The sequence below is a fragment of the Myodes glareolus genome, chromosome 1 (genome assembly GCF_982192425.1).
Source record: "Myodes glareolus chromosome 1, mMyoGla1.1, whole genome shotgun sequence".
Classification (NCBI taxonomy): Eukaryota; Metazoa; Chordata; class Mammalia; order Rodentia; family Cricetidae; genus Myodes; species Myodes glareolus.
Genome location: NC_142026.1, coordinates 75,416,528 through 75,477,475, shown reverse-complemented (window position 1 = coordinate 75,477,475; position 60,948 = coordinate 75,416,528). Strand labels below are relative to the sequence as shown.

General features: G+C 38.5%; 1 protein-coding gene across 4 annotated transcripts; it reads right to left on the bottom strand.

Moving 5' to 3' along the window:
• Window positions 1-273: 273 nt before the first annotated feature.
• Window positions 274-47,991, bottom strand: LOC148123485 (vomeronasal type-2 receptor 116-like). Of its 4 annotated transcripts, none has more exons than XM_087910113.1 (6): window positions 47,795-47,991; window positions 38,066-38,369; window positions 37,034-37,837; window positions 23,358-23,585; window positions 3,504-3,627; window positions 274-1,178 (listed from the first exon to the last, which is right to left on the bottom strand). In XM_087910113.1, the coding sequence occupies exons 1-6, from the start codon at window positions 47,989-47,991 to the stop codon at window positions 274-276; spliced, it is 2,562 nt and encodes an 853-aa protein (XP_087766239.1). The 4 variants fall into 4 exon arrangements, with proteins under 4 accessions (XP_087766239.1, XP_087766247.1, XP_087766249.1 ...); XM_087910121.1 differs by having other exon boundaries at window positions 37,034-37,846; window positions 38,081-38,369; XM_087910123.1 differs by having other exon boundaries at window positions 274-1,028; window positions 37,034-37,846; window positions 38,081-38,369.
• Between the last annotated feature and the right edge of the window lie 12,957 nt (window positions 47,992-60,948).

Genomic DNA, 60,948 nt, shown 5'->3' with positions numbered 1-60,948 from the left:
CCTGGGAGTTTATTTCAATGTTTATTGTGCATTAGAGAAAGTAAGGAACACATCCCATATGCACTAATGTCCAAGCATTAGGTCTTATAGTCTGAAGAGAAGATTATAGGTCACAATGTATAGAAAAGAGGTATATATGATACTTCTGTGCATCTTCATAAGAAGAAAAAATGAAAATCATTAGCTAATGTATATATCTTGCATTTTATTATAATATGTAGATCTGCATCAACAGTACAGCAGTCAGTCAGTTACAATTTATGAAATGTGTGTTCAGAAAAATGTTTTCTCCCTTAATTTTTGAAGAGAATTTCTCTCTGGTCTTAACAAAATTATGTAGCACTTGGGGACAAAGATGCATCCCAGTAGACCTGCACTGGAAATCAGAATGGATAAGACCTCCACAATCACCATGACCTTGCCCTTGGTGCTGTGGTAAACTGGGATAAATGTGACCCAGACACTGCAGAACAACAGCATGCTGAAGGTCAGCAACTTGGCTTCATTGAATGTATCAGGGAGATTCCTGGACAAGAAAGCCACAATGAAGCTCGCTAAGGCAAGGGAGCCATGGTATCCCAAGACACAGTAGAATGCAGTCTCTGAGCCCTTGTTACACACAATGATTATTTGGCCATGCTCAGAGTGTGCATCATTATCGATAAAGGGAGGAGAAAGTCGCAGCCAGATTACACAGAGAATAATTTGGATGAGGGTACAGATGACAATGATGTAGTTGGGGGCCCCTGAAAGCAGAAAGGACCTTGTCCTTTTTCCAGGAGCTGTGAATTTAAAAGCCAGCAGCACAGTCACTGTTTTGGCCAACACAGTAGAAACAGCCACAGTGAATACAACTCCAAATGTGACTTGCTGTAGGATACAGACAGCTGAGTTGGGATGCCCAATGAAGAGCAAGGGACACAGGAAACTAAAGATGAGTGAGATGAGTAAGATGTAGGTGAGATTCCGGTTGTTGGCCTTCACAATGGGAGTGTCACGATGCTTCACAAACACCCCAAGAACCACGGCTGTGAATGCAGAGAGGCATAAGGCCATTAAGGAAAGAGCCATCCCCAAGGTGTCTTTGTAGTTCAGAAAGACCACAGTTTTTGGAATGCACTGGTTCTGTTCTCTGTTGGTATACTGGTCTTCTTGACACCTCACACATTTATCCATATCTGATGGAGAAAGGATAGTCTGATTAGTGCAACTTTAACCATTTATTGACAAGGTATTTCTATTAAGTGTGTTGAAGAAACATTGCAATATCTGCATTTGTTGCTGACGATGTAGTTGAAGGACACTGCTACATAGCAATGTTTCCATTTCACAACACTCATTCATTATCATTATGGGGAGTGATATCAAACAATAGCTTTATTTTCTATTTAACTATTTGTTGATGATGCCATTTGTTAAGTTATCGGAAAACACTACTGTAGGATAACGTTCTTGTACTCTGTAAAGATTTACTCTTTATTGAAGGATAATGTTCTTGTACTCTGTAAAGATTTATTCTTTGTATGTGTTTAATGAAACACTGATTGACCAGTATCCAGGCAGAAAGTATAGGCAGGCAACCGGACTGTGAAAATTCTGAAAAGAAGAAAGGCTCAGTCTGCAGTCACCAGCCAGATGCAGGTGAAGCAAGATGAGAATGCCTCATTGAGTAAGATACCAAGCCTCATGGCTAAACACAGATAATGAGCCAGATGGTGGTGACATATGCCTTTAATCATAGCAATAGGGAGGCAGAAGCAGGTGATCTCTGTGAGTTTGAGTCTCATCTCTTCTATAAAAGTTAGTTCCAGGCCAAGTTCCAAAGCTACACAGAGAAACCTTGTCTTGAAAAACAAAACAATACAAGTATAGATAAATAATAATAGGTTAATTTAAGTTGTAAGAGATAGATAATAATGAGCCTGAGCTAAAAGGCCAACCAGTTTATAATGACTATAAGCCTCTGTGTGTTTTGTGGGGACTGAATGACTGTGAGACCTGATAGTGCAAAAACTTCCATCTACAAAGCACACATATTTTCAGTACATTATGAAAACTATGATGAAATGACTTAACCTGTGATTTGACAGAGGTTAAAAAACTGACCATTGTATGGCAAAGAGTACATTTGAAAGTCTCAGAACCCAAGGTTGTAGTACCTCCTGACATCGTTCTGTATGTTGAATGAATTATCTGCCTGAAATAAATGGAGATTGTGTCTTCTACTGGGACAGGTCATGTAATATGTTTTATAGTATGAATTCACCAGTGCAAATACATTGGCATAGAAGTAACACTAAACAAACTCTGTAGGGACCCTTGGAGTTAGCACATAACACACCAATACCAAGTTCTCAACCAAAAGGAGAATGATTTGCTCCAGGGGACAATAGGTAGGGAATGAGAGAAAACAAACAGAAAATGAAGGAGAAGGGGAAAGCAACAGGAAAGAGTCAATATTGATTATGTGGGATGAGAGACAAGAGGAAAGAAGATATATCTGCCTGCCTTTTTATTTTCATTTTTGAGACAGGGTTTCTATGTAGCTATGAAATCAGTTCTGGAACTCACTCTGTAGACAAGGCTGAGCTGGACTCATAAAGATCTGCCTGTCTCTGCCCACTGAGTGCTGGAATTAAAGACTTGTACCACCACCGCCCAGCTCTACCTGCCATGTTTATGTAGCCAACTCTAAAAAAATGTTCATTTGACAAATTTGGGTTGTGTAGAAGACAGCACAATTTAGATAAGTGTGACTAATTGCTTTCATAGGAAACCATTTTAATCTTCTAATTTTGACACTATTAGCTGTGATATATATATTAATATTGATTAAAGTACTCTATATATTTCTGATCATGTGCCAACATGTATTGCAATTCCCTAGATTTCAAATCACTTTTATCCTTTTAAAACAGTGTCTCTGGATATTGTTTTAAGGCCTCTGTCTAATAGGCAACAGTGTCTGATAATTTTACAAGTAATGATTTCCCCTCCTCATTAATCTTACAGAGGACTTGGATTTGGTTCCTACCATATACACAACTGAATTCAATGAATCTGATGACATAATCTACTCTAAATTGATTCCTGCTTGTATGTGGTGCCTATAAACTTATATAGTACACGTACAGTACAGATATGAATATAGAAAAATATTATTGAAGATTCATGACAGGAATCAAATCTACATGCAGTTTCAGAGGAGATTAATCACTATTAAAGACAATGCCTAGAATTCCCTCACACTGTAGTCTGATAATCAATACCATTTGTTTGAGAAACAAACATCTACCATAATTTTTCAGTGAGTCAAAAATGTATGTCCTGGTATAACATGGTTACTAAAAGTGACATTGGTGATGGTCATAGTTCTATATAAACTAATTTGGAAAAGAGGTATATTTTATTTCTGCAGTGACCTTTTAAAACTTGTGATTATTCTAGTGTGTTTGGGAGAGGATGATCTATGTGAAGGATTTATCTCAATAGCAAACACTTACTTGTGTCATTAGAAACTTCATGTTGTGGGCAGGGGCTGCAATTAAAACAGCAGGCTGCCATTCCTTCCTGCCAGAATTTTCTGAATCCAGAACCACAATCAGCACTGCACACAGAGGGTGGCATCTGAGGAAAATCAGACAAAGGCAGGTATCAGGAGTTTTATCTATTCCTTCTACAACTATATTATATTATCATGGTGAAATATTGATAAACTTATTTTATAAGCACCAAATGAGTAACCACTTAAACATAATGAGTTTTAAAACACCAGGCATATGTGCCATACATCCTGCGCCCAAACTTGGAGGACATAGGAGGTGAGTAGGCAGCGGCCTGGTGGACCTGAACCCCCAATCCCTAAGACCTACCCAGGTCCCTTGACATTTCTAGCTGCCAGCAGGGAGCCTGCAGGCTAGCCCTCAATCCACCCCACCCCCAACCCACTTTTCCCTAGGACCTCCATGGAGCCCAGGCATACATTCTGTGACCATACTTGGGGAACATAAGAAGTGAATAGGCAGCAGACCTGTGGCCCTGAACCCCCAACTCCTTAAAACCTCCATATGGGAGAAAAGGTCCCTCTGCATTTCTACCTGCCAGCAGGGAGCTTCCCTGCTAGCCCTAAATCCACTCCACCCAAAACCTGTCATTCCCTGCAAGCTCCATGGAACCATGCAAAACACAGCCTATTCCAATACTGAGTGGACCTAAGAGCCTGCTCTAATACTGAGTAGACCTAAGAGACAGCAACAGCAAGGATTGCACCAAGAAGCCAAGACACTGCTGGCCTCATTTGAAGGAAGAGATGGGTAGGCACCAATGCAAGAATTCCTCCAAAATCCTAAAAAACAACATGGTAACACCAGAACCCAGTGTACACACAACTGGAAGACTTGATAAGCCTAACCCAGAAGATGTAAAAGAAAATGAACTTAACTTTGTGAAAATGATGGAGACCTTTAAAGAGGAAGTGAAAAAACTCCCTTAAAGAAATAGAGAAGACAAACAGAAGACTAGAAGAAATTAATAAATCCCTCAAAGAAAACCAAGAAAAAGCAAATAAACAGGTGAATAAAACAGTTCAAGACATGAAGACTGAAATAGAGGTAATAAAGAAAACAGAAACTGAGAAAATTCTGGAAATGGAAAATCTGGGTAAACAAAGAGGAACTACAGAGATAAGTATACCCAACAGAATACAAGAGATAGAAGAAAGAATCTCAGGCACTGAAGATACTATTGATGAAATAAACTCATTGGTCAAAGAAAACACTAAATCCAACAAATTGGTAATACAAAACATTCAGGAAATCTGGGACACCGTAAGACCGAACCAAAGAATAATAGGGGTAGAAGGAGAAGAACTCCAGTTCAAAGGCACAGAAAATATATTCAACAATATTATACAAGAAAACTTTCCCAACCTTACGAAGGATATCCCTATGAAGGTACAAGAAGCCTAAAGAAAGTCAGCTCAGCGACATTCCTGACCAGCAAGGGGCACCGACTTCTAGCAGACAGCCATCGGAGGGGTAAGTTTGCTTCTGGCCTGTGGCAGGAGCCGGGCGAGGAAGAGTTCAGGCTTTCCTCGACTCCCTAGACTCTCAGGGCACCCTGTAGTGGTGGCTCCACCCTGCTAAGCTCTACTGCCTGCCATCCCAGCTTCCATCCAGGAACACCTTCCTATATTTCTCCCTTCCCCCTGGGGCCATAAAATTTCCCCAGCTCAGCTGCCTTGCGTGCTGGGCCTGGGCTGTAGGTGCATCCCTGCAGGAGGCAGTTCCTGTGTTTTAAAAGCCTGCCTGAGGACAGGTGGGCCTTCTGTCAGAGAAGTCCCTGTCCAACAAGGGAACCTGACCCGGTACCAGAAGATCCAATAGAGAGCATTTGAAGGAAGAGATGGGCAGATGCCAAGGCAAGACCTCCTTCAACAATCTGAAAAACAACACGAAAACACCAGATCCCAACGACCCTACAATAGAACGTCTTGAAAACCTTAATCCAGAAGAAGTAGAAAAAAGTGCCATTATGAAAGCATTAGAGTCCCTTAAACAGGACGTGAATAACTCCCTTAAAGAATTGGATGAAAAGTATAACAAAAACTTTAAAGAAATGAGTAAAGAAATGAATGAGAAGTATAACAAAAAGTTTGAAGAAATGAGTAAATCTGTGAATGATACACTGGGAAAACAAGAAAAAACAATCAAACAGGTAAAGGAAACAGTTCAATAATTGAAAACTGAAATGGAGGCAATGAAGAAAACACAAACCGAGAACCGGCTGGATATGGAAAACCTAGGTAAATGAACAGAGACTACAGAATCAAGCATAACCAATAGAATACAAGAGATAGAAGAACGAATCTCAGATTCTGAAGATACCATAGAGAAAATAAACGCTCTGATCAAAGAAAACAGCAAATCCAACAAATTCTCTTCACAAAACATTCAAGAAATCTGGGACACAATTAAAAAAAAAACCAAATCTAAGAATAATAGGGATTGAAGAAGGAGAAGAATTGCAGATCAAAGGCCCAGAAAATATATTCAACAAAATTATAGAAGAAAACTTTCCCAACCTAAATAATGATATTCCTATGAAGGTTCAAGAAGCATACAGAACACCAAATAGACTGGATCAGAAAAAAACATCCCCTCGCCATATAATAATCCAAACACAAAACATACAGATTGAACGAAGGAATATTAAGAGCTGCAAAGGAAAAAGGTCAAGTAACTTATAAAGGTAAACCTATCAGGCTTACACCGGATTTCACTATGGAAGCCATGAAAGCCAGAGGTCCTGGATAGAGGTACTGCAGAAACTAAGAGACCATGGATGCAAACCCAGACTACTATACCCAGCCAAGCTATCATTCACTATCAACAGAGAAAACAAAATATTCCAGTATAAAAATAAATTTAAACAATTCATAGCCACAAATCCAGCCTTACAGAAAGTAATAGAAGGAAAATCGCAACCCAAGGAATCCAACATTCCCAACACTGCCTACAATAACCCAGACATTTAGTGACCCTTCACAACCACAACTCAAAGAAGAGAAACACACAAACACTACTACACACACTAAAAAAAATAATAACCGGAATCAACAACCACTGGTCATTAATATCACTTAATATTAATGGACTCAACTGACCTATAAAAAGGCAAAGACTAAGAGATTGGATACGAAAACAGGATCCAACATTCTGCTGTTTACAAGAAACACACCTCAACCACAAAGATAGACATCTACTCAGAGTAAAGAGTTGGGAAAAGGTTTTCCAAGCAAACGGACCTAGAAACAAGTGGGTGGGGCCATTCTAATTTCCAAGAAAATTGACTTCAAACTAAAATCAATCAGAAAAAATGGAGATGGACATTTTATACTCATAACAGGAACAATTCAACAGGAAAAAGTCTCGATCCTGAATATCTATGTCCCAAATATAAAGGCACCCATTTTTGTCAAAGAAACACTTCTAGAACTCAAGGCAGTCATCAAACAACACACACTAATAGTAGAAGACTTCAACACACCTCTCTCACCAATGGACAGGTCAATCAGACATAACAGAGAAAAAAGAGAATTATTGGAGATATTGAATCAAATGGACTTAACAGATATCTATAGAACATTCCACCCAAAAAGGAAAGAATATACCTTCTTCTCTGCAGCTCATGGAACCTTCTCGAATATTGACCACATACTCGGTAACAAAGCAAACTTCCACAGATACAAAAAAAATATTAGTAACCACCTGTGTCTTGTCGGATCACCATGGATTAAAGTTAGAATTCAATAACAATTCGAACACCAGAAAGCCTACAAAGGTGTGGAAGTTGAACAGTCAACTACTGATTCATCCCTGGGTCAAGGAAGAAATAAAGAAAGAAATTAAAGTCTTCCTTGAATTTAATGAAAATAAAGACACAACATACTCAAACCTATGGGACACAATGAAAGCAGTGCTAAGAGGAAAGTTCATAGCACTAAGTGCCCAATTAAAGAAAACGGAGAAAGCACACATTGGAGACTTAACAGCACACCTGAAAGCTCTGGGAAAAAAAGAAGCTGATTCACTCAGGAGGAGTAGAAGACTGGAAATAATCAAACTGAGGGCTGAAATCAGCAAAATAGAAACACAGAAAACAATCCAAAGAATCAACGAAACAAAAAGTTGGTTCTTGGAGAAAATCAACAAGATTGACAAACCCCTATCCAAACTAATCAAACGGCAGAGAGAGAACACTCAAATCAATAAGATCAGAAATGAAAAGGGGGACATAACAACGGACACAGAGGAAATTCAGAGAATCATTAGATCTTACTTCGAAAGTTTATATGCCACAAATTTGGAAAATGTACAGGAAATGGATTGGTTTTAAGATAAATACAATTTACCAAAGTTAAATCAAAACCAGGTGAACAATCTAAATAGACCTGTTAGTCGTGAAAAATTAGAAGCTGTTATCAAACACCTCTCGACCAAAAAAAAAGCCCAGGGCCAGATGGGTTCAACGCAGAATTCTAGCAGAACTTCCAAGAAGAGCTGATACCTAACTCCTTAAGGTATTTCACAATATAGAAACAGAATAGTCATTGCCAAACTCTTCTTATGAAGCTACAATTACACTGATACCAAAACCACATAAAGACACAACCAAGAAAGAGAACAGGCCAATCTCATTCACGAGCATCAATGCAAAAATTCTCAACAAAATCCTGGCAAACCGAATCCAAGAACATATTAGAAAAATTATCCATTATGATCAAGTAGGCTTCATCCCAGAGATGCAGGGATGGTTCAACATACACAAATCTATCAATGTAATCCATCATATAAATAAACTGAAAAAAAACCATATGATCATTTCATTAGGTGCTGAAAAAGCATTTGACAAAATTCAACATCCCTTTATGATAAAGGTGTTGGAGAGATTGGGGATACAAGGATCATACCTAAATATAATAAAAGCTATTTACAGCAAGCCGACACTAAAATCAAATTGAATGGAGAGAAACTCAAAGACATTCCATTGAAATTAGGAACACGACAAGGCTGTCCACTCTCCCCATACCTCTTTAATATAGTGCTTGAAGTTCTAGCAATATCAATACGACTTCATAAGGGGACCAAGGGGATTCGAATTGGAAAGGAAGAAGTTAAACTCGTGTTATTTGCAGATGATATGATAGTATACAGGAACGACCCCAAAAACTCTACCAAAGAACTCCTACAGCTGATAAACACCTTTAGTAATGTGACAGGATACAAGATTAACTCCAAAAAATCAGTTGCCCTCCTATACAGAAAAGATAAAGATGCAAGGAGGGAAATCAGAGAAACTTCACCTTTCACGATAGCCACAAAGCATAAAATATCTTGGGATAACCCTGACCAAGGAAGTGAAAGACCTATTTGATAAGAACTTTAAGTCTTTGAAGAAAGAGATTGAGGAGGATACCAGAAAATGAAAAGATCTCCCCTGCTCTTGGATTGGGAGGATCAACATAGTAAAAATGGCAATTCTACCAAAAGCAATCAATAGATTCAATGCAATCCCCATCAAAATCCCATCAAACTTCTTCACAGACCTTGAGAGAATAGTAATCAAGTTTTCTAATTTTATATGGAAAAACAAAAACCCAGGATAGCCAAAACAATCTTATATAAGAAAGGAACTTCTGGAGGTATAACCATCCCTGACTTCAAACTCTATTACACAGCTACAGTATTGAAAACAGTTTGGTACTGGCATAAGAACAGAGAAGTCGACCTATGGAATCAAATAGAAGACCCAGATATTAACCCACAAACCTATGTACACTTTATTTTCAACAAGAAAGCTAAAAGTGTGCAATGGAAGAAGGAAAGCATCTTTAACAAATGGTGCTGGCATAACTGGATGTCAACCTGTAGAAGAATGAAAGTAGATCCATATCTATCACCATGCACAAAACTCAAGTCCAAATGGATTAAAGACATCAACATTAATCTGACCACTTTGAACCAGATAGAAGAGAAAGTGGGAAGTAGTCTACAAGACATAGGCACAGGAGACCACTTCCTAAGTAGAACCCCAGTAGCACAGACAATAAGAGAATCAATGAATAAATGGGACCTCCTGAAACTGAGAAGCTTCTGTAAAGCAAAGGACACCGTCAGTAAGACAAAAAGGCTACCTTCTGACTGGGAGAAGATCTTCACCAACCCCTCATCAGATAATGGCCTGATCTCCAAAATATGCAAAGAACTCAAGTAACTAGACACTAAAACTCTAATTAACACAATTAAAAAATGGGGTGCTGATCTGAACAGATAATTCTCAACAGAAGAACTTCGAATGCCCAAAAGACACTTAAGGTCATGCTCAACATCCTTAGCTATTAGGGAAATGCAAATCAAAACAACTATGAGATACCATTTTACACCGGTCAGATTAGCTAAAGTTAAAACACCAATGATAGCCTATGCTGGAGTGGATGTGCAGAGAGGGGAACTCTCATCCATTGTTGGTGGGAATGCAAACTTGTGCAGCCACTGTGGAAATCAGTGTGGCGGTTTCTCAGGAAACTGGGAGTCAACCTCCCTCAAGACCCAGCAATTCCACTCTTGGGAATATACCCAAGAGATGCCCTATCATACCACAAAAGCATTTGTTCAACTATGTTCATAGCAGCACTATTTGTAATAGCCAGAACCTGGAAACAACCTAGGTGCCCCTCAATAGAAGAATGGTTAAAAAAGGTGTGGAACATATATACATTAGAGTTTTACTCAGCGGTAAAAAACAATGACATCTTGAATTTTGCATGCAAATGGATGGACATAGAAAACGCTTTACTGAGTGAGGTAAGCCAGACCCAAAAAGAGGAATATGGTATGTATTCACTCATAAGTGGATTCTAGCCATAATTAAAGGTCTTTGAGCCTATAATTCGTGATCCTAGAGAAGCTAAATAAGAAGGTGAACCTGAAGAAAATCATGTAGTTATCCTCCTGGAGATTGGAAATAGACAAGAGTGCCAGGTAATCTCGGGTGCATGGGGGGTGGGGGAGTTGTTGGAAGGGGAGATGGTTAGAGAGAAGGGAGTAGGGGAGGAATGGGGAAAGCTCAGGGGACTGGGATGGGGGGAGGGAGGAAGGATGGATATGGGATCAGGGAAGTATATATCTCAACTAAGGGAGTCATTTTGGGGTTTACAAGAGACTTGATTATAAAGGGAATCCCAGGTCCAAGGAGAGATTTCCAGATTGTTCTCTGGACAGAGGAGAGGGTGCCTGAACTGGCCTTGGCCCATAACCATACTGATGAATATTTTGCATATCACCATAGAACCTTCATCTGGCGATGGATGGAGATAGAGACAGAGACCCACATTGGAACTCTGGACTTAGCTCCCTAGGTCCAAACGAGAAAGATAAGGAAAGAGAATGTGAGTAAAGAAGGCAAGACCAGAGGGAACCTTCATCTGATGATGGACGGCGATACAGACGGAGACCCACATTGGAGCACCGGACTGAGCCCCTCGAGGTCCAAATGGGGAGCAGAAGGAGAAAGAACATGAAAAAGGAAATCAGGACCGCGAGGGGTACGCTCACCCACTGATACAAGGGGACTGATCTAATGAGAGTTCACCAAGGCCATTTGGACTGGGACTGAACGAGCACGTGATCCAACCAGATTCTCTGAATATGGCCAGATTCTCTGAATGTGGCTGGCACGGGGTCTCTCTGAAAAACCATTGACAATGACACTGGGACTTGTTTCCTCTGCATATACTGAATTTTGGGGATCCAGTCTGTTTGGCTGCTCACCTTCCTGGACCTGGAGGGAGGGGGGAGGAACTTGAACTTCCCACAGGGCAGGAAACCCTGACTGCTCTTAGGGATGGAGAGGGAGGAGGGGAGGGAGTAGGGGGAGTGGGAGTTTGTTGAGAGAAGGGGCGGAAATGGAAACTTTCATAAATTAATAAACTTTGCAAAAAAAAAGAAGAAGCCTAAAGAGCACCAAATAGGCTGCATCAAAAAAAAATTTTTTGCCATATAATAAAGACAGATAACATATGCAACAAAGAAAGAATATTAAGAGCTGCAAATAAAAAGGTAAAGTAGCATGTAAAGGTAAACCTATAAGAATTACACCTGACTTCTCAATGGAAACCATGAAAGTCAGAAGGTTCTGGATAGATGTGCTGCAGACACTAAAAGATCATGGATACAAGCCAAGACTACTATACCAGCAAAGCTTTAGTTCACCACTGATGAATGAAAAAAAACAGATTTAAACAATACATATCCCCAAACCTAGTCGTAAAGAAAGTACTAGAAGGAAAGCCTCAACCCCAGGAAGCTAACTACATCCACAATAACATAGACATCTGATAACCCCCTACCAGGGTAACTCAAAGAAGGGAAACACACAAATGCGACTAGCGAAAGATAATAATATCACTTAATATCATTAGACTCAATTCACCTATAAAAAGGCACAGGGTAAAAGAATGGATACGAAACAGGATCCAACCTTCTGCTGTTTACAAGAAATACACCTCAACCTCAAAGACAGAAACTACCTCAGAAAAAGGGTTGGGAAAAGGTTTTCTAATCAAATGGACCTAGGAAACAAATGGAGGTGGCTATCATAATATCTAACAAAATTGATTTCAAACTAAAATCAGTCAGAAGATGGAGAAGGACACTTTATATTCATAACAGGAATAATTAATCAAGATGAAATCTCAGTACTGAATATCTATTCCCCTAATATAAGAGCACCCACATATGTAAAAGAAACATTACTAAAACTTAAATCGCACATCAAACCCCACACACTATTAATAGTAGGTATCTCAACTCTCCTATCTCAACAATGGACATGTGAAACAGACAGAACTTAACAGAGAAATAAGAGAACTAACAGATGTAATGAATCAAATGAACTTAACAGACATCTATGAAATATTCTACCCAAACAAAAAAGAATATACTTTCTTCTCAGCACCTCATGAAACCTTCTCTAAAATTGATTACATTCTTGGTAACAAAGCTAATATCCACAAATACAGAAAAGTAGAAGTAATCTACTGTGTCTTATCAAATCACCATAGACTAAAGTTAGAATTCAACAAAAGTACTACTCTCAGGAAGCCTGAAAACTCGTGGAAACTGAACAGTCAACTACTGAATCACGCCTGGGTCAAGGAAGAAATAAAGAAAGAAATTAAAACCTTCCTTTACTTCAATAAAAATGAAGGCACAACATATCCAAACCTATAGGATACTATGAAAGCAGTGCTAAGAGAAAAGTTCATTGCGCTAAGTGCCCACATAAAGAAAACAGAGAAAGCTCACATCAGTGACCTAACAGCATGCCTGAAAGCTCTAGAAAAAAAGAAGCAGACTCACCCAGGAGTAGAAGACAGGAAATGATCATATTGAGGGCTGAAATCAACTAAATAGAAAAACAGAAAACCATACAAAGAATCAATGAAACAAAGAGCTGGTTCTTTGAGAAAATCAACAAGATAGACAAATACTTATCCAAACTAATCAAAAGACAAAGGGAGAACATTCAAATAAACAAAATCAGAAATGAAAGGGGGCATAACAACGGACACTGAGGAAATTTAGAGATTCATTAGGTCCTACTACAAAAGCAGGTACACCACAAAATTGGAAAATGTAAAAGAAATGGACGATTTTTTAGATAGATACCATATACCAAAATTAAATGAAGACCAGGTGAGTAATTTAAATAGACCTATAAGCTGCAAGGAAATAGAAGCTGTCATCAAAAACCTCCCAATCAAAAGAAGCCCAGGGTCAGATGGTTTTACTGCAGAACTCTATCAGAACTTTAAAGAAGAATTAATACCTATACTCCTCAAAATGTTCCACATAATAGAATCAGAAGGCCCATTGCCAAGTAGTTTTCATATAGCTACAGCTACCCTGATACCAAAACTGCACAAAGACTCAAACAAGAAAGAAATTATAGACCAATCTCACTCATGAACATAGATGCAAAAATTCTCAATAATACACTGGAAAAATCAAATCCAAATACACATCAAAAAAATCATCCATCATGACCAAGTAGGCTTCATCCCAAAGGTACAAGGCTGGTTCAAAATATGAAAATCTGTCATTTCATATGACATATGATTATTTCATTAGACATGGAAAAAGCATTTGACAAAATTCAATACCCCTTCATGATGAAGGTCTTGGAGAGATTAGGGATATAAGGATCATATCTAAATATAATAAAAGCAATATATAGTAAGCCGATAGCTAACATCAATTAAATGGAGAGAAAAATCAAAGCTATTTTACTAAAATCAAGAACAAGACAAAGCTGTCCACTCTCACCATATCTCTTCAACATAGTTCTTAAAGTTTTAGCAAAAGCAATAAGACAACACAAGAAGATCAAGGGGATTCAAACTGAAAAGGAAGAAGTCAAACTTTCGTTGCTTGCAAATGATATAATAGTGTATATAAGTGACCCCCAAAACCCTACCAGAACTCCTAAAGCTGATAAATATCTTCAGTAAAGTAATAGGATATAAGATCAACTCAAAGAAATCAGTAGCCCACCTATATACAAAGAATAAAGAAAGTGAGAGGGAAATCAGAGAAACATCACCTTTCACAATAGCCACAAATCACATAAAATAGCTCTGGGTACATCTAACAAAGGATGTGAAAGACTTATTTAACAAGAACTTTAAGTCTTTGAAGAAAGAAATTGAAGAAGATACCAGAAAATGGAATGGTCTCCCATGTTCTTGGATAGGAAAGATCAACATAGTAAAAATGGCAATCTTACCAAAGGCAATCTGTAGATTCAATGCAATCGCCATCAAAATCCCAACACAATTCTTCACAGACCTTGAGAGAACAATAATCAACTTCACATAGAAAAACAAAAAACTCAGGATAGCTAAAACAATCCTGTACAATAAAGGAACTGCCAGAGGCATTACCATCCCTGAAATCAAGTTCTATTACAGAGCTAAGGTAATGAAAACAGCTTGGTATTGGCAGAAAAACAGAAATGTTGACCAATGGAATCAAACTAAAGACCTGGATACTAATCCACACATCTACGAACACCTGATTTTTGACAAAGAGGCAAAAATTATACAATGGATAAAAGAAAGCATATTCAACAAATGGCGCTGGCATAACTGGATGTCAACCTGTAGAAGAATGAAAATAGATCCATGTCTGTTGCCATGCACAAAACTCAAGTCCAAATGGATTAAAGACCTCAGTACAAACCCGACCACACTGAACCTGATAGAGGAGAAAATGGGAAGCAACCTTCAATGCACCAACACAGGAAACCACTTCTTAAATAAAACCCCAGTGGCATAGACAATAAGAGCAACAATGCATAAATGGGACCTCCTGAAACTGAGAAGCTTCTGTAGAGCAAAGAACATAGTCAAAAAGACAAAAAGGCAGCCTACTAAATGGGAAAAAAATCTTCACCAACCCCACATCAAACAATGACTGAGGGGCTGGAGAGATGGCTCAGAGGTTAAGAGCATTGCCTGTTCTTCCAGAGGTCCTGAGTTCAATTCCCAGCAATCACATGGTGGCTCACAACCATCTGTAATAAGTTTGGTGCCCTCTTCTGGCCTTCAGGCATATACAAAGACAGAATATTCTATACATAATAAATAAATATTTTTTTTAAAAAATGCACTTTAATTATACATTAAAATTATACATTAAAATTCTAATATATACAAATTATATATATAATAATTATATTATTATTATATATTATAATTAATAATATATTTTTATAACAAAATATATAAAATTCTAAATATACAAGAAATTATACATTAAAATTCTAAATAACCCAATTAAAAAGTAATATACTGAACTAAACAGATAATTCTCAACAGAAGAATTTCAAATGGCCAAAAGATACTTAAGGACATATTCAACTTCCTTGACTATCAGAGAAATGCAAATCAAAACAATTCTGAGATACAATTTTACTCCTGTCAGAATGACTAAGATCAAAAAACACAAATGATAGCTTATACTGGAAAGGATATGGAGCAAGAGGAACACTCATCCATTGCCAGTGGGAATGCAAACTTGTAACTACTTTGGAAACCAATGTGGCAGTTTCTCTGAAAACTGGGAATCAACCTACCTCAGGATCCAGCAATACCACTCTTAGGAATATACCCAAAAGATGTTCAATCATATTACAAAAGCATTTGTTCAATTATGTTAATAGCAGCATTATTTGTAATAGCCAGAACCTGAAAACAACCTAGATGTCCCTCAACTGAAGAATGGATAAAGAAAGTGTAGCACATCTACACATTAGAGTACCAACTCAGCGGTAAAAAACAATGATATCTTGAATTTTGCATGTAAATGGGTGGGATTAGAAAACACTATTCTGAGTGAGGTAACCCAGACCCAAGAAATTAATATGGTATGTACTCATTCTTAAGTGGATGCTAGTCATAAACAAAGGACATTGAGCCTATAGTTCATGATCCTAGAGAAGATAAGTAATAAGGTGAACCCAAAGAAAAACATGTATAGACCCTCATGGAAATTGGAAACAGACAAAATTTAAGAGCATGGGGGCAGAGAGTAGAAGGAAGAGGAGAAGGGGTTTGAGAAGAACTTGAAGCAATGGGATACTCAAGATTGAGGAAGGACATATATGAGAGAAGGAAAGAGATATCTTGATTGTGGGAACCATTAGAGAGGAAGCCAGAAATCTGGCTCTAGAAAAATGCCCAGGAATCCACAAGGATGACCCCAGCTAAGACCCTAAGCAATAGAAGAGAGGATCTCTGAACTAGCCTTACCCTATAGTCAGACTGATGATTATCTTAAATATCACCATAAAACATTCATTCAACAACAGATGGGAACAGAGGCAATGACCCACATCAGAGCATTGGACTGAGCTCCCAAAATCCAGTTGAAGAGTGGAAGGAATGAGAGCATGAGCAAGAAATACAAGTCTATGAGGGGTTCATCCACTGAGACAATTTGCTTGAGCTCACCAACTTCAAATGTACTGGCAGTCAACTCTGAAGGGGGTTAACAGTTGGGGCAGACTGAGGTTCCACTGATAGTGACAATGGAATTTGTCTCTATGGCATGTACTGGCTTCTTGGAATCCTATTCTTTTTGGATGTAAGCCTTGCTCAACCTAGATGTAGTAGTGAGGGCCTTGGACTTTCCACAGTATGGGGTGCATGGCCTTCTCTTTATGTTGGAGGGGGTGGGGTAGGAGGTTCTGTGGAGGGAGTGGGAAAGGAGTGGGAAGAGGGGAAGGAGTGGGAATTTGATTGGTATTTTTTAAGTAATAAAATAATAATAATAATAATAATAATAATATAAAAAGAAAAGATCTCCTGAGTAAATTGGGAGCATAGGGGTCATGGGAAAGGGTAGAAGGGGAGTTGGGGAAGAGAGGGGAGTGGAGAAAAATGTATAGCTTAATAAAAGAACTTCGAAAAAAGAAAGAAAGAAAATACCAGACATATGAATATATACAAGCAAACTGATGTAAAGTTGAGTAGTTTCCCAATCCTAGAAATTTGGGAGAAAGATTGGGTGGTTATTTGCTGTAGGCAAACACCGTGAAGTTTGCAAACTGGTTATCTACTTAATTTTCATCACCTTGACAAAAGTACATTATAAAGTTAGAGGGAAACTTAACTGAAATAATTCTCTCCATTAATCTAGCCTGTTGTCAAATTATTTAAGCATTTTATTGATTGATGTAGGACTACCCAGCCCACTGTAGGCAATGCCGTCCCTAGACAGGGCTATATGAGAATTCAAACATAGAAATCAGTAAGCAATGAACCTTCACACTCTATCCTTTAGCTGTAGTCTCCAGATTCCTACCTTGTCATCCCTTTACTGTAACCCATGAGCTAAATCAAATCTGCTCCTCAATTTGACTATGGTTAGTATTTAATCACAGCAACCACACCAAAAGCTAAGATGAATGGAAATTTGAAGCAGGGGCACTATTTCTTCAAATCTCAGATAGCACACATGAAAACCAAAAATAACACATCAAAACATGACAGAGTGTAAAGAGAAACAGAGCTAAATAGGAAGAGCATTGTGCATCTGTGATGAGGACATGCTGAACTGATGTGTATTGAGCTGGAAAGTGGAGTGTTTCCTGATGTGAAACTGCTTTAAAAGGACTGCAAATACTCGGGCAATCTGAATAAAGTTTAGATTATTTTAAAGTTAATTGGGGAATTTCTAAAATATTAAAATAAAAACCTTTGTATAATCAAAAACATGGTGATAGAGATCTTTTCTTTCCTTCTTTTCTATATTTAATGTTTCCTATTTGTTTTTTGTACTTGCTAAGATACTAAGAACTATTTTCAAGAAGAGTGGAGAAAATACGCACCATTGTCCAATTTCTCCTGAGCCAGAATCTCTATACAACCCTAGCTCAACTGGACTCAATATGCAAGACAGACTGTCCATAAACAGACAGGTTTTTGTCTATCTCTGCCTCCTAGGAGATTTGATTAAAGATATGCACCACCACATACACCTGGACTCAATATTATACTGGAAATTCTTTGAATTTCTGTGCATGCAGTACAATATTGTCAATGTGATTGCCATAGAGAAACTTTTTAGCATGATAAGCCTGAAACAAATTTAGAAATTAATTAAAAAAAAGTAAAACATGTTAAGTCAAGATGTGTTCCTTTTGTTTTGTCAGGATTTTGATTGTTTCAAGTTTCAACTATCAATAGATGCCGAAATTGGTTATGAGCTATTTCTGCACATATTTGGATAAACATCTAGGCCTTTGTTTGGGTCTATTTCTGTGCCACATTTACTTAATTGTTTTACATATGTTGAGCCATCTACGTAGTCCTGGAATAAGGTCATGTTTGACAGAGGGACAGATTTTTTTCATTGTGTTATTAAGTTATATCACTCAGCTGAGAAATTTCCATCCATGTCCACCAAAATGTTTTGTCTCTCATTTTCTTTATTTTGTTCCATTTACTCAAAATTCTTTCCCTTCATTGTTATAGAAGAAATCTTTTCATTTTTGAAAATGAGGTTTGTTTTTGGAAGCAAATATGAATATTTGTTTTACAAACCAATCTCATTGTTTTTGTATTGTGATTAGCAATTGTGAAGATTAACGTTTGTTTTTAAGATTTATTTGCTAATTATTGTTCATTTTTGTTATTGATACAATTTGATACTTTTCAAACAGTTGTTGTTCTGTCTGATGGTCCAGTGTTGTCATTGTCTTCCTTGACTCCTTGTATTTATCTTTCTTTTCGATGTATAGAAGTTCTTCAAGTGTCTTCCATAGTACTGTTATAATGTCTATGAATTCTTACAGTTTGTATGCACCAATGAACATTGGTCTGTCCTTTTATTCATTAGGATTCTCTAGAGCAACAGAACTTACAGAATGAATCTGACTCTGTCTCTTTCTCTGTGTCACTGACATATGAGAATGAATGTAATTAATGAATGAAGTTTATGCCCTGGCGATGCTGAAGCATGCATAGGCACCCTGTATGTGGTTTCTGTTGAACTTCTCCATATTGGGTTTCATGGTATAAGTTGATGAGAACAACTGACCATATGTGTGTGTGTGTGTGTGTGTGTGCTTGTATGTGTGTATGTGTGTGTGTATATTAACACACAATTTATTAGATTTCTTTTAAGTAGCCTAAATAATCAAACAATTACTAGGTAAAAATGGTGAGCCCAAGAAAATAGAAATTTCTCAGTTCGTGATGCTGAATGTCTCAGTTGATCTTAGTAAACACTGGAATCCTAAAGAAGGAGCTTATAATACCAGGGAAAGAATGTACTTGCTGGCAAGGTGAAAGAAAGAAAACAAAGAGCAAAAGTTTACATTTTCTATTTCCTTATCTAGGCTTCCAGCAGAGAGTGTGGCCTATATTAGAGAGAGATTTTTAAGATCAAATCATCAAGATTAAAACTGTGTATTCCCAACATAAAAGCTAGGTAAACTATGCTTCTTTTCCCAGCTTTAATAAAAATGTCATTTAATGACATGTCTTCCCTTTTTTCCTTCATGTTTTGATTTTGCTTTAGAAACTAGTTTCTCTTTCTAGTCCTAGCTGTTCTAAAACTTGCTCTGTAGAAGAGTCTGACCTTGGGGTTAGAGAGATGGCTCAAGAACTAAGAGCACTGGCTTCTCTTCCAGAGGTTCTAAGTTCAATTACCAGCACCCACATGGCGGCTCACAACCACCTATAATGGGATCTGATGTCCTCTTCTGACTTGAAGGGACACATGCAGACAGAACACTCATGACAAAAAAAAAGAGTCTGGCCTCAAACACAGAAACCCACCCTCCTCTGTACCCTCTGCACCCTGAGTGTTGTGATTAAAGGCAAGTAACATGAATTCCCAATGTAAGGCATGTCTTCCTATCTCAAAGATCTGAATCCTAAATCACAAGTGGCTCTTCTTACTTCAAATTAAGTGAAAATACCACACAGGTGTCCTCTCCATTTTTGGATTTTAATAAATTCCAGATTTTGTCAAATTTATACCCATGAAGAGCCCTCACAAGCCTCCTTTGGTTATAAAGGATAACTTTGTTGGTTATAATAATTGGGTTTTGCAACTGAGTCTATAACTGCTTGAATTGTGTCACTGATATTGTGTCCTTTTAAGAGAGTTCATGAAGGAATCTGCTAATATCTGTAAGGGGCCATCCTATCAAATGGGGTTCTTTCCTTCAGCCTTCACCTTCCTTTCTTTACCTGTATAATTCACATTTTAAGTAAAATACATCATGGAAAGGTTTTTTTTGATATTATGTGTTTAGTATTTAAATGTCTCCTGCCTCTTGAGGGTGACATGTCTCGCTGCATTTTGGGAAATTACAATTACAATTTTACTAATTATATTTTTGATGCCTTGGTGAGTCCTTCTTATTTTCTTTCCATTTTTTGGTAAAATTGATTCTTTAATCCCCCTGATTTCATATATCTTTCATCTGTCCTTGTTATCTTTGTCATGTTTTCAACTTTCTAATATTTGGGCTTTGTAGTGATTGTTCTGTCTCTTTAAGAGACATGCCACTCCACCTCCCTTCCCCATCTGCTGAGACAAGCTGATTTTCAGTTTCCAGCCTGAATTCTCTCTGTTTTCCATCTCCCTCTCGGAGAGGCAGCTTCTGTCTCTCCCTTCTCTCCTCTCTTTCTCTCTCTCTCCTCTTCTTCCCTTATCCCTTCCCTTCCATAACCCCTAAATAAATATCCAACCTCACTCTGCATGGCATGCTTATCCATGTCTCTGTCTTTTGCCTGCCTCCACATGTCTCCCCGTCCTTGACCAGCCACCGCTAAGGGAACTGCAGTCCTCCCTGCCTGGGACTGGCTGCTCTCAAGACCTGCTGCCCCTCTTGCAGCATTTCTACCACTACAGCTACTCAGTGATTCACAGTAATTTTTAATAATTCATTGCAGGCTTATGTTCAATTTCTGTTATCCTATATTCCAACCTGAAGTATAACACTTAGAATTTTTCTGAGATTTTATTTGATTTCTTTTGTGTTTCCTTAACATATTTAATTCTTTTCATTATTTTGTATATTTTGGAAAGCATCAGACACATGCTCACTCAGTTCCTTATTGTATGCAAGTTTTTATGATTTATTTGCTTCTCCTGGAAGTGATTTGTATATGTTTGATATTCTGGAAAATTTTATAATCATTCTTTGAATTCTTTCCTTAGTATGTCTTTGAACACACTCTCATTTGAGTCTATAATTATAATATTTGGAGTTGTGCTGTTTTGATTTCTTTGTATTATTGTTCACTTGTTTTTGCATTGCAATATGCTTATCTGGGAGAAGACCACAGGTTACAGGGTTCCTAATCTTCTGTATTCTTCCAGTGGATGTTTTTGTAATGCTCAGATGAGGAGTGATGTGGTAGACCAAAAATGTGAGCCTATCACCACAGTGACCAAAGGTCAGAGAGTTGGAACTTACCTCTGATCCTTCAAGGTTATTGTATTTCTACCTCAAAGATCCCACCTAGATTTAGAACAGAGAGTTCTGCTCTCTCACAGTAATTGCCAAAAGGTGTGGATAACAGCCAGACAATCTATTTCAGGAAGAGGGAAGTAGATCTGTTTCTAACTCAAACAAAAGTCTAAAGATCCAACTAAGGTTCCAGTTCCCTTAAGGAGATAACATTGGATTCCACCCAGGGAGTGGTTTGCCTACAGAATGTTTTGGTCTAGGGTGTAAGTGTTACTTGCTTTGTCCTAGCAGCAAAATGTTTAAGTATGGACGTAGCCCACGACCTGGACTGTTCATTTCCTTAAGTCACGTTAATGCAGTTTTTTATCTCAGTCCTTCCTTTTGGGGTCAGGGGTATTTTGAGCCATTGGAAATTAAACACAGGTGATTTCAGTATTTACTGGAACTCTCTCCCGGTATAAATTTATATATGTCTGTGTGTGTTTGTGTGTGTGTGTGTGTGTGTCTTTGTATATATGTGTGTCTTCGTATTCTTTATTATATTTCTAAATCCCAATACCCCTACTCTTGCAAGAGATATTTTGTTGAGTGTGGTCCCCAAGAAATAGTGCACAATGTGGGGCTGATCATTGAACCCCAAAAGGCACAGAAGTGTCACCAGGCATACAAGGGAGTATGTGAGGGAACCCATAAGAAAACAGAACCACAGGTGGAGAGGTAAGTAATGAGTACTCAGAAATAAATAGTACATTTTAAAAAAAAAAGAAAGAGAAAGGCGGGGAGAAAAATTGGAAGTATAACTGTAAATATTTGTAACTCTGGGACAAGGAAATAGTATTCAATTATCTGTATAGTTGATTCAGTGTACTTTGATAGCTAAAGGAGCTAAAAATAAAGGAGAAACAAAGGCAGAAACTTTTAGAGTTTGTAAATACTACATTCCCACCCCCATAACCTTTAGTATCTTAGCAATGCTCCCGGACTTGGAGAGGCCTAAATGAGGCTTTGACATTGCAGTCACAAGCAGCAGTACTACAGTCACCTAGTCAAAGCCTCTGCCACGGCATAGAGGGTGGGAAGAATGAAAGGAGTGTGGCACCAGGCCTAGCAATGGCCTAGGTTACCGCTTAGATTGTGGCACTTCATGCACACACACTGTAGCCAGCTGAGTCTGACCCAAAAAAAAAAAAAAGACAGGAGAAAAATAGTTTAAAGGACTATACCTCCCACAGCCAGTGCCCAGAGTCATTCAGTGGAAATGCCTGAAGGCTATTTGGCCCAAGAGACAACCTGAAATGGAGAAATCTCTGCCTTTCAACAGAGGAGAGTGAAAATTATCTGCACCCTGATAAACCTCTCTGCCAATGCAATAATCCAAATCAGACCAATTAATGATTTGCATGTTTTTACTTTGTTCCTCACTTACAATTAGCATCAGTCTTTCAGCAACTGTGTCAAAGGTTCAACAGCAAAGAGGAAAATCACTGTGCAGTTAACAGAATTGCACCAGGAGAATATGGCTCACTTTACTGAAAGTAATATGGAACTTGGAAACAGTTTTCATTTTTATATTAAAAATCAGTAATCTGTTCTTGAATGATAAAAGTTCACTGAATGCATGTCTGAAACCCTCAAAAATTATAAAATGTTATATCAAACAATGGAAGTGGAAACATAAAGTAGGAGGCTAGAAAATGGTTTCTAATTTAACAATCTGTGCACTAGGTTACAAGGCAGCACAAACAGACCCCCTTGACTATGTTACTGCTGTGTAATGGAAACGAGCACAGTTAAGTCAGACCCACCTGTCTACTTCCTGTTGCCTGTGCTATCATGTCTTCATATAAATGCAGCTGTTGACCATGTGGAAAATTTGGGCTAAACTCTCCTATCTTCACCTTAAGTCCAAGACCATGAGGGAAATTCCAAATCTGGAAAATGTCATACTCTTCCTGCAGATTTTCTTTCTGGTTCATATTCACTCTGTCTCCAACAGGATTAGTGAATTGGGTCTTCCTCAGAAAGGAGTGCAGCTGAAAGAGAAACATATTATATAGTGTCTATGCCCTTTCGTGAAGACAGAAAATGTATTCTGATTTCATCTCAACGGAAGTATTATTGAAGGTGTCCAGGGAAAAAAATAGCAATAAATCAAGAAGGTTAATAAAATTATCACAATGTTCCTAGAATTTAAGATCTTTAGGAGAAAACTACCAAGCAGAAACACAGATATATATGCAGACCCAGAGATTGAGAGAGAGACAGAGAGATAGACTCGCACCCATATAAACATACATTATACAGGAACATACATTTTATACAGACATACACATACATGCCAAGGCACACACACAAAAATAAAGTCACACACAGACAGACCTATGCACCCAAACAGACAAACAGAAATAGAATCGTACAAAACACACATGTAGTCCCACACACACATGCACACATTCATGGACAAACACACACAGGGAGACATGAACAGATAGAAACAACCACAGAGAGACATTAACATAGACAGATTTATGCTCACAACCAAAGACAGATTTACAGAGAGACAGACAAACACAGACAGACACAGAAACAAAGATATATGTATGTGCGAACAATATACAACAACACACAGATAGACACATGTAAACACATGCAATGAAACATACACACACACACACACACACGGGTAGACATTCACAGAAAAAGCACCTATACAGAAAGACATTGGCACAAGACAAATTTATCCTAGTTTTATAGACAGATATGTAGATAGACAGAAACACATATATAAAGAGCAACACAAATATACTCCTAGGCAGACAGAAATACAATCACACACCCAAACACAGTAGTAACTATCTATTAATACACATGGATATACATGTATGCCCTTAACTGAAGAAGAATACTGTTTAATGTGTAATTACTCTCACTATGTATGTGAAATGAGGTCCCCGGAGCATACAGTGAGCAGAATAAGTTGAGAAAGTTTGTGAAAACCATTTCATATGTTGATTTCTACATATTTGACAATAAATGAAGCTAACTACACCCACAATAACACAGACATCTGAGAACCCACCCCCACCAGAGTAACCCAAAGAAGAGAAACACAAAAACACTACTACCGAAAGATACTCAGAGTTAACAAAACCTGGTTATTAATATTGCTTAATATCAATGATCTCAATTCACCTAAAAAAGACACAGGCTAAGAGAATGGATACAAAAACAGGATTCAGCATTATGCTGTTTACAAGAAACACACCTCAACTTCAAAGATAGACACTACCTCAGTAAAGTGTCTGAAAAAGCCCTCTTTCCACCCTACCCCCAACTTGCCATTCCCTGCAAGCTCCCTTGAATCCCACTACACAGTCTGCGCCAATTCTGGGTGGACCTAAGAACCTGCACCAATACTGACTGGACCTAACAGCATGCTCCAATACTGGGTGGATCTAAGAGACAGCCACAACAAGGAAAAGACCAAGAAGCCAAACATTGCCGGCCACATTTGAAGGAAGAGATGGGACGGTACCAATGCAAGAAGTTCTCCAACATTATAAAAAGCAAAATGCTAACACCAGAACCCAGCGGACACACAAAAGGAACACTTGATCATCCTAACACAGAAGATGTAGAATAAAACGATTTTAAAAGTAACTTTAAGAAAATGATGGAGACTTTTAGAGAGGAAGTGAAAAACTCCCTTAAAGAAATAGAAGACAAACAGAAAACTGGAAGAAATTAATAAATCCCTCAAAGAAAACCAAGAAAAAGCAAATAAACAGGTGAAGAAAATAGTTCAAGACTTGAAGACTGAAATAAAGGTAATAAAGAAAACATGAACTGAGGGAACTCAGGAAATGGAAAATCTGGGTAAACAAAGAGGAACTACAGAGATAAGTATAACCAACAGAATACAAGAGATAGAAGAAAGAATCTCAAGTACTGAAGATACTATTGAGGAAATAGACTCATTGGTCAAAGAAAATACTAAATCCAACAAATCATAACACAAAATATTCAGGAAATCTAGGAGAGGGTGTCTGAACTGGCCTTACCCTGTAGTCAGACTGATGACTTTTTAAATATCACCATAGAACCTTCATCCAATAACAGATGGGAACAGAGGCTATGACCCACATTGAAACACTGGACTGAGTTCGCAAGATCCAGTTGAAGAGTGGAAGGAATGAGAACATGTGCAAGGCATTCAAGACCATGAGGGGGTAATCCACTGAGACAGTTTGCTTGAGCTAATGGGAACTCACCAACTCCAACTGGACTGGGAATGAACAAGCATGGGAACAACCAAGCCCCTCTGAAGGAGGTTGACAGCTGGGGCAGGCTGAGGGGCCACTGATAGTGACACTGGAATGTGTCTCTACTTGCATATACTGGCTTCATGGGATCCTGTTCTCTTTGGATGTAAACATTGCTCAACCTAGATGTAGTAGAGAGGGCCTTGGACTTTCCACAGGGCAAGGTGCATAGCACTCCCTTTGAGTTGGAGGCGTGGGAGGAAGGTCTACGGAGGGAGAGGAAGGGGACTGGGAGAAAGGGAGGGAGTGGGAACTTGGATTGGTCTTTTTTAAATAATAAAATGTGTAAATAGCAAAAAAATGATGGAGATGTTTAAAGAGGAAATGAGAAACTTCCTCTTTAATGAAATGGAAGAGAAGACAAACAAAAAGTTGGAAGAAATTATAAATCCTTCAAAGAAACTCAGGAAAAAGCAATCAAAAAAGTGAAGCAAACATTTCAAAACCTGAAGGCTGATATAGAGGTAATAGATAAAACACAAATTGAGCAAATTATGGGTATGAAAAATCTGGGTAAATGAACAGGAACTACAGAGACAAGTATAACCAAAAGAATATAAAAGATAGAAAAAAGAATCTCAGACTCTGAACATACTATAGAGGAAATAGACTCACTGGTTAAAGAAAACATTAAATTCAACAAATTCTTAACACAAAACATTCAAGAATCCTGAGACACCATGAAAAGACCAAACCTAAGAATAAAAGGGATAGAAGAACTCCAGCTCAAATGCACAGAAAATATATTCAACAAAATTATAGAAGAAAACTTTCCAAAACTAAAGAAAAATATCCCTTAAAAGGTAAAAGAAGCTTACAGAACACCAAAAAGAACTGATCCAAACTAATCAAACGGCAGAAAGAGAACATGCAAATTAATAAGATCAGAAATAAAAAGAAGGACATAACCACAGACACAGAGGAAATTCAGAGAATCATTAGGTCTTACTACAAAAGCCTGTATGCCACAAAATTGGAAAATGTAAAAGAAATGAACGTTTTTTTAGATAAGCACCATATACCAAAGTTGAACCAAGAACAGGTGAACAATCTAAATATACCTGTTAGTCGCGAAGAATTAGAAGATATTATCAAAAATCTCCCTACCAAAAGAAGCCCAGGAACAGATGGTTTCAATGCAGAATTCAACCAGAACTTCCAGGAAGAGCTAATACCTATACTCCTTAATGTATTTCACAATATAGAAACAGAAGAGTCATTGCCAAACTTCTTTTATGAAGCTACAGTTACTCTGATCCCAAAACCACAGAAAGACACAACCAAGGAAGAGAATTACTGGCCAATCTCACTCATGAACATCGACGCAAAAATTCTCAATAAAATACTGGCAAACTGAATCCAAGAACATATTAGAAAAATTATCCATTATGATCAAGTGGGCTTCATCCCAGAGCTGCAGGGATGGTTCAACATACGCAAATCTATCAATGTAATCCATCATATAAATAAACTGAAAGAAAAAAAACCATATGATCATTTCTTTGGATGCTGAAAAAGCATTTGACAAAATTCAACACCCTTTTATGATAAAGGTGTTGGAGCGATTGGGGATACAAGGATCATACATAAATATAATAAAAGCTATTTACAGCAAGCCGACAGCTAACATCAAATTGAATGGAGAGAAACTCAACGCCATTCCACTAAAATCAGAAACACGACAAGGCAGTCCATTCTCTCCATACCTCTTCAATATAGTGCTCGAAGTTCTAGCAATAGCAATAAGACAACATAAAAGGATCAAGGGGATTCGAATTGGAAAGGATGAAGTTAAACTCTCGTTATTTACAGATGATATGATAGTGTACATAAGCGATCCCAAAAACTCTACCAAAGAACTCCTACAGCTGATAAACACCTTTAGTAATGTGGCAGGATACAAGATCAACTCCAAAAAATCGGTTACCCTCATATATACAAAGGATAAAGAAGCAGAGAGGGAAATCAGATAAAAATCACCTTTCATGATAGCCACAAATAGCATAAAATATCTTGGGGTAACTCTAACCAAGGAAGTGAAAGACCTATTTGACAAGAACTTTAAGTCTTTGAAGAAAGAAATTGAGAAGGATACCAGAAAATGGAAAGATCTCCCTTGCTCTTGGATTGGGAGGATCAACATAGTAAAAATGGCAATTCTACCAAAAGCAATCAATAGATTCAATGCAATCCCCATCAAAATCCCAACAAAATTCTTCACAGACCTTGAGAGAACAATAATCAACTTTATATGGCAAAACAAAAAACCCAGGATAGCCAAAACAATCTTATACAATAAAGGAACTTCTGGAGGCATTACCATCCCTGATTTCAAACTCTATTACACAGCTACAGTATTGAAAACAGCTTGGTATTGGCATAAGAACAGAGAAGTCGACCTATGGAATCGAATAGAAGACCCGAATATTACCCCACAAAATTATAAACACCTGATTTTCAACAAGGGAGCTAAAGGTATACAATGGAAGAAGGAAAGCATCTTTAACAAATGGCGCTGGCATAACTGGATGTCAACCTGTAGAAGGATGAAAGTAGATCCATATCTATCACCATGCACAAAACTCAAGTCCAAATTGATTAAAGACATCAACATTAATCAGACCACTTTGAACCAGATAGAAGAGAAAGTGGGAAGTAGTCTACAAGACATAGGCACAGGAGACCACTTCCTAGGTAGAACCCCAGTAGCACAGACAATAAGAAAATCGATGAATAAATGAGACCTACTGAAACTGAGAAGCTTCTGTAAAGCAAAGGACACTGTCAGTAAGACAAAAAGGCTGCCTTCTGACTGGAAGACCTTCACCAACTGTTCATCAGACAAAGGTCTGATCTCTAAAATATACAAAGAACTCAAGAAACTAGACACTAAAACTCTAATTAACACAATTAAAAAATGGGGTACTGATCTGAACAGAGAATTCACAGCAGATGAACTTCAAATGGCCAAAAGACACTTAAGGTCCGGCTCGACCTCCTTAGCGATCAGGGAAGCGCAAATCAAAACAACTTTGAGATACCATCTTACACTTGTCAGAATAGCTAAACTAAAAAACACCAATGATAGCCTATGCTGGAGAGGATGTGGAGTGAGGGGAACCCTCATCCATTGTTGGTGGGAATGCAAACTTGTGCAGCCACTGTGGAAATCAGTGTGGCGGTTCCTCAGAAAACTGGGAGTCAACCTCCCTCAGGACCCAGCAATTCCACTCTTGGGAATATACCCAAGAGATGCCCTATCATACTACAAAAGCATTTGTTCAACTATGTTCATAGCTGCACTATTTGTAATAGCCAGAACATGGAAACAACCTAGGTGCCCCTCAATAGAAGAATGGTTAAAGAAGGTGTGGAACATATACACATTAGAGTTTTACTCAGCGGTAAAAAACAATGACATCTTGAATATTGCATGCAAATGGATGGAAATAGAAAACGCTTTACTGAGTGAGGTATGCCAGACCCAAAAAGAGGAATATGGTATGTACTCACTCATAAGTGGATTCTAGCCATAATTAAAGGTCTTTGAGCCCACAGGGCAGTTCAAGGAAACCCTGACTCCTCTTAGGACTGGAAAGGGAGGAAGAGAGGGAGTGGGGGGAATGGGAGGGTATTGGGAGGAGGGGAGAAAGTGGAGATTTTTATAAATAAGTATATTAGAAAATAAAAAAAAATCTCTGAAAGCAAATCTGGTCCACAGTGGCCCTATATAAGCATTAACACCTGTAGCAGGGTGCATTTGAAATCAATTATTTCTGAATATATTACTGAAATTATTACTGGAAATGATTTCTAAAGGTATAAATATGATTCTCAATAAATGTCAGTATAGCCATCAAAGTTCACATTCATTTTTTTCAAGATATTTATCAGCTACTGAGAAAAACATTATTATTTCTTCTCCTTTTGTTACTACAGGCTCTTTCTGAGTGTTGTTTCATGTACTTCAAGGATTTGTCCTTAAGATCTCCATTCATGGTCATTTTGTTTTTCATATGAATTGATCCATTTATGGTTATGAACCAGCTGTCTTTAGTTCTCTTTTTTAAAATGTGATTTATTTTATTATTTTGATTTATATGTTTTTCTGAATATACATATATGCAAATATGTTGAGTCCTCATGGAATATAGAATAGGACATCAAACTTCCTGTAACTAAAATTTCAGGCAAAACTATTAAGAATGACTTCTCACAATTAATTGCCTTCAATCCCTATCTTTGATTGTTTTCTCCCCTTTACTGTATTCCTTCACCTTCCCCCTTCACTGTTATCTCCCTTCATTCTCCAAATCAGATGACAGTCCCTAAACTTCATCTCTCTTATTTTATCAGTTCTGGAAAGCACATTGAACAGCAGATACAGGCACAAAAGGGATATCTGCTCAAGTAAGTAAACATAGATTCTAGAGGAAGTCTAAGATTAAAGCTAACCAGCCTAGAGAATGGGAAAAGATCTTCACCAACCTCACATCGGACAGAGAGTTGATCTCCAAAATATACAAAGAACTCAAGAAACTTTACATCAAAAGTACAAATAATTCAATAAAGAAATGGGGTACAGACCTAAACTGAGAACTCTCAGAAGATGAATCTAAAATAACTGGAAGACATTTAAAGCAATATTCAACATCCTTAGTCATCAGAGAGATACAAATCAATGCAACTGTGAGATTCCATCTTGTACCTCTCAGAATGGCCAAGATCAAAAACACTGATGACAACTTATGCTGGAGAGTATATAGGGTAAAGGAAACACTCCTGCATTGCTGGTGGGAGTACAAGCCTGTACAATCCCTTTGGATGTCAGTATGGTGATTTCTCAGAAAATTAGGAAACAACTTTCTTCAAGACCCAGCAATACCACTTCTGGGTCTATATCCAAAGGATGTTCAATTGTACCACAAGAACATGTTCTCAACTACATTCATAGCAGCATTATTTGCTATATTCAGAACCTGTGAACAACCTAAAAGCCCCTCATACAAAGAATGGATAAAGAAGATGTGGTATATTTATATAATGAACTACTACACAGCAGAAAAAATAATGACATCTTGAAATTTGTCAAGCAAAACTTGAGAGCAAATGGATGGATCTAGAAAATGTCATATTGAATGAGGTAACCCAGACCCAGAGTGACAAGTATAATATGTACTCACTCATAAGTGGCTTTTAGACATAAAGCTAAGAAAACCAGCCTACAATTCACAGTTCCATAGAAACTAGACAACAAAGAGGATCCAAGAGAAATATACATGGATGTAATCTACTTGGGAAGTAGGAAAAGACAAGATATCCTGAGTAAATTGGGAGTGTGGGGATCATGGGAGAGGGTAGAAGAAGAGTGAGGAGAAAGGGAAGGGAGGGGAGACAAATATATACCCCAATAACAACAATTAAAAAACATTTATCAAAAAAAGGTACAATAAGCTTACAGTACACCAAATAGAATTGATCAAAAAAAATCCCATCACATACAATAATCAAAACACAAAACATACTGAACAAAGAAAGAATATTAAGAGCTACAAAGGAAAAAGGACAACCCCAACACACTAATAGTAGGAGATTTCAATACTCCTCTTTCGACAATGGGCAGGTCAAACAGGCAGAAACTTAAAGAGAAATAAGAGAACTAACAGATGTAATGAATCAAATGGACTTAACAGACATCTATAGAACATTTCACCCAAACAAAAAAGAATATACCTTCTTCTCAGCACTTCATGGAACCTTCTCTAATACTGATCACATCCTTGGAAACAAAGCAAACATCCACAGATACAAAAAAAAATGGAGTAATACCCTGTGTCTTATCAGATCACCACGGATTAAAGTTAGAATTCAACAACAATATTACACCAAGAAAGCCTACAAACTCATGGAAACTGAACAGTCAATTACTGAAACACACCTGGATCAATGAAAAATAAAGAAAGAAATTAAAACCTTCCTTGAATTCAATGAAAATGAAGGCACAACATATCCAAACATATGAGAAATTATGAAAGCAGTGCTAAGAGAAAAATTTATAGCACTAAGTGTCCACATAAATAAAACAGAGAAAGCTCGTATCAGTGACTTTGCAGCATGCCCAAAAGCTCTAATAAAAAAAATTAAAAAAAAAAAAACAGAGTCACCCAAAAGGAGTGGATGACAGGAAAAAAATCAAATTGAGGGCTAAAATCAACAAAATAGAAACACAGAAACAATCAAAAGAATCAATGAAACAAAGTGCTGGTTTTTTGAGAAAATCAACAAGATAGACAAACCCTTATCCAAACTAATCAAAAGGCAGTGAGAATACACAAATTAACAAAATCAGAAATGAAAAGGGGGACATAACAATGGACATTGAGGAAATTTAGAGAATCATTAGGTCCTACTATAAAAACCTGTACTCCACAAAATTGGGAAATGTAATAAAAGAGACAATTTTTTAGATAGATACCATCTACCAAAATTAAATCAAGACCAGGTGAGCAACTTAAATAGACCTATAAGCCATGAGGAGATAGAAGCTGTCATGAAAAAAAAAAAACTCGCAAACAAAAAAAGCCCAGAGCAAGATGGCTTTTGTACAGAACTCTACCAGAACTTTCAAGAAGAGCTAATACCTATATTCCTCAAAGTGTTCCACATAATAAAAACAGAAGGCTCATTGCCAATTCTCGTTATGAAGCTATAGTTACCCAGATACCAAAACTGCACAAATACTCAAACAAGAAGGAATATTACCGACCAATCTCACTAATGAACATGGATGAAAAAATTCACAATAAAATGCTGGAAAACAGAATCCAAGAACACATCAAAAAATATTCTTCATGACCAAGAAGGCTTCATGCCAGAGATGCAGGGCTGGCTCAACATATGAAAATCTATCAATGTAATCCATCATATAAATAAACTGAAAGAAAAAACCATATGATCATTTCATTAGATGCTAAAAATGCATTTGACAAAAATCAACACCCCTTCATGATAAAAATCTTGGAGAAATTGAAGATACAAGGATCATATCTAAATTTAATAAATGCAATATACTCAAGTTGACAGGTAACATCAAATTAAATGGAGAGAAACTCAAAGGGATTCCATGAAAATCAGGAACAAGACAAGGCTGTCCACTCTCACCATATCTCTTCTACATAGTTCTTGAAGTTCTAGCAATAGCAATAAGACAACTAAAGGAGATCAAAGGGATTCAAATCAGAAAGGAAGAAGTGAAACTTTCCTCATTTGCAGATGATATGATAGTGTTTATTAGTGACCCCAAAAACTCTACCAAAGAACTCCTACAGCTGATAAATAACGTCAGTGATGTGGCAGGTTACAAGATAAACTCAAAAAATCAGAAGCCCTCCTATACACAAAGGATAGAGAAGAAGAGAGGGAATACAGAGAAAAATCACCTTTTACAATAGCCACAAATAACATAAAGTATCTTGGGGTAACTCTAACCAAGGAAGTGAAAGATCTATTTGACAAGAACTTTAAGGCATTGAAGAAAGAAATTGAAGAGGACACCAGAAAATGGAAAGATAGTCCATGCTCTTGGATAGGAAGGATCAACATAGTAAAAATGGCAATGCTACCAAGAGCAATCTATAGATTAAATGCAATACCCTTCAAAATCCCAAAACAATTCTTCTCAGACCTTGAAAGAACAATGATCAACTTCATATGGAAAAACAAAAAACCCAGGATAGAAAAACAATCCTATACAATAAAGGAATTGCCAGAGGCATTACTATCACTGACATCAAGCTCTATTACAGAGATAGAGTAATGAAAATAGCTTGGTATTGGAATAAAAACGGAAACATTAACCAAGGGAATTGAATTGAAGACCTGGATATTAATCTACACACCTATGAACACCTGATTTTTGACAAGGAAGCTAAAGCTATACAATGGAAAAAAGAAACACGGTGCTGGCATAACTGGATGTCAACTTGTAGAAGAATGAAAATAGATCCATATCTTACCACGCACAAAACTCAAGTAGAAATGGATTAAGGATTAAAGACCAGAATATAAACCCGACAACACTGAACCTGATAGAGGAGATAGTGGGAAGTAACCTGCAATGCATGGGCACAGGAGACCACCTCCTAAATATAACCCCAGTAACACAGACAATAAGGGCAACAATAAATAAATTGGACTTCCTGAAACTGAGAAGCTTCTGTAAATCAAAGGACACAGTCAATAAAACAAAAAGGCAGCCTACTAAATGGGAAAAAATTCTTCACCAACCCCACCTCAGACAAAGGACTGATCTCCAAAATATATAAAAAATTCAAGAAATTACACATTAAAATTCTAAATAAACCAATTAAAAAGTGGTGTACTGAACTAAACAGATAATTCTAAACAGAAGAATTTCAAGTGGACAAAAGATACTTAAGGACATGTTCATCTTCCTTAGATAACAAAGAAATGAAAATTAAAACAACTCTGTGATAACATCTTACACAAGTCAAAATGACAAAGATCAAAAACATCAATGATATGCTGGAGAGGATGCAGAGCAAGGGTAACAATCATCCATTGCTAGTGGGAATGAAAACTTGTGCGACCACTTTGGAAATCAGTATGGTGGTTTCTCAGAAAATTGGGAGTCAACCTACATCAGGTTACAGCAATACCACTCTTGAGAATATACCCAAACGGTGCTCAATAATACTACAAAAGCATTTGTTCATAGCAGCTTTATTTGTAATAGCCAGAACCTGGAAACAACCTAGATATCCCTCAACTGAAGAATGGATAAGAAAGTGTGGCACATCTACACATTAGAGTACTACACAGCACAAAAAAAATGACATCTTGGATGGAATAAGAAAACACTATCCTGAGTGAGGTAATCCAGACCCAAAAAGAAGATTATTGTATGTACTCACTCATAAGTGGATACTAGCTATAAAAAAGGACATTGAGTCTATAGTTCATGATCCTAGAGAAGATAAGTAATAAGATGAACCACAAAAAAAACATATATAGACCCTCCTGAAAATTAGAAAAAGACAAGAAAATGGGAGCATGAGGGCAATGGGTAGAAGGAAGGGGAGAAGGGAGGGTTGAGAAGAACTTGAGGGAATGGGAGAGTTAAGATGGAGGAAGGACAGATATGAGAGCAATAAAAGAGATATCTTGATTGAGATTAGGGAGGTAGCAAGAAACCTGGCTCGAGAAAAATGCCCAGGAATCAATAAGGATGACCCCAACTAAGACCCTAAGAAATAGAGGAGAGGATGTCTGAACTGGCCTTGCCCTGTAATAAGACTGATGATTATCTTAAATATCACCATAGAACCTTTGTAAAACAACAACAGATGGTAACAGAGGCAGAGACTAACATTGGAGCATGGACTGAGCTCCCAGGGTCCAGTTGAAGAGTGGAAGGAGTAAGAATATGATCAATGAAAAGAAGATTATGATCAGTTCATGCAATGAGACAGTTTGCATGAGCTAATGGGAGCTAACCAATTTCAGCTGGACTGGGAGTGAATTAGGATGGGAACAAACAAGTCCCTCTGAAGGGGATTGACAGCTGGGGCAGACTGGGGGGGGACTGATAGTGACACTGGGATTTGTCTCTACTGCATGTACTGGCTTCTAGGGATTCTATTCTCTTTGGATGTATATCTTCCTCAATCTAGAAATTGTAGGGAGGGCCTTGGACTTTCCACATGGTGGAGTGCATTGCCCTCTCTTCGGATTGGAGGGTGGTGGGGTAGGTGGGTCTGTAGAAGGAATGGGAGGGGAGTGGGAGAACGGGAGGGAGTGGGAATTTAGATCGACATTTTTTAAGTAATAATTTTAAAAAATGTTATACAATAAACAACTAGGCAGCAAAAAAAAAGACTTATTCCAACACAGAGTTGTTTTGATTTGCATTTCTCTGATGACTAAAGATGTTGGCCATTTCAAGTGTCTTTCAGCCATTTTAGATTCCTCTGTTGAGAGTTCTCTGTTTAGGTCTATACTCCCAATTTTGTTGGATTATTTGTTCTTTTGATGACCAATTTCTTGAGTTCTTTGTATATTTTGGAGATCAGACCTCTGTCTGATGTGGGGTTAGTGAAGATCTTTTCCCATTCTGCAATATGTCATTTTGTTTTGTTGATCATGTCCTTTGCTTTACAGAAGCTTTTCAGTTTCAGGAGGTCCCATTTATTAATTGTTTCTCTCAGTGTCTGTGCTGCTGGAAATATATTTAAAAGTGGTTCCCTGTGCAAATGCGTTCAAGTATATTTCCCACTTTCTCTTCTATAAGGTTCAGTGTGGCTGGCTTTATGTTGAGGTCTTTGATCCATTTGGACTTGAGTTTTGTGCGTGGTGATAGATATGGATCTATTTTAATTCTTCTACATGTTGACATCCAGTTATGCCAGCACCAATTGTTAAATATGCTTTCTTTTTTATTTTATTTTTTTACTTCTTTGTCAAAAATCAGGTGTTCTAAGGTGTGTGGATAAATATCCTGGTCTTTTTATTTGGTTCCATTGGTCCCCTTGTTTGTTCTTATGCCAATACCAGGCTATTTTCAATACTGTAGCTCTGTAATAGAGTTTGAAATCAGGGATTGTGATGCCTCCAGAAGTTCTTTTACTGTACAGGATTGTTTTCACAATCCTGGGATTTTTGCTTTTCCTTAGGAAGTTGAACACCATTCTTTCGAGCTCTGTGAAGAATGTTCCTGGGATTTTGATGGGCATTGTGTTGAATCTGTAGATTGTTGTTGGTAAGATTGCCATTTTTACTATGTTAATTCTGCCTACCCAAGAGCATGGGAGATATTTCCACTTTCTCTTTTCTTCTTCAATTTCTTTCTTCAAAGATTTAAAGTTCTTGTCACACAGGTTTTCCATCTGGTTGGTTAGAATTACTCTGAGATATTTTATGCTGTTTGTGACTATTGTGAAGGGTGTTGTTTCACTGATTTCCTTCCCAGCAATTTTATCATCTGTGTACAGGAGGGCTACTAATTCTTTATTTATATCCTTACCAGGAAAAAATTTCAGAAATCCCTAATTTATGCAATATTTCTTCATTCAGTACATTGGGGCAATTCTTGGACTATGACATTGATGACAGCAAACTTCATCAAAAAGAAAAAAGCATACCTTTAAGCAGTGAACATAATGCCCTTTCCCATTATCCGCCGGTTGATTATATACATGTTGAAGAATCATCTCATGGAGGGCATGAGCCACAGTATACACAGCATTATATATGTCATAACTATCATCACTAAAGGTCATGTCAAAGGTCTCCTCCGTTAGCCATTGCAATGAGGCATTGGATATGCAATTATTTAGGGTCTTACACTTAGAATCTGAGAGTTCACACTTCAAGTTCATCCACTCCAGTTTTGCCAGGTATTCGTCTGAGTATTTGAGAGGGTTCAATGTCTGGACAAAAGTTTTAAAACTAGAAATCTCAGCATGGTGGTGTGCAAAAGCTAGTGTCCCATGGAACGAATTAAGTGTGAAGTCACTCTTCCATGTAGTGACATCCCACTGTGAGGTGGTGACCCATATTCTCTGTATACCTAGAGATTGCCACCTTCTAAAGCTCACAGCTAGAGTACTGTCTGTGTCACCATAAATGACAACTACCTTTGTGGATGATGTCATGATTTGGTTAAAATACACTTCAGCCCTTGACAAGTATGAATGCATCTTGACTGGGATCATATTCACAAAAGCAAAGCAGACTGTATTTTTTTCCATCTCTCTCCTCAAATATGAGAGAAATTGAATACCCTGATAATTGTCTGAGATGGCCAGTCCAATCCAGTTCCAGTTGAAGTGAAGCATCAAAGAGACCATGGCCAGGGCTAGATATATGTCCTGGGGAGCCATCTGATAAACAGAAGGAAACTGTTCACGATCATTCAGGATGGGATTGAAAGGTCCATAGGTAAGCTGAAAAACCTAGGACACAGGAAGCAGCATTAGGTAGTCTTCAATAAGAAATTGCAAACACACTTTCAGCAAGGAGTTCCTTAAAACTCCTCTGCTGTTACTTCTTCCCTCATCTCAATTTCAAAGAAGAAAATGATCCCACCTCAACTCCCTGAATAGTAACCTTGAATCACAATTCCTAACATCAAAGAACTGTAACAAAAGAATAAGAATTTCTTGCAAACCCACAACATAAAATCTCACCGTTTGAAATGTAAAGAGTTTTAGGAATGTCCCAACAGTCTCAGATATTGCCCAGTTTGGTCCTGAAAGTGCCAGTATACACATACTCTCTTCATCACAGTTATAATTGGGATGAGTATCATGGGTTTCTTCAGAAAAATGCAACAAGCTGTATAATTGTGGCACAGTCTTACAACCATCTCCTGGGAAATCAAAAACTAATGATGTATTTGGTAAAAGATCTGGGTTCCTGTTGACTTCATCCATGGAAAAAGCTAAGGCCAGGGAAAACTGGTTGTTTCCCGTTGTTCTGCAAAAGGATATGGTGGTTAGTGTGGACAGAGATCTACAGATGATCCTGTGTAGTCAATAGATGGACTATTCTGAGCTGGACAGTATTTTCAACCACTGCTAATACTCATACAAATGGCCTATGCTGTGAGATTGGAATAACATAAGTAGCTGGAAGCTTGCAAAAGCTTGCAAAAATTCATCAGAGTGCATCTCTCATAAATAGGATGAGCCGTCAGCATCTTCCAAAGAGTATGTTGTCATTTTGAGTTTTGAGTGCTTACTCTAAAGATAAAGACAGCAGCATGGGGCTTTAACTAAACAGTAAACATATTCATGTATTTTTTAAATCATTGAACAGTCTGAAAACTTCATGTGATGTATGAGTCAATGAGTTTTTGGTATTTTGTTATGAAGTTAACTGAGTTGGCTAAGGCAGTGAAATAATGCCTGATGAGTGCACAATAGTCTGGGCACCATTTGACTCTAATGCTTTCAATTATTTATAATCAGTGATCATTATAGTTAACATATACTATCATATCAATCTTTGTGTTGCTCTTTTTTTTCTTTCTGGTTTATATAATGCAGGTGTAAAATCTTTTAAATGTTTATTTTTAAATGAATTCAAATGAAAGAGTTGCATTTTGTAAAACTGTATGTGTTCACAATGTGTATGGACAATATTAATGTTTATGTGGGTTATAAAAAGAAAATGGATTTCAAGGTTTTGGCTTTTTGTTTTGATTTTTTTATGTTTTGTTTTTGTTTTTTGAGACAGAATTTTCTCTGTAGGCTTTGGAGCCTGTCCTGGAACTTGCTTTTGTAGAGCGGGTTGGCCTTGAACTCACAGAGATCCCCCTGCCTCTGCCTACAGTTTTAGGATTAAAGGCATGTGACACCAGCAGCCTGCTGATTCCAAGGTTTTGAACAAGATTTTACTACAGACTAGACTGGTCTCAAATATACAGTGAAACTCCAGCTCCAGGTCCTTAGTACAGAGATTAAGGCCATGCCTAAGTCCTTTTCTCCTACTTTATGCTAACACACAATGTCATATACCCACATAATACACTGGGTATTTCTGGGATACATAATTTTTACTCTAGAAAACAGCTTTTTACTACCTTTCCAGTTACAATAAGACAACAATTACATTCTACATAAATTTATATCTGCTAGTATAACATCTTTGTAAAATAGAAAACTATAAGATATAAAATGTAAGGAAAAATGTTTATGAGGGTATTTTGTAATAAAAATAGGCAACAAGTAAGTTGGGAGTGAATAATACCAGTTTGTGTTTATGTTTTTGGGAAGAACAATAACTTCTGTCTCTTCCTCGTCATTTTGTATCATCTGACCAATAAACATCAAACATACTTCCTCATTCTGATTGATTCACTCTGAGTAAAATTCAATCTGTTTCCTACACAGACATTGTACCACTATGATCTCTTTATTTATTTACCTACACATTTTTAAAATTAAATTAATTTTAGAATAACTTTATTACCACAAAGAAAAAATACCATTGAAAATTTTAAACACACAATAGGAATTTGAGACTAAATCTTGTGATGTTCAAACACTAATTTCTTCCCCCACAAAAATTAAGAAATATAATTCCCTTAAGCTGATAGATTGGTCCAGTGGACAAAATTGCTGTGTTTGATAACAGATATAAACAACATATAAAATGAAAATGTGGATTAGTGCCCATATTGGTAAAGTGTGCAGTTATAATTAGCAAAATTACTGAAAGCAAATATAAGAGGTAAATGAAAAGTATGTGTCAGACAATAAACAATTTAGATGCAAAAAGAGAAGATGCATGTTTTTTAAATAATGGCAAAGACGACCTCTATTCCTGTTTTCATGTGTTGCAAATTATCACATGCCAAGGTTGTCACTCAGGTAAGTGACAAGAGAAATGACAGTTTCACTTTTGAAAGAATGTAAGCATATCACTTACAGTTTGTAATTCTTTGTTTACTAAAAATAGTTAAATAAATGAACTTTGAAATTAAAGGGCAGTGATTGTACTTTTACATAAGTGAAGTATGGAGAAATAGGAACACATATGATGTTCACAATGGACACGTCTCCTACTTCCATTCTCCATGCAGTTTCAAAAGGAATAATGGGACCACATGCAGAGTATTCAAGTGAGTAACTGTATATCTATGTGAAAACTCTCCACACCCAGCTGTGTTAAAAATATTAGTTGCCCTAGCACATGCATTCGGACCTACACATTGATTAATGTCCATCAGTTGACAGCAATCTATTGCCATTTACTTGGGATATCTTAGGATGATACTATTTGAAATAGAATGGGGTTTCATTTGATAAGTCATGTTTTGCTACTGTGCTACAAAATCTATGAAGTAGATGGCTATATAGGATGGAACAATGTAGAGAGCCCTTTCTTCATTCAGCTTCAGTCTTGTAAATTGGAGGGTAGCTAGGATTAAAACAGAGCACACTCAGTACAAATTAAAAGTAGAAAAATAACATTGATTCTCTAAAAGAGAGAATTGGGTTGCTTATTGATGTGCAGGTTGAGAAAAAAGGGCAGAAATTTCAAGCGAATGTTCTGATCTTCATTTTCTAGCCCTCATGAAATATCCATGATAATATTTTCATACAACATAAAAAGGAACTTACTACATATTCAAAATGGTAATGAAATACTCTTTATCCACAGGCCAATGCACGACTGCAAGTGAGAAGACACAAACTGCCACCAAGACTCCATTCTTGTCTTCATTCTGCTTTCTTCTCCAAAAGTACGAGGAATGAATGAAACTGATCAAACAGAAGTGGAATGTTTTGGAGCAAAAAGAGGAAAATAATACATGTCCAGCTTTATATCTGGACAATGTGGGTTGCCATACATATAAGCAAATAAAATGGGCATCAATGTATCCCCATATGCTTTTATGTCTATAGAAAAAGATAGATACTTGTATAATCCTAGTTCCTTCTTTATTGAAGGTCTTTCCTCACACATTGAAAATCTTTAAAACAATTCTCAGGGACTCGGCATCTGATATTTGTAGTCTGAATGATAAACATATATGAGGTACGTTCAGGTAGTTTTATGACATCACTCATCTTTGTGAAAATTAAAGTCCATGAGAGGATGCCATTTTGGGAAATTTTGGTTCCTTGGCATTCGCATCGATCTGTTTATGTTAATGTCTTTAGAAATGATGTCAGGGACTTTATTAGGTGATCTGCAGTGAGATATGCATTACTGGTTCAAGAGGATTCACAAATTCAGAATTCATTACTACACACTGTAGAAGGAGCAATGGCTGCTTCCTGCCTCCCTCCCGGCTAGCTTTACACCCAAAATAATTACAAGGAAACTGTATTCTCTTAAACACTGCCTGGCCCTTTATCTGTAGCCTCTTATTGGCTAATTCTCACATCTTGCTTTAACCCATATTTAGTAATCTGTGTAGCACCACGAGGTGGTGGCTTACCGGGAAAGGTCCTAACCTGCATCTGTCTCAGAGAGGAGAGTCATGGCATCTGCCTCATTGCCTTCTTCCCAACATTCTGTTCTGTCTACTTCACCCACCTATGTTCTGACCTATCAGGCCAAGCAGTTTCTTTATTAATTAACCAATGAAAGCAACATAAATACAGAAAACCCACCTACATCAACACTGGGCATAGTATCACAAAGTTCATTTCAGGGAAATCAGCTTCATATTTGGAGCACTTGAATCCACACAGCGTATATGGTGGGGACTAGGCAAAGACCGATATGAATGAAGTCAGAGGAAAGGGTTGGAAAAAGGTTTTCCAATCAAATGGACCTAACAAACAAACAAACATTAGCGATCCTAATATCTAACAAAAAAGATTTCAAACTAAACTCAAACAGAAGACATGGAAAAGAACACTTTGTACTCATAACAGGAACAATCAGTCTAGATGACGTGTCAAACCTGAACATCTATACCCCTAATATAAGAGCACACATATGTGTAAAAGAAATATTACTAAAGCTTAAATCTCTCATCACACAAACTAATAGTAGGAGACTTCAACACTTCACTCTTGCCAATGTACAGGTCAACCAGAAAGAAACTTAACAGAGAAATAAGAGAACTAAAAGATGTCATGACTCAAATGGACTTAACAGATAACTATAGAACATTCCACCAAAACACAAAAGAATATACCTTCTTCTCAGGACCAATGGAATCTTCTCTAAAATAGACCACATACTCAGTTACAAAGCAAAACTCCACAGATACAAAAAAAAAATCAAGATGTCATTGTTTTTTACCACTGAGTAGTACTCTAATGCGTAAATATTCCACACTTTCTTTATTGATTCTTCCATTGAGGGGCATCTAGGTTGTTTCCAGGTTCTGGCTATTACAAATAAAGCTGCTATGAACATAGTTGAACAAATGCTTTTGTAGTAGGATTGGGCATTTCTTGGGTATATTCCCAAGAGTGGTATTGCTGGATTCTGGGGTAGGTTGATCCTGAATTTCCTGAGAAACAACCGCACAGATTTCCAAAGTGGCTGCACAAGTTTGCATTCCCACCAGCAATGGATGAGTGTTCCTGTTACTCCACATCCTCTTCAGCATAGGCTATCATTGGTGTTTTTGATTTTAGCCATTCTAACAGGTGAAAGATAATATCACAAAATTGTTTTGATTTGGATTTCCCTGGACGATAAGAAAGTTGAACATGACCTTAAATGTCTTTTGGCCATTTGAACTTCTTCTGTTAAGAATTCTTTGCTCAGTTCTGTATCCCATTTTTAAATTAGGTTAATTAGAATTTTAATGTTGAGTTTCTTGAGTTCTTTATATATTTTAAAGATCAGACTTTTGTCTGATGCAGGGTTGGTGAAGATCTTCTCCCAATCAGTAGGTTGCCTTTTTGTCTTACAGTGTCCTTTGCTTTACAGAAGCTTCTCAGTTTCAGGAGGTCCCATTTATTCTTTGTTGCTCTTATTGTCTGTGATACTGGGGCTATACGTAGGATGTGGTCTCCTGTGCCCATGTGTTGCAGGCTAATTCCCACTTTCTCTTCTATCAGGTTCAGTATGGTCAGATTTACATTGAGGTCTTTAATCCATTTGGACTTGAGTTTTGTGCATGGTGATAGATATGAATCTATTTTCATTCTTCTACAGGTTGACATCCAGCAATGGATGAGTGTTTCCCTTACTCCATATCCTCTCCAGCAAAGGCTGCCATTGGTGTTTTTGATTTTAGACATTCTGACAGGTGTAAGACGGTATCTCAAAGTTGTTTTGATTTGCATTCCCCTGATCGCTAAGGAGGTTGAGCATAACCTTAAGTGTCTTTTGGCCATTTGAACTTCTTCTGTTGAGAATTCTTTGTTCAGTTCAGTGCCCCATTTTTTAATTGGTTTAATTAGCATTTAAAAGTCTAGTTTCTTGAGGTAACCCAGACCCAAAAAGATGAATATGGTATGTACTCACTCATAAGTGGATTCTAGCCATAATTAAAGGACATTGAGCCTATAATTAGTGTTCCTAGAGAAGCTAAATAAGAAGGTGAACTCAAAGAAAAACATATAGTTATCCTCCTGGATATTGGAAGTAGATAAGATTGCCAGGCAAAAATTGGGAGATTGGGGATGGGGGTGTGGTGGGGGTAAGGGGAGAGGGGAAGAGAGAAGTGAGAAGGGGAGGATGGGAAGAGCTTGGGGGAATGGGATGGTTGGGATGGAGGAAGGGTGGATTTGGGAGCAGAGAAGTATGTATCTTAATTAAGGGAGCTATTTTAGGGTTGTCAAGAGACTTGACTATAAAGGAGTTCCCAGGTGTCCAAGGAGATGTCCCCAGCTTGTTCCGTGGGCTGCTGAAGAGAGGGTACCTGAACTGGCCCTATCCTGTAGCCACACTGATGAATATCTTGCATATTACCATAGAACCTTTGTCTGGTGATGGATGGAGATAGAGACAGAGACCCACATTGGAGCACTGGACTTAGCTCCCAAGGTCCAAATGAGGAGCAGAAGGAGGGAGAACATGAGCAAGGAAGTCAGGATGGGAGGGGTGTGCCCACCCACTGAAACAGTGGGGCTGACCTAATGGGAGCTCACCAAGGCCAGTTGGACTGGGAGTGATGGAGCATGTGATCAAACCAGACTCTCTGAATGTGGCTCACAATGAGGGCTGACTGAGAAGCCAAGGACAATGGCACTGGGTTTTGATTCTACTGCATGTACTGGCTTTGTGGGATCCTAGTCTGTTTGGAAGCTCACCTTCCTAGACCTGGATGAAGGGGGGAGGACCTTGGACTTCCCACAGGGCAGGGAACGCTGACTGCTCTTTGGTCTGCAGAGGGAGGAGGAGGGAGAGGGGGAGGAAAATGGGAGGAGGTGAAAATTTAATCTTTTTAAAGTTTGTTAAGTGGTATGTATCAATAAAATTATCCATTTCTTTTATATTTTCAAAATAAATAAATAAATAAAAAATAAAAAATTTGCTGGAAAAAAAACTGAAATAAACCCCTGTATCTAATCAGATCACCGTAGTTTAAAGTTAAAATTTAGAGACAACACTAATTGCAGAAAGCCTACAAACTCATGGAAATTGAACAATGCTCAATTGAACCACCCCTTGGTCAAGAAAGAAATAAAGAAAGAAATTAAAGACTTCCTAGAATTCAATGAAAATGAAAGCACAATGTACCCAAACCTATGGGACACTATGAAAGCAGTGCTAAGGGGAAAGTTGATAGCACAAATTGCCCACATAAAGAAAGTGGAGCAGGCTCACACCAGTGACTTAACAACACACTTGAAAGCTTTAGAACAAAAAGAAGCAGACTCACCCAGGTGGAGTAGAAGACAGAAAATAATCAAATTGAGGGCTGAAATCAACAAAATAGAAACAAAGATAACAATGCAAAGAATCAATGAGACAAAGAACTAGTTCTTTTAGTAATCAACAACATAAACAAATCCTTATCCAAACTAATCAAAAAGCAGAGAGAGGACATCCAAATTAATAAAATCAGAAATGAAGAGGGGGAAATAAAAAAAAGACACTGAGGAAATTCAGAGAATCATTAGATCATACTACAAAAACCTATACTAAACCAAACAGGAAAATGTAAAAGAAATGGACAATTTTGTAGATAGATACCACCTACCAAAATTAAATCAAGACTAGGTGAGCAATTTAAATAGACTTATAAGTCACAAGGAAATAGAAGCTGTCATCAAAAAAAAAACTCCCAAACAAAAAAAGCCCTAAGCCAGATGGTTTTACAGTAGAATTCTACCAGAACTTCAAAGAAGAACTAATACCTATACTCCTCAAAGTGTTCCACATAATAGAAACAGAAGGGCCATTGAAAACTCTCTTTATGAGGTTGCAGTTACAGTGATATCAAAACTGCACAAAGACTTAACCAAGAAAGAGAATTACAGACCAATTTCACTCGTGAACATAGATGAAAACGTTCTCAAAAAAATACTGACAAACCTAATCCAAGAACACATCAAAAAAGTCATCCATCATAATCAAGTAGGCTTCATCTCAGAGATGCAGGGGTGGTTCAACATACAAAAATCAAACAACATAGAGGTAGTAGGCAGGGCCTTGGACATTCCACAGGGTGGGGTGCATTGCCCTCTCTTAGGATTGGAGGGGGTGGGATGGGATTGTCAGTGGAGGGAGTGGAAGGGGAGTGGGAGGAGGGGACGGAGTAGAAATTTGGATTGGTATTTTTTAAGTAATAATAAAAAATAAAACAGTAAATAAATAACTAAATAAAATTTCTGATACATAAAAATTCCAGAGCCATATGATTCCAGCACAGGATACTACAAGATTTTCAAATAAGTATTATACCAATAGTCCTCAAATTGTTCCACACATTAGAAACAGAAGGAACATTGTCTAACATTTTTTGTGAGGCTATAATTACCCTGATATCCAAGCCACTCAATGAAATTACTATGAAAGAGAATTACAGACCTATCTCACTTATGAACATTTATACAAAAACACTTAATAAAATACAGGCAGACCAAATGCAAGAATACATCAGAACCATCATTGGTCATAATCAAGTAGGCTTCATCCCAAGGATGCAGGGATAGTTCTACATATGAAAATCTGTCAATGTAATCCACCATATGAACAAAATGCTAAAAAAAAAAAAAAAAAAAAAAAAAACTTTCGACAAAATACAACATCCCTTCATGTTAAAGGTCTTGGAGAGAGCTCAGATACAAGAAACATACATAAAAATAATAAAGGCAATATACTGCAAGCCAACAACCAACATCAAAATAAATAGAGAAAAACACAAAGCGATCCCACTTAAATCAGGAACAAGGTGATGTTGTCTACTCTCTTCCTATCTATGCAATATAATTCTAGAGGTTCTAGCTAGAGCAATAAGACAACAAAAGGAGACCAAAGAGATACAAATCAGAAAAGAAGTCAAAAACCCACTATTTGCTGATAACATGATAGTTTACATAAGTGACCCTAAAAAGTCTATCAAGGAACTTCTACTACTCATAAACACTTTCAGAAATGTAGCAGGATACAAGATTAACTCAAAAAACATCAGTAAAGATGAGCGAGTGGGTAACTGTTCTCAAGTGTTGCCAAGTATCACAATGCCACAGCTGTCATGACGGCAAGTGGCAAGGAAAGTAAGCAGTTACCACCATTAGTGACAACTCGCCTTTCAGAGAATGCAAACATATCTTTTGCACTCCATGAATTCTTTCTTGACTCTAAAGAGACAATGAGGAACTGTACTGTGGAAATAAAAGCCAGTTGTTGTACATGTATAAAAGTGAAGTATGGAGAAACAGAATCACATAAGAAGTTCACAGTGGGCAGGACTTTTACTTTCTTACTTTATACAGCTCTAGAAAGCGCAGTGTGATCACATGCAGAGCATCTCAGAAAGTAAGTGAATATCTATGCAAAAACTCTAGAACTAGGAGTGCCACACACATAAGTTGCATTGGCACATGCATTTGAAGCTGCATGGTGATCAAAGGGCCATCATAGAATCTAATTAATAGCAATTTAGTTGCACTCATTTAGGCTCATATGGACTAGTATGGGGTTTCTTTCAGCAAGACATCACTGGCTACTCTATTGTGGAAACAGTCAAAAGGAGGGATATATATATGATGGACCAAGTTATAGAGTTCCTATTTCATTCAGCTTCCAGCCTTATAATTAGGAGGGTAACTGGGAGGATAACAGAACATTCCTACAAATTAAAAGTAGAAAAATAGCATTGAGTCTCTAAAAGAATTTGGAGGGTTGTTTTTTTTTTTTTTTTTTTGGTGTGCAAATGGAACAACAGATTTAAAGCATTGCTGATTCTCATCCTCTGGGCCCCTATGAAATATTCATGATGAAATTTACATAGAAAATTCAAAGGATCTTACTGTATATTCAGAATGTGGTTGAAGTAATCTTTCTCCACAGGCCACTGCACTGTTGAAAGAAAGAAGACACAACCTGTCACCAAGTCTCCATCCTTTTCCTTATTCTGCTTTATTCTCCAAAAGCACCTGGGATGAGTATACCTGGGCACAAGAAGTAGAATGTACAGGAATAAAATGAGGAAAATCAAACTAAACATCTTTGTCCTCCTTGAAGCTGGGCAGTGTGTGCTGTGAAGTGCTATTCAGTTCAACACATTATATGGGCACCCGGATATTATTCCCACCTGCTTTTATTTCTGGAGGCAAAGCAGAGGCAATTTGTGTTTTCGTGGTTCTTTTATTTCCCAGCTGATTCCTCAGCTCTGGAAGAATCTTGGACACTTTCTTCCCCTGTGGCTGTGCACCTGATGTCCATGTGATCAAATGTGGTTGAGAAATATATATGAGGATAATTCAGGTAGTTTCATGACATCATTTAATTTTGTAGACATTAAGGCTCCTTAGAGGATGCTGTTTTGAGAAAATTTGGTCCCAGGACTGCCAGAACAATCTTTTTATGTTGATGCCTGTGGAAATGATGTCAGTGGATTTTGTTAGCTGATCCACATTGAGACATGCAGCCATGTTTCAGAAAGGACACACAAAGTCAAATTCCCTAGCTGCACACTGGGAATTCTTTCACAAAGCCCTTGCCAGGGAAAAACAGGTCTATGGTGAGAAAAATTGACTTCCACACAGCTTGCACAATGGGACCTATATTATACGACTAACAGTAACAGAATATCTAACCAGATATTGTGCTTCCTAATCTTGAGAACCAATATTCAGTCTTAAATAAAAATATTTTTCTCTATTTTTATTACTTTATAATAATACCTATTAAATTTTCCACTTCCTCCCCTCCTTCCACATCCATCCAGTTCCCCCACACACCCTTCCACCTCTTTCCATCCAGTCCGAAGGGTGCCCTGCCCTCTCTTAGGAAGTCCAAGGTCCTCCCCACTCCATCCAGGCCTAGGAAGATTTACATCCAAATAGAATAGGATACCACAAAGCCAGTACATGCAGTAGAGACAAATCCCAGTGCCATTATCATTCACTTCTCAGTTTGCCCCCATTGTCAGCCACATTCAGAGAGTCCAGTTTGATCACACACTCTTTCAGTCCCAGTCCAGCTGGATTTATTGAACTCCCATTAGCTCAAGCACATTGTCTCAGTGGCTGGACCAATTCCTCATGGTCCTAACTTCCTTGTTCGTATTCTCCCTTCTTCTGCTCTTCAACTGGACCTCGGGACCACAGTCCAGTGCACTGATGTGGGCCTCTGTCTCTATCTCCATATGTCACCAGAGGAAGGTTCTATGGTAATATTCAAGACAGTCACCAGTCTGACTACAGGACAAGGCCAGATCAGTACTCTCCTCCACTGCCCAGGCTCCTAGCTAGGGTCATCCCCATAGACTCCTGGGGACCCCTCTAGAGCCACACTTCTTGATATCCCCAAAATGGCTCCTGTCTGTACCCAGGTTTTTTCCCCTTTGCTTGAGGTGCTATGGGGCGGGAGGGGGGGGGGCTGTTCCTCTGACTTCCTGGTTCTCTACTCGCTACACCAGCCTGAGGGTTTAGCGTTTAGCTTAGAGAGAACTCGCCCTCTTTTGTTACGGTAATTCCACCTGCAGGCAAGGTTCCCGTCTAGCAGCTGACTTCCTCTTTCCCTGTTCCGGATGGGAGGGGGCTGTTGTCCTTCTGCCCCACAGTTTATATGCCCGACTTGTGCTTAATAAAGTTGCCATTTACTCCTTTGGTGAATGAGCCTGGTCTTTCTGTGTGTCTGTTCAACCCTTAGGATATTTATCCATTCTTGTGGACTCGGTTCGGGAGGTGCGCACCTGAATCAGGTGTGGAAATTCAAAGAAAAGCACAGGCAACAGGCTCCCTCAATTAAGATATCTGCATCCTTGCTCCCATACCCGTCCTTCCTCTATCTCAACTATCGCACTCCCCCAAGCTTACCCTAACCCTCCCCTTCTCTCTACTCTCTTGCCTTCTCCCCTTCCCCCTACTCCACTCCCACCCTCATGCTCCCAACTTTTGCCTGGCGATCTTGTCTGCTTCCAGTTTCCAGGAGGATCTAATATGTTTTTCTTTGGGTTCACCTTATTACTTAGCTTCACTAAGATCATGAACTATAGGCTCAATGGCCTTTGCTTAAGGCTAGACTCCACTAATGAGTGAGTACATCATATTCATCTTTTTGGGTCTGGGTTATCTCAATCAGGATAGTGTTTTCTATTTCCATCCATTTGCATGAAAAAATTCAAGATGTCATTGTTTTTTACTTCTGAGTGGTACTCTAATGTGTAGATGTGCCACACTTTCTTTATCCATTCTTCAGGTGAGGGGCATCTAGGTTGTTTCCAGGTTCTGGCTATTACAAATAATGCTGCTATGAACATAGTTGAACAAATACTTTTATAGTATGATTGTTTATCTCTTGGGTATATTCCCAAGAGTGTATTGCTGGATCCTGAGGTAGGATGACTCCCAATTTTCTGAGAAATCGCCACACTGATTTCCAAAATGATTGCACAAGTCTGCATTCCCACCAGCAATGGAAAAGTGTTCCCCTTACTCCACATCCTCTCCAGCATAGACTATCATTGCTATTTTTATTTTAGCCATTCTGACAGGTGTAAGATGGTATCTCTAAGTGGTTTTGACTTGCATTTTCCTGATAGCTAAGGAAGTTGAACATGTCCTTAAATATCTTTTGGCCTTTTGAAATTCTTTTATTGAGAATTCTGTGATCAGTTCAGAACCCCATATTTAATTGGGTTATTTAGAATTTTAATGTCAAGTTTCTTGAATTATTTATATATTTTGGAGATCAGACCTTTGTTTGATGTGGGGTTGGTGAAGATCTTCTCCCATTAAGTAGGTTGCTTTTAGTCTTAATGACTGTGTCCTTTGCTTTACAGAAGATTCTCAGTTTCAGGAGGTGCCATTTATTCATTGTTGCTCTTATTGTCCATGTTACTAGAGTTACACGTAGGAAGTAGTCTACTGTGTCCATGTATTGCAGGCAACTTCCCACTTTCTTTTATATCAGGTTCAGTGTGGTCAGATTAATATTGAGGTCTTTAATCCATTGGGACTTGAGTTTTGTGCATGGTAATAGATATGGATCTATTTTTTATTCTTCTACAGGTTGACATCCAGTTATGCCAGCACCATTCTTTTGGTGAAAGAATTTTTCCTTCTTTCCTTTTTTGTATTTTGTTCTTTTTTCTGGACTCCTTGTTTTAGGAGATTCTGAGCAAGTCTTACTCTTAAGACATAAGAATAAATATCTTTCTTCCATGTTTCAATGAACGTTCTCGGTTTTTCTCCATTTAATGTAATGCTAGTAATGGGTTTGTCATATCCAGCCTTCATCCCACTGTGGTATTTTCATGCTATCTCCAATGTTTTCACGATATTGTAGATTGTCAGATGTAGGCTGAGACTGCTCATTCGTTCCCAGCTGCCCTGACCCAAAAACTCAGGCAGATGAAGATTCCCTCTGGTTCTGCTTTCATTGCTCACGATCTCCCTCCCTCTGCTTCTCATTTGGACCTTCATCTGACAATGGATGGAGATAGAGACAGAGACCCACATTGGAGCACTGGACTGAGCCCCCAAGATCCAAATGAAGAGCAGAAGGAAGGAGAACATGAAAAAGGAAGTCAGGACCGCGAAGGGTGCGATCACCCACTGATACAAGGGGACTGATCGAATGAGAGCGCACCAAGGCCAGCTGGACTGGGACTGAACGAGCATGTGATCAAACCGGATTCTCTGAATGTGGCTGAAATGGGGGCTGACTGAGAAGCCATTGACAATGGCACTGGGTCTTGATTCGTTTGCATGGACTGGCTTTTTGGGATCCTGGTCTGTTTGGTTGCTCACCTTCCTGGACCTGGAGGGAGGGGGGGAGGAACTTGGATTTCCCACAGGGCAGGAAACCCTGACTGCTCTTGAGAATGGGGAGGGAGGAGGAGAGGGAGTGGGGGGGAGCGGGAGCCGGAGGGTATTGGGAGGAGGGGAGGAAGTGGAAATTCTTTAAATAAATAAATAAATAAATAAATAAGGAAAAAAAACAAAAACAAAAACTCAGGCAGAAACTGTATTAATTACAACACTGTTTGGCCAATAGCTTAGGCTTCTTGTTAATTAACTCTTAAATCTTAAATTAACACATTTCTATTATTTTATATTTTATCATGAGACTTTTGGTTTACCAGTAAAGTTCTGGCACCTCTATTTCCTTCAGCAACTACATGGCTTCTCTCTGACTCAACCTTCTTTTCTATTCTTTCTTTGCTTGGAATTCCTGTCTTATTCTATTCTGCCTCTTATAGGCCCAATCATCTTCTTTAATCATTAACCAATAAATACAAGACCTATACAGAAGGACGTCCCACACCATCTCACTTCCAGCAAGACTCATGTGTCCCCAACCCAGTCCCTTTCCTCTATACCTAACCTCTCTTGACCTATGGATTATATTTTGTAATCAATTATCTAATGGCTAAAACCCACATATAAGTGAATACACACCATATTTATTGGACTGTGGTGAGATTATCCCACTCAAGATTTTTTTTCTAGTTTCATTCATTTGCTGGCAAATTTCATGATGTCATTTTTTAAAACAGGGTTTCTCCTTATGTACTCTGGCTGTCCAAAACTCACTCTATAGACCAGGCTGACCTTGAATTCACAGAGATCAACATGCTTCTGCCTCCTGAGTACTGGGATTATAAGCCTGTGTCACCACTGTCCAGTTTATGATATTATTTTTAAACAGTTGAATAATCCTTTATTGTGAAAATTTAGCACTTATTCTCTCATATAGAACACATCCACACCTATGACATGAACTCAGAAGACTCTTACTTGTGCTGATAAAGAAAATCAATAGTAAATGAGTGACAAGTATGGGTAATAAAGAAGCAATTACCAAATTCCTCCATCTCAGCCGGGGTGGGCACCGCGGGCCAGGTTAGGCGGTGAGTGCAAAGGGACTGGAGTCCCTTTGTTCCAAAAGCCGGCCTGCAGCAAGCCAAGACTGCAGGCAGGGGCACCTCTGACCAGCGAGGGGCTCGGATCCTGTGGAGGGGTAAGTGTATTGTTCCTGACCGCCACACAAGGCCGGTTAGGGAACACACAATACTCCCGCCACCCTTATCTCCCTGACTACTCCAAAGGGGCAGCTTCCCCAGCTATTCCCTCTCTCCTGCAACGCCATCCCAGCTTTCTGCCTGGAACCCATACCCTCCCCTCTCCTTTTTTCGGGGCTTAAATTCCTCCATCTCAGCCGGGGTGGGCACCGCTGGACGTACAGGCGGTGAGTGCAACGGGACGGAAATCCCTTTGTTCTAATTGCCTGCCTGCAGCAACCTAAGGCTGCAGGCAAAGTGATTCCTGGATAGCAAGGGGCATTAATCCAGTAGCAAAAGACCCAGCGGAGGGAAGAGCCATTGGAGAGCATCTGAAGGAAGAGATGGGCAGGCGCCAAGGCAAGAATTCCTCCAACAATCTGAAAAACAACACAAAAAACACCAGATCCCAGCGATCTTATGACAGAAGGACTTGAACACCCTATACTGGAAGAAGTGGAAAACAGTGTCATTATAAAAGCAATAGAGTCTCTTAAACAGGGTATGAATAACTCACTTAAAGAAATAGAAGAGAAATTTACCAAAAAGATGGAAGAAATGAGTAAAGAAATGGAAGACAATTATAACAAAAAGTTTGAAGAAATAAGTAAATTCATAAATGATACCCTGGGAAACCAAGAAAAAACAATCAAACAGGTAATGGAATCAGTTCAAGAATTGAAAACTGAAATGGAGGCAGTGAAGAAAACACAAACCGAGGACCGGCTGGATATGGAAAATCTAGGTAAACAAACAGAGACTTCAGGAACAAGCATAACCAATAGAATACAAGAGATAGAAGAACGAATCTCAGATTATGAAGACACCATAGAGAAAATAAATGCCCTGACCAAAGAAAACAGCAAATCCAACAAATTCTCATCACAAAACATTCAGGAAATATGGAACATAATAAAAAAACCAAATCTAAGAATAATAGGAGTAGAAGAAGGAGAAGAATTGCAGACCAAAGGTCCAGAAAATATATTCAACAAAATTATAGAAGAAAACTTTCCCATCCTAAAGAGTGATATTCCTATGAAGGTGCAAGAAGCATACAGAACACCGAATAGACTGGATCAGAAAAAAACATCCCCTCACCATATAATAATCAAAACACAAAGCATTCAGATTAAAGAAAGGATATTAAGAGCTGCAAAGGAAAAAGGTCAAGTAACCTATAAAGGTAAACCTATCAGACTTACACCAGACTTCTCTATAGAAACCATGAAAGCCAGAAGGTCCTGAATAGAGGTACTGCAGAAACTAAGGGACCATGGATGCAAGCCCAGATTAATATACCCAGCCAAGCTTTCATTCACTATCAACGGAGAAAACAAAATATTCCAGGATAAAAACAAATTTAAACAATACGTAGCTACTAATCCAGCCTTACAGAGAATATTAGAAGGAAAATTACATCCCAAGGAATCCAACATTGCCAACACTGCCTACAATAACTCAGACATCTAGCGACCCTTCACTAGCACAACCCAAAGAAGGAAAACACATACACTCTACTACCCAAAAAAAAAAAAATGACTCGAGTCAACAACCACTGGTCATTAATATCTCTTAATATCAATGGACTCAATTCACCTATAAAGAGGCACAGACTTAGAGATTGGATACGAAAACAGGATCCAACATTCTGCTGTTTACAAGAAACACACCTCAACCACAAAGACAGACACCTACTCAGAGTAAAGGGTTGGGAAAAGGTTTTCCAAGCAAATGGACCTAAGAAACAAGCGGGTGTGGCCATTCTAATATCTAACAAAATCGACTTCAAACTAAAATCAATCAGAAGAGATGGAGATGGACATTTCATACTCATAACAGGAACAACTCATCAGGAAGAAGTCTCAATCCTGAATATCTATGCCCCTAATATAAAGGCACCCACTTATGTAAAAGAAACTCTTCTAGAACTCAAGGCAGTCATCAAACCACACACGCTAATAGTAGGAGACTTCAACACTCCTCTCTCACCAATGGACAGGTCAATCAGACAGAAACCTAACAGAGAATTAAGAGATTTATTGGAGGTATTGAATCAAATGGACTTAACAGACATCTATAGAACACTCAACCCAAATAGGAAAGAATATACCTTCTTCTCTGCAGTTCATGGAACCTTCTCGAAGATTGACCACATACTCGGTAACAAAGCAAACTTCCACAGATACAAAAAAATATTAGTAACCACCTGTGTCTTGTCAGATCACCATGGATTAAAATTGGAATTCAACAACAATGCTAACCCCAGGAAGTCAACAAACTCATGGAAGTTGAACAGTCATCTACTAAATCACCCCTGGGTCAAGGACGAAATTAAGAAAGAAATTAAAGACTTCCTTGAATTTAATGAAAACAAAGACACAACATACTCAAACCTATGGGACACTATGAAAGCAGTGCTAAGAGGAAAGTTCATAGCAATAGGCGCCCAAATAAAGAAAACGGAGAAAGCACACATTGGAGACCTAACAGCACACTTGAAAGCTCTAGAAAAAAAAGAAGCTGATTCACCTAGGAGGAGTAGAAGACTGGAAATAATCAAACTGAGGGCTGAAATCAACAAAATAGAAACACAGAAAACAATCCAAAGAATCAATGAATCAAAAAGCTGGTTCTTGGAGAAAATCAACAAGATTGACAAACCCCTATCCAAACTAACCAAACGGCAGAGAGAGAACATGCAAATTAATAGGATCAGAAATGAAAAGGGGGACATAACCACAGACACAGAGGAAATTCAGAGAATCATTAGATCTTAATACGAAAGTTTATATGCCACAAAGTTGGAAAATGTAAAAGAAATGGACATTTTTTTAGATAAGTACCATATACCAAAGTTGAACCAAGAACAGGTGAACAATCTAAATAGACCTGTTAGTCGCGAAGAATTAGAAGCTGTTATCAAAAATCTCCCTACCAAAAAAAGCCCAGGACCAGATGGTTTTCAATGCAGAATTCTACCAGAACTTCCAGGAAGAGCTAATACCTATACTCCTTAACGTATTCCACATTATAGAAACAGAAGAGTCATTGCCTAACTCCTTTTATGAAGCTACAGTTACCCTAATACCAAAACCACACAAAGACACAACCAAGAAAGAGAATTACAGGCCAATCTCACTCATGAACATTGACGCGAAAATTCTCAATAAAATACTGGCAAACCGTATCCAAGAGCACATTAGAAAAATTATCCATTATGATCAAGTCGGCTTCATTCCAGAGATGCAGGGCTGGTTCAACATACGGAAATCTATCAATGTAATCCATCATATAAATAAACTGAAAGAAAAAAACCATATGATCATCTCACTAGATGCTGAAAAAGCATTTGACAAAATTCAACACCCATTTATGATAAAGGTGTTGGAGAGACTGGGGATACAAGGATCATACCTAAATATAATAAAAGCAATATACAGCAAGCCGACAGCTAACATCAAACTGAATGGAGAGAAACTCAAAGCCTTTCCACTAAAATCAGGAACGTGACAAGGCTGTCCACTCTCTCCATACCTCTTCAATATAGTGCTTGAAGTTCTAGCAATAGCAATAAGACAACATAAGGAGATCAAGGGGATTCGTATTGGAAAGGATGAAGTCAAACTTTCGTTATTTGCTGACGATATGATAGTTTACATAAGTGACCCCAAAAACTCTACCAAAGAACTCCTACAGCTGATAAACACCTTTAGTAACGTGGCAGGATACAAGATCAACTCCAAAAAATCAGTGGCCTTCCTATACACAAAGGATAAAGAAGCAGAGAGGGAAATCAGAGAAACATCACCTTTCATGATAGCCACAAATAGCATAAAATATCTTGGGGTTACTCTAACCAAGGAAGTGAAAGACCTATTTGACAAAAACTTTAAGTCTTTGAAGAAAGAAATTGAGGAGGATACCAGAAAATGGAAAGACCTCCCCTGCTCTTGGATTGGGAGAATCAACATAGTAAAAATGGCAATTCTACCAAAAGCAATCTATAGATTCAATGCAATCCCCATCAAAATCCCATCAAACTTCTTCACAGACCTTGAGAGAACAATAATCAAGTTTATATGGCAAAACAAAAAACCCAGGATAGCCAAAACAATCTTATACAATAAAGGAACTTCAGGAGGCATTACCATCCCTGACTTCAAACTCTATTATAGAGCTACAGTATTGAAAACAGCTTGGTATTGGCATAAGAACAGAGAAATCGACCTTTGGAATCGAATAGAAGACCCGGATATTAACCCACAAACCTATGAGCACCTAATTTTTGACAAGGGAGCTAAAGGTATACAATGGAAGAAGGAAAGCATCTTTAACAAATGGTGCTGGCATAACTGGATGTCATCCTGTAAAAAAATGAAAGTAGATCCATATCTATCACCATGCACAAAAATCAAGTCCAAATGGATTAAAGACATCAACATTAATCCGTCCACTTTGAACCTGATAGAAGAGAAAGTGGGAAGTAGTCTACAAGATATAGGCACAGGAGCCCCTCTTCCTAAGTAGGACCCCAGCAGCACAGACAATAAGAGAAACAATGAATAAATGGGATCTACTGAAACTGAGAAGCTTCTGTAAAGCAAAGGACACTGTCAGTAAGACAAAAAGGCTGCCTTCTGACTGGGAGAAGATCTTCGCCAGCCCCTCATCAGACAAAGGTCTGATCTCCAGAATTTACAAAGAACTCAAGAAACTAGACACTAAAACTCTAATTAACCCAATTAAAAAATGGGGGTACTGATCTGAACAGAGAATTCACAACAGATGAACTTCGAATGGCCAGAAGACACTTAAGGTCATGCTCACCTCCTTAGCGATCAGGGAAATGCAAATCAAAACCACTTTGAGATACCATCTTACACCTGTCAGAATAGCTAAAGTTAAAAACACCAATGATAGCCTATGCTGGAGGGGATGTGGAATGAGGGGAACACTCATCCATTGTTGGTGGGAATGCAAACTTGTGCAGCCACTTTGGAAATCAGTGTGGAGGTTTCTCAGGAAACTGGGAGTCAACCTCCCTCAGGACCCAGCAATTCCTCTCTTGGGAATATACCCTAGAGATGCCCAAACATACTACAAAAGCGTTTGTTCAACTATGTTCATAGCAGCACTATTTGTAATAGCCAGAACCTGGAAACAGCCTAGGTGCCCCTCAATAGAAGAATGGTTAAAAAAGGTGTGGAACATATACACATTAGAGTTTTACTCAGCGGTAAAAAATAATGACATCTTGAATTTTGCATGCAAATGGATGGACATAGAAAACGCTTTACTGAGTGAGGTAAGCCAGACCCAAAAAGAGGAACACGGTATGTATTCACTCATAAGTGGATTCTAACCATAATTAAAGGTCTTTGAGCCTATTATTCGTGATCCTAGAGAAGCTAAATAAGAAGACGAACCTGATGAAGATTATTTACCTATCCGCCAGGAGATAGGAAATAGTCAAGAGTCCCAGGTAATCTTGGGTGCATGGGGGGGGGTGGGAGGGTTGTTGGAAGGGGAGAGGGTTAGAGAGAAGGGAGTAGGGGAGGAATGGAGAAAGCTCGGTTGACCGGGATGGGGGGAAGGGAGGAAGGATGAATGTGGGATCAGGGAAGAATATATTTCAACTAAGGGAGTCATATTAGAGTTTACAGGAAACTTGATTATATATGGGATCCCAGGTCCAAGGAGAGATCCCCAGATTGTTCTCTGGACAGAGGAGGGGGGTGCCTGAACCGGCCTTGGCCCGTGACCATACTGATGAATATTTTGCTTATCACCATAGATCCCTCATCTGGCGTTGGATGACGAAACAGATGGAGGCCCGCGTTGGAGCACCGAACTGAGCCCCCCAAGATCCAAACGAGGAGCAAAAGGAGGAAGAAAATGACGACGGACTGCGAGGGATACTATCACCCACTGATACAAGGGGTCGGATCTAATGAGAGTTTACCAAGGCCAGATGGACCGTGACTGAACGAGCATGTGATCCAACCAGATTCTCTGAATGTGGCTGGTTTTTCTGAATGTGGCTGGCCTGCAGTCTTTCCGAGAAGCCATTGACAATGACACTGGGACTGGTTTCCTCTGCATATACTGGATTTTTGGGATCCAGTCTGTTTGGATGCTCACCTTCCTGGACCTGGAGTGAGGGGGGAGGAACTTGGACTTCCCACAGGGCAGGAGACCCTGACTTCCCTTGGGGACAAAGAGGGAGGAGGAGAGGGAGGGGGGAGTGGGAGGGCGTTGGGAGGAGGGGCGTAAATGGAAACTTTTTATAATTTAATAAAATTACAAAAAAAAAAAAAAAAGAAAAAAAAATAGACAAGAGTTCCAGATCCTTTGTCTGGAGAAGGACGGCTATGCAGTCGGAGGCCCACATTGGAGCAACGGATTGAGCCCCCCCGAGGTCCGGAGGGGGAGCGGAAGGAGGAGGAACATGAAAGACGAAATCAGTACTGCGAGGGATGCTATCACCCACTGATACAAGGGAACGGATCTGATGAGAATTTACCAGGGCCAGTCGGACTGGGACTGAACGAGGACGTGATCTAGCCAGATTCTCGGAATTTGGCCGGATTCTCTGACTGTGGATGGCCCGGGGTCTTTCTGAAAAGCCATTGACTATGACACTGGGACCTGTTTCCTCTGCATATGCTGGATTTTGGGGATCCAGTCTGTTTGGACGCTCGCCTTCCTGGACTTGGAGGGAGGGGGAGGGAGCTGGAGCTTCCCACAGGGCAGGAAACCCTGACTGCCCTGGGGGACGGAGGGGAAGGAGGGGGGGGAGTGGGGGGAGTGGGAGGGTGTTGGGAGGGGGGGGGCGGAAATGGAAACTTTTATAATTTAATAAAATTTACTAAAAAAAAAAAAAAAAAAAAAAAAAGAAGCAATTACCAGTAAAGTACACTGTTACACACATAAGAAAATGTCACAATAAAACCCATTACCTTATATACTAATTTAAAAACTAATAATAATTAGTAGAAAGCATTAATCCTAAGTACTGTGATCAATAAAGATTCAGTTTTGATACATAAATTTTCTCATTTTCATATGAAAGACTTTTCCCATTACTTCCATCTATACCACATCTTACGTATTCTTAGACAGCTCATCACAGAACCAGAGGGTCATGCATATGGTAAATTTTGACTTTTAGGTCTGTGGCCCAACCACAGAAGTAGTAAGATGTGACTGCCTCCCTGAATAAGGTACCAAGACACGTGACTAGCATAGACAAGAATAATGGGCTAATATAAATTATGGCTTAATAAGAAGCCTGAGCTAATGGGCCAATCAGTTTATAACTAATGTAGACCTCAGTGTGATTGTTTTTTTTCACTCAAAAACTTCCACTTCCTCCCCTCCTCCCATTCCCTTCCTGCTCCCCACTCATCCTCCTCCCTTCTCCTCCCTCTTTAAAAGATGGCAGGGTACCCTGGCCTATAGGAAGTCCAAGGCCCTTCCCTCTCCATCCAGGTCTAGAAAGGTGGGAATCCAAATAGACTAGGGTCCCAAAAAGCCAGTACATGCACTAGAAACAGGTCTCAGTACCATTATCAATGGCTTCTCAGTCTGCCCCTACTGGCAGCCACATTCCAAGAGTCCAATTTGACCACATGCTCGTTCAGTCCCAATCCAGCAGGATTTGGTGAGCTCCCATTAGATCAGGCATAATGCCTGAGTGGGTGGACCAACCCCTAGCAGTCCTGACTTCCTTGCTCATCTTCCCCTTCCTTCTACTCTTCAACTGGACCTTGGATGCTCAGTCCATTGCTCTGATGAGAGTCTCTGTCTCTATCTCCATCTATCGCTGGACAAAGATTCTATGGTGATATTCAAGATAATCATCAGTGTGATGGTGGGGCAAGGCCAGTTCAGGCACCCTCTCCACTGCTACCCAAGGACCTAGCTGGGGACATCCCCGTGGACATCTCA

Coding starts and splice junctions, on each gene's coding strand:
- LOC148123485 (XM_087910113.1), bottom strand. CDS start 47,991: ATGTTTAGTTTGATTTTCCTCATTTTATTCCTGTACATTCTACTTCTT. Junction 37,838..38,065: donor AAACGGTGAGATTTTATGTT/GTGGGTTTGCAA, acceptor TAGGTTTTTCAG/CTTACCTATGGACCTTTCAA. Junction 23,586..37,033: donor ATTATGTTCACTGCTTAAAG/GTATGCTTTTTT, acceptor TTTCTCTTTCAG/CTGCACTCCTTTCTGAGGAA.